We start from the raw sequence: 72,089 nt of genomic DNA, 5'->3' as shown, positions 1-72,089 counted from the left end.
GTATCCCTCCTTCTGTGTGTGTGTGTGTGTGTGTCCCTCCCTCGCTGTGTGTTTGTGTATGACCCTCCCTCGCGGTGTGTGTGTGTGTGTGTCACATCCTCGCTGTATGTGTTTATGTGTCGCCCCCTTCACTGCGTGTCCCTCACTCGCTGTTTGAGTGAGTGTCACTCCACCGCATTGTGTGTATGTTTCTCTCTCTCTCTCTGTGTGTGCGTGTATCCCTCCCTCGCTCTGTGTGTTTGTTTACGTGTGTATCCCTCCCTCTGCGTGTAAGTGTGTCTCCCTCCCATGTTGTGAGTGTGTGGGTCCCCCTCGCTGTGTGTGTGTGCATATCCCCATTCGCTGTATCTATGTGTGTGTCCATCCCTCCCTCGCTGTGCGTGGCCCTCCCTCGCTGTATGTGTGCATGTCCCCCTTCATTGTATCTGTGTGTGTGTGTCCGTCCCTCCCTCACTGTGTGTGTGTGTGTGTGTGTGTGTGTGTGTGTGTCCCTCCCTCGCTGTGTGTGTGTGTCCCTCCCTCGCTGTGTGTGTGTGTGTGTATATGTGTCCCTCCCTCACTGTGTGTGTGTGTGTGTGTGTGTCACATCCTCACTGTATGTGCTTTTGTGTGTCCCCCCCCCTTCACTGCGTGTCCCTCACTCGCTGTTTGAGTGAGTGTCACTCCACCGCATTGTGTGTATGTTTCTCTCTCTGTCTCTGTGTGTGCGTGTATCCCTCCCTCGCTCTGTGTGTTTGTTTACGTGCGTATCCCTCCCTCTGCGCGTGTAAGTGTGTCTCCCTCCCACGTTGTGTTTGTGTGTGCATATCCCCCTTCGCTGTATCTGTGTGTCAGTCCATCCCTCCCTCGCTGTATGTGTGTGCGTGGCCCTCCCTCGCTGTGTGTGTGCATGTCCCCCCTCATTGTATCTGTGTGTGTGTGTCCGTCCCTCCCTCGCCGTGTGTGTGTGTCTGTGTGTGGTCCCACCTTCGCTGTGTGTGTGTGTGTGTGTGTCCTTCCCTCGCTGTGTATGTGTGAGTTTCCCCTACTTGGTGTGTGTATGTGTGTGTGTGAGAGAGACCCTCTTGCTGTGCGTGTGAGTGCGTGGCCCTCCCTCGCTGCGTGTGCATGTGTCTCCACCTCGCTGTGTGTGTGTGTATCCCTCTCTTGCTCTGTGTGTGTGTTTGTGTGTGACTCTCCCTCGCTGTGTGTGCATGTCCCTCCCTGGGTGTGTGTGCGCGTGTCCCTCTCTTGCTCTGTGTGTGTCCCTCTTGCTGTGCGCGTGCGTGCGCGGCCCTCCCTCGCTGAGTGTGCATGTGTCTCCCCCTCGCTGTGTTTGCGAGTGTCCCTCTCTTGCTCTGTGTGTGTGTGTGTGTCCCTCCCTCGCTGTGTGTGCGTCTCTCTCTCTCTCGCTGTGTGTATTTGTCTCTCTCTCGCTGTGTGTGTTTCTGTTTGTGTGCTTGCGTATGCGCGTGCCCCTTCCTTGCTCTATGTGTGTGTGTCCCTCTTGCTGTGAGTATGTGTGTTCCTCTTGCAGTGTATGTGCGTGTCCTACCCTCGCTTTGTGTGTGTGTGTCCCTCTGGCTGTGTGTGCGCGTGTCACTCCCTCGCTCTTTGTGTGTGTGTGTGCGTCCCGTGTGTATGTCCCTCCATTGCACTTTGTGTATAACCCCCTCACTGTGTGTGCGCTTCTCCCCTCGTTGTGTGAGTGCATGTCCCTCCCTTGCAGTGTCCCTCCCTCGCTGTGCGTCTGCGTGTATTCCCCTCACCGTAAGAGTGTGTGTTTGTCCATCCCTCGTTCTGTGTGCGTGTCTCTCCCTTGCTCTGTGTTTGTGTGTGTGTGTGTGTCCCTCCTTCGCTTATGTGTGTCCCAGACGCTCGCTGTGTGTGTCTGTGTGTGTGTGTCCCAGACCCTCGCTGTGTGTCTGCGTGTATATCCCTCACTGTGTGTGTGTGTGTCCCTCCCTCGCTGTGTGTGTGTGTGTCTCTCCCTCGCTGTGTGTATGTGTGTCTCTCCCTCGCTGTATGTGTGCGTGTCCCTCCTTCGCTGTGTGTGTGTGTCCCTCCCTCGCTGTGTGTCTGTGTGCATCCCCATCACTGTGTGTGTTTGTGTGTCCCTCTTTCGCTTTGCATGTGTGTGTCCCTCCCTCGCTGTGTCTGCGTGAATATCCCTCACTGTGCATCTCCCTCCATTGCTGTGTGAGTGTGTATCCCTCTTGCTGTGCGTGTGTGCGTGACCCTCCCTCGCTGCGTGTGCATTTGTCTCCACCTCGCTGTGTGTGTGTGTGTGTGAGAGACCCTCCCTCGCTGTGTGTGCATGTCCCACCCTGGCTGTGTGTGTGCTTATCCCTCTCTTGCTCTGTGTGTGTGTGTGTGTTTGTGTGTCCCTGTTGCTGTGCGGGTGCGTGTGCGGCGCTCCCTCGCTGTGAGTGCATGTGTCTACCCCTCGCTGTGTGTGCGCGTGTCCCCCTCTCGCTCTGTGTGTGTTTGTGTCCCTCCCTCGCTGTGTGTGCATGTCCCTCCCTGGCTGTATGTGCACGTGTCTTTCTCTCGCTGTGTGTGTATGTGTCTTTCTCTCGCTGTGTGTGTATGTGTCTTTCTCTCGCTGTGTGTGTGTGTCTCTCTCTCGCTGTGTGTGTTTCTGTGTGTGTGCTTGCGCATGCGCGTGTCCCTCCCTTGCTGTGAGTATATGTGTCCCTCTTGCAGTGTATGTGCGTGTCCCACCCTCGCGTTGTGTGTGTGTGTCCCTCTGGCTATGTGTGTGTGTGTCACTCCCTCACTTTTTGTTTGTGTGTGCGTCCCGTGTGTGTGTGTGTGTGTCCCTCCATTACACTTTGTGTATATCCCCCTCACTGTATGTGCGCTTCTCCCCTCGCTGTGAGAGTGCATGTCCCCCCTCGCTGTGTGTGCGTGTCCCTCCCTCGCTGTGGGTGCGTGTATTCCCCTCAACGTAAGTGTGTATGTGTTTGTCCCTTCCTCACTGTGTGTGCACGTCTCTCCCATGCTTTGTGTTGTGTGTGTCTGTGTGCGTGTCCCTCCTTCACTTTGTATGTGTCCCCGTCCCTCGCAGTGTGTCTCCCTCCCTCGCTGTGTGTCTGTGTGTATCCGCCAACACTGTGTGTGTGTTTGTGTGTCCCTCCTTCGCTTTGCGTGTGTGTGTCCCTCCCTCGCCGTGTGTCTGCGTGTATATCCCTCCCTGTGTGTATGTGCGTGTCCCTCCATCGCTGTGTGTGTGTTCCTACCTCGCTGTGCGTGTCCCTCCATCGCTGTGTGTGTGTCCCTACCTCGCTGTGCGTGTCCCTCCCTCACTGTGTGTGTGCATGTTCCTATCTTGCTGCGTGTCTCAGCAAGCCTTTCACTCGCTGTGTGTGCGTTTCCCTTCCTCATTGTGTGTGTGTACGTGTCACACCGTCACAGTATGTGTTTGTGTGTCGCCCCTTCACAGCGTGTCCCTCACTCGTTGTTTGTGTGTGTCACTCCCTCGCGTTGTGTATGTGTCTCTCTCTTGCTGTGTGTGTGCATGTCTCACCCTCGTTCTGTGTGTGTGCGTGTCCCCCCTCGCTGTGTGTGTGTGCGTGTCCCCCCTCGCTGTGTGTGTGCGTGTCCCCCCTCGCTGTGTGTGCGTGTCCCCCCTCGCCGTGTGTGTGCGTGTCCCCCCTCGCTGTGTGTGTGCGTGTCCCCTCTCGCTGTGTGTGTGCGTGTCCCCCCTCGCTGTGTGTGTGCGTGTCCCCCCTCGCTGTGTGTGTGCATGTCCCCTCTCGCTGTGTGTGTGCGTGTCCCCCCTCGCTGTGTGTGTGCGTGCCCCCCCTCGCTGTGTGTGTGCGTGTCCCCTCTCGCTTTGTGTGTGCGTATCCCCTCTCGCTGTGTGTTTGCGTGTCCCCTCTCGCTGTGTGTGTGCGTGTCCCCCCTCGCTGTGTGTGTGCGTGTCCCCTCTCGCTGTGTGTGTGCGTGTCCCCTCTCGGTGTGTGTGTGCGTGTCCCCCTCGCTGTGTGTGTGCGTGTCCCCCCTCGCTGTGTGTGTGCGTGTCACCCCTCGCTGTGTGTGTGCGTGTCCCCCCTCGCTGTGTGTGTGCGTGTCCCTCCCTCGCTGTGTGTGTGCGTGTCCCTCCCTGGCTGTGTGTGTGTGTGTCCCTCCCTCGCTGTGTGTGTGCGTGTCCCCCCTCGCTGTGTGTGTGCGTGTCCGCCCTCGCTGTGTGTGTGCGTGTACCCTCTCGCTGTGTGTGCGTGTCCCTCCCTCGTGGTGTGTGCGTGTCCCTCCCTCGTTGTGTGTGCGTGTCCCTCCCTCGCTGTGTGTGTGCGTGTCCCTCCCTCGCTGTGTGTGTGTGTCCCTCCCTCGCTGTGTGTGCGCGTGTCGTTCCTTCGCTGTGTGTGTGTGTCCCTCCCTCGCTGTGTGTGTGCGTGTCCCCCTTCGCTGTGTGTGTGCGTGTCCCCCCTCACTGTGTGTGTGTGCGTGTCGCCCCTCGCTGTGTGTGTGTGTGTCCCCTCTCGCTGTGTGTGTGTGTGTCCCCTCTCGCTGTGTGTGTGCGTGTCCTCCCTCGCTGTGTGTGTGCGTGTTCCTCCTCGCTGTGTCTGTGTGTGTCCCTCCCTCGCTGTGTGTGTGTGCGTTCCCACCCTCGCTGTCTGTGTCTGTGCGTGTGCCTCCCTTGCTGTGTATGTGCGTCCCTCTCTTGCTGTGTGTGTGTGTGTGTGTCCCTCTTGCTGTGCGTGTGTGAGTGCATGTCCCTCCCACGCTGTGTGTGCATGTCCTTCTCTCCCTTGCTTTGTGTGAGTGAGTGTGTGTGCACGTGTCCCCCTCGTGCTGAGAGTATGTGTCCCTCTTGATGGGTTTGAGAGTGTCACTCCCTCACTGTGTGTCTGTGTGTCTCTCCCTCGCTGTGTGTCTGCGTGTATCCCCTTAACTGTGTGTATGTGTGCGTGTCGCTCCCTCGCTTTGTGTGTGTGTCCCTCTTGTGTGTGCGCGTGTCACTCCCTCGCTCTGTGTGTGTCCTTCCCTCACTGTGTGAGTGCATATCCCCTCCCGCTGTATGTGTGCGTGTCCCTCCCTCGCCGTGTCTGTGCGTGTCCCCTCTCCCTGTGTGTGCGTGCTTCCTGTCAATTTCTGTGTACCTGCCCTGCCCCTCGCCGTGTGTGTGCTTGTCCCTCCTTCCCTTTGTGTGTGTCCCTCCCATGCTATGTGTGTGCATGTCCTTCCCTTCCTCACTCTGTATTTATGTGTGTGTGCGTGTTCCTCCCTTGCTGTGTGTGTGTGTGTCCATCGCTTGCTCTGTGTTTGTCCCTTGCTCGCTGTGTGTGTGTGTCCCTCCCTCGCTGTGTGTGTGTGTCCCCTCTCCCTGTGTGTGCGTGCTTCCTGTCAATTTCTGTGTACCTGCCCTGCCCCTCGCCGTGTGTGTGCTTGTCCCTCCTTCCCTTTGTGTGTGTCCCTCCCATGCTATGTGTGTGCATGTCCTTCCCTTCCTCACTCTGTATTTATGTGTGTGTGCGTGTTCCTCCCTTGCTGTGTGTGTGTGTGTCCATCGCTTGCTCTGTGTTTGTCCCTTGCTCGCTGTGTGTGTGTGTCCCTCCCTCGCTGTGTGTGTGTGTCCCTCCCTCGCTGTGTGTGTGTGTCCCTCCCTCGCTGTGTGTGTGTGTGTGTCTCCCTCGCTGTGTGTGTGTGTGTCCCTCACTCGCTGTGTGTGTGTGTGTGCCTGTCCCTCCCTCGCTCTGTGTGTGTGTGTGTGTCCCTCCCTCGCTGTGTGTGTGTCCCTCCCTCGCGCTGTGTGTGTGTGTCTCTCCCTCGCTGTGTGTGTGTGCGTGTCCCTCCTGCGCTGTGTGTCCCTCCCTTGCTGTGTGTGTGTGTGTCTCTCCCTCGCTGTGTGTGTCCCTCCCTCAGTGTGTGTGTGCGTGTCCCTCCCTCGATTTGCGTGTGCGTGTCCCTCCCACGCTGTGTGTGTGCACGTCCTTCCCTCGCTGTGTATGAGCGTGTCCCTCCCTCGCTATGCGTGTGCGTATCCCTACCTTGCTGCCTGTCTCAGCACGCCTCTCGCTCGCTGTGTATGTCCTTTCCTCGCTGTGTGTGTGTATGTGTCACATCCTCACTGTATGTGTTTGTGTGTCCCCCCGTTCACTGCGTGTCCCTCACTTGCTGTTTGAGTGTGTGTCACTCCATCGCGTTGTGTGTATGTTTCTCTCTCTCGCTGTGTGTGTGCGTATCCCTCCCTCGCTCTGTGTGTGTGTTTACGTTTGTGTCCCTCCCTCCGTGTGTGTGTGTGTGTGTGTGTGTAAGTGTGTCTCCCTCCCAGCATATGAGTGTGCGGGTCCTCCTTGCTGTGTGTGTGCGCGTATCACCCTTCGCTGTATCTGTGTGTGTGTGTGTGTGTGTGTGTGTGTGTGTGTGTGCGCGCTCTGTTTCTGTGTATGTATGTGTGCGTGTCTCTCCCTCGTTTTGCGTGTGTGTTCCCGCTCTCAATTTCTGTGCACCTGCCCTCCCCCTCGCTGTGTGTGTGCGTGTCGCTCCATTGCTGTGTGTGTCCATGCACCCTCACTCGCTGCGTGTCTCAGCGTGTCCCTCCTTCGCTCTGTGTGTGTGTGTGTGTGTATGTGTGTGTGTCCCTTCCCTGCGTGTCCCTCCCTCACTGTGTGTGTGTCCCTTCCTCGCTGTGTGTGTGTGCGTGTCCCTCCCTTGCTCTGTGTGTGTGTGTGTCTCTCTCACTGTGTGTGTGTGTATGTGTGTCCGTCCCTCCCTCGCTCTGTGTGTGTGTGTGTGTGTGTGTGTGTGTGTGTGTGTGTGTGTCCCTCTTGTTGTGCGTGTGTGTGCTTGGCCCTCCCTCGTTGTGTGAGCATGTGTCTCCCCCCTCGCTGTGTGTGTGTGTCCCTCTCTTGCTGTGTGTCTGTGTTTGTGTGCTTGCACATGTGCGTGTTCTTCCCTCGCTGTGTGTACGTGTCCCCCTCTTGCTGTGAGTATGTGTGTCCCTCTTGCCCTCTTGCAGTGTATGTGAGTGTCCTTCCCTTGTGCTCTGTGTGTGTGTGTATGTATGTGTGTTACTCTTGCTGTGCATGTGTGTGCGTGGCCCTCCCTCGCTGTGTGTGCATGTGTCTTCCCCTCACTGTGCGCGTGTCCCTCTCTTGCTCTCTGTGTACGTGTATGTGTGTTTGCGTGTGTCCATGTCCCTCCCTGGCTATGTGTGTGCGTGTCCCACTCTCGCTGTGTGTGTGTGTGTTTGTGTGCTTGAGCATGCGCGTGTCCCTCCCTTGCTGTGAGTATGTGTGACCCTTTTACAATGTATGTGAGTGTCCTTCCCTCGCTGCCTGTGTGTATGCGTGACACTCACACACTGTGTGCGTCCCTCCCTTGCTGTGTGTCTGTATGTGTGCGTGTCCCTCCCTTGCTTTGTGCGCGTGTGAGCGCGTGCCACTCCCTCGCTCTGTGTGTCCATCCCTTGTGTGTGTGTGTGTCCCTCCCTCGCTGTGTGTCTGCGTGTATTTCCCTTACCGTAAGTGTGTGGGTTTGTCCCGCCCTCACTGTGTGTGCGCGTCTCTCCCTTGCTCTGTGTTTGTGTGTGTGCGTGTCCCTCCTTCGCTTTGCGTGTGTGTCCCTCCCTCGACGTGTCTGCGTGTATCCCCAACACTGTGTGTATGTGCGTGTCCCTCCATTGCTGTGTGTGTGTGTGCCCACTCTCAATTTGTGTGCACATGCCCTCCCCCTTGCGGTGTGTGTGCGTGTCCCTCCCTCGCTGTGTGTGTCCATGCTCCCTTCCTCACTGTGTAAGTGTGTCCCTCCCTCGCTCTGTGTGTGTGTGTCCCTCCCTCGCTGTGTGTGTGTGTCCCTCCTTCGCTGTGTGTGTGTGTCCCTCCCTCGCTGTGTGTGTGTGTGTGTGTCCCTCGCTGTGTGTGTGTGTCCCTCCATCGGTGTGTGTGTGTGTGTGTGTGTCCCTCCCTCGCTCTGTGTGTGTGTGTGTGTCTCCCTCGCTGTGTGTGTGTGTGTCCCTCCCTCGCTGTGTGTGTGTGTGTGTGTGTCCTTCCCTCGCTGTGTGTGCGTGTCCCCCCCTCGCTGTGTGTGTGCGGGTCCCCCCCTCGCTGTGTGTGTGCGTGTCCTTCCCTCGCTGTGTGTGTGTGTCCCTCCCTCGCTGTGTGTGTGTGTCCCTCCCTCGCTGTGTGCGCGTGTCCCCCCCTCGCTGTGTGCGCGTGTCCCCCCCTCGCTGTGTGCGCGTGTCCCCCCCTCGCTGTCTGTGCGTGTCCCCCCCTCGCTGTGTGCGCGCATCCCCCCCTCGCTGTGTGCGCGTGTCCCCCCCTCGCTGTGTGCGCGTGTCCCTCCCTCGCTGTGTGTGTGCGTGTCCCTCCCTCGCAGTGTGTGTGCGCGTGTCCCCCCCTTGCTGTGTGTGTGCGTGTCCCTCCCTCGCTGTGTGTGTGTGTCCCCCTCCCTCGCTGTGTGCGCGTGTCCCTCCCTCGCTGTGTGTGTGCGTGTCCCTCCCTCGCTGTGTGTGTGTGTGTGTGTGTCCCTCCCTCGCTGTGTGTGTGTGTGTCCCTCCCTCGCTGTGTGTGTGTGTGTCCCTCCCTCGCTGTGTGTGCGTGTCCCTCCCTCGCTGTGTGTGTGTCCCTCCCTCGCTGTGTGTGTGTGTGTCCTTCCCTCGCTGTGAGTGTGTGTCCCTCCCTCGCTGTGTGCGTGTGTCCCTCCCTCGTTGTGTGTGTGTGTCCCTCCCTCGCTGTGTGTGTGTCCCTCCCTCGCTGTGTGCGCGTGTCCCTCCCTCGCTGTGTGCACGTGTCCCTCCCTCGCTGTGTGTGTGTCCCCCTCCCTCGTTGTGTGTGCGTGTCCCTCCCTCGCTGTGTGTGTGTGTCCCTCCCTCGCTGTGTGCGCGTGTCCCTCCCTCGCTGTGTGCGCGTGTCCCTCCCTCGCTGTGTGTGTGTGTGTGTGTGTGTCCCTTCCTCGTTGTTTGTGTGTCCCTCCCTCGTTGTGTGTGCGTGTCCCTCCCTCGCTGTGTGTGTGTGTCCCTCCCTCGCTGTGTGTGTGTGTGTGTGTCCCTCCCTCGCTGTTTGTGTGTCCCTCCCTCGTTGTGTGTGCGTGTCCCTCCCTAGCTGTGTATGTGTGTCCCTCCCTCGCTGTGTGTGTGTCCCTCCCTCGCTGTGTGCGTGTGTCCCTCCCTCGCTGTGTGCACGTGTCCCTCCCTCGCTGTGTGTGTGTCCCCCTCCCTCGTTGTGTGTGCGTGTCCCTCCCTCGCTGTGTGTGTGTCCCTCCCTCGTTGTGTGTGCGTGTCCCTCCCTCGCTGTGTGTGTGTCCCTCCCACGCTGTGTGTGTGTCCCTCCCTCGCTGTTTGCGCATGTTTCCCCCTCGCTGTGTGCGCGTGTCCCCCCCTCGCTGTGTGCGCGTGTCCCCCCCCTCGCTGTGTGTGTGTGTCCCTCCCTCGCTGTGTGCGCGTGTCCCCCTCTCGCTGTGTGTGTGCGTGTCCCCCCCTCGCTGTGTGTGTGCGTGTCCCTCCCTCGCTGTGTGTGTGTGTCCCTCCCTCGTTGTGTGCGCGTGTCCCTCCCTCGCTGTGTGCGCGTGTCCCCCCCTCGCAGTGTGCGCGTGCCCCCCCTCGCTGTGTGCGCGTGCCCCCCCTCGCTGTGTGCGCGTGTCCCCCCCTCGCTGTGTACGCGTGTCTCCCCCTCGCTGTGTGCGCGTGTCCCCCCTCGCTGTTTGCGCGTGTCCCCCCCTCGCTGTGTGCGCGTGTCCCCCCTCGCTGTGTGCGCGTGTCCCCCTTTCGCTGTGTGTGTGTGTCCCTCCCTCGCTGTGTGCGCGTGTCCCCCCCTCGCTGTGTGCGTGTGTCCCTCCCTCGCTGTGTGTGGGTGTGTCCTCCCTCGCTGTGTGTGTGCGTGTCCCCCCCTCGCTGTGTGTGTGTGTGTGTCCCTCCCTCGCTGTGTGTGTGTGTGTCCCTCCCTCGCTGTGTGCGCGTGTCCCCCCTCACTGTGTGCGCGTGTCCCCCCCTCGCTGTGTGTGTGTGTGTGTCCCTCCCTCGCTGTGTGTGTGCGTGTCCCTCCCTCGCTGTGTGTGTGTGTCCCTCCCTCACTGTGTGTGTGCGTGTCCCTCCCTCGCTGTGTGTGTGTGTCCCTCCCTCGCTGTGTGCGCGTTTCCCCCCCTCGCTGTTTGCGCATGTCCCCCCCTCGCTGTGTGCGCGTGTCCCCCACTCGCTGTCTGCGCATGTCCCCCCCCTCGCTGTGTGCGCGTGTGTCCCTCCCACGCTGTGTGCGCGTGTCCCCCCCTCGCTGTGTGTGCGTGTCCCTCCCTCGCTGTGTGTGCGTGTCCCTCCCTCGCTGTGTGTGTGCGTGTTCCTCCCTCGCTGTTTGTTCTCGTGTCCTCCCTCGCTGTGTGTGCGCGTGTCCCTCCCTCGCTGTGTGTGTGTCCCTCCCTCGCTGTGTGTGTCCATCCCTCCCTCGCTGTGTGTGCGTGTGTCCCTCCCTCGCTGTGTGCGCGTGTCCTCCCTCGCTGTGTCTGTGTGTGTGTGCGTGTCCCTCCCTCGCTGTGTGTGTGCGTGTCCCTCCCTCGCTGTGTGTGTGCGTGTCCCTCCCTCGCTGTGTGTGTGCGTGTCCCTCCCTCGCTGTGCATGTGCGTGTCCCTCCCTCGCTGTGCGTGTGCGTGTCCCCCCTCGCTGTGTGTGCGTGTCCTCCCTCGCTGTGTCTGTGTGTGTGTGCGTGTCCCTCCCTCGCTGTGTGCGCGTGTCCTCCCTCGCTGTGTCTGTGTGTGTGCGCGTGTCCCTCCCTCGCTGTGTGTGTGTGTCCCTCCCTCGCTGTGCCAGTGTGTGTGCGAGTCCCTCCCTCGCTGTGTGTGTGTATACCTCCCTCGCTGTGTGTGTGCGTGTCCCTCCCTCGCTGTGCGTGTGCGTGTCCCTCCCTCGCTGTGTGTGTGTGTGTCGCTCCCTCGCTGTGTGTGTGTGTGTGTCCCTCCCTCGCTGTGTGTGCGTGTCCCTCCCTCGCTGTGTGTGCCTGTCCCTCCCTCGCTGCGAATACAGAATACAGGGTGAAAGACAGAATACTTGGCAGTGTGGAGGAACAGAGACCATGGGGTCCGTGTCCATAGATCCCTCAAAATCGCCACGCAAGTTGGTAGGGTTGTTAAAAAGGCATATGTTGTGTTGGCTCCCCTTAGAAGGGGATTGACTGTAAGAGCCGTGAGGTTTTACTGCATCTTTATAGCGTCCTGGTGAGACCACACTTGGAATATTGTGTTCAGTTCTGGTCCCCTGTTTACAGGAAGCCTGTGCATGTTTTAGAGAGCAGACACATGAGATTTACCAGGATGTTGCCTGGAATGGAGGGCAGTTCTTATGAAGAAAGGTTGAGGGAGCTAAGGCTTTTTTCATTGGAGTGAAGAAGGGGGTGGGGTGACTTTGGGGAGGTGAACAAGGTGACGAGAGGCACAGAGTGAGTAAATAGTCAGAGACGTTTCCTCCTATGGAATAAATGGCTATTACAAGGGGGTGTAATTTTAAGGTGAATGGAGGATGGATAAGAGGATAGAGAATGGTAGGTGGTTGGATGGACTGCCAATGATGATAGTAAAATTAGAGACATCTGGGACATTTAATAGACTCTTGGACAGACACATGGATAATAATAAAATGAAGGGTATGTAGTATACTTTGATCTTACAGTTGGATAAAAGGTTGGCATGAAATCATGGCCGAAGGGCCGTGGGTTGAACTGTTCTGTGTTCTACGTTCTATGTGGTAAACTGGGTAATAAGCTCAGATCAGTGGAAAAGGATATGACATTCAGGAGGAACAAGGGAACTGGATACAAAATTGGCCTGATGGAAGGAGACAGCGGGTGATGGGATACATGTTTTTCTGACTGGAGGCATGTGACCAGCGGTGTAGTGGGTCCCCTGGTGTTTGTCATTTGGATAAATTGTCTGGATGGAAATATTGGTTTCCTGGTAAGTAATTGTTTTGGGTGACACTGAAATTGGTGGTAAAGTGGACAGTGATGAAGGTTATCTGTGATACAACAGGATGAACAGTACTGCTGGGATAGTGGGCTGAAGAATAGCAGATGGAGTTTAATTAGATAAATGTGAAGTGTTCCATTTTGGTGAAACAAACCAGGGTGGGACTTGTACAGTTAATGCTCGGGCCCTGGGTAGTGTTGTCAGTCAGTGACCCAGGGATGCGGGTACACAGCTCTTTGAATATGGTGTCACAGGTAGACAGGCTGGTGAAGCCCGTGTTTGGGATGGTTACCTTCATTCGGGAGAGCATTAAGAGTAAGAGTTGGGATGTCATGTTGTGGCTGTAAAAGACATTGGTGGGGCCACCATTAAAACATTGTTGATCAGTAGGAAGAACTCATCTAGTTCACTAACCTCCTTTAGGGAAGGACATCAAATATTCTATGAGAGAAAGTGAGGGCTGCAGATGCTGGAGATCAGAGCTGAAAATGTGTTGCCGGAAAAGCGCAGCAGGTCAGGCAGCATCCAAGGTCCAGGAAAATAGACGTTTCGGTCACAAGCCCTTCTTCATTCCTGAAGAAGGGCTTGTGCCCGAAACGTCGATTCTCCTGTTCCTTGGATGCTGCCTGACCGGCTGCGCTTTTCCAGCAACACATTTTCAGCATCAAATATTCTAACCTGGTCTGGCCAACATGTGACTCCAGACCCACAGCAATATGGCTGACTCTGAGCTACCCTCTGGGTAATTAACAGTGGGGTCAAAGAACGTTGTTCCAGGCAGTGACACCCACATCCCATGAATGAATATATAAAAATACATATGTCCCTCCCTACCTCTGCAAACCCCTCCAGCTGCAGCAATCCGTCCTGGCTTTGTAACACCCTGACCACTCTCTGTAACACTCTCACCACCTCCAGCACCTTCACCTCTCCCTGTTCCTATCGTGTCAATGAACCCTGAATGTGGATCCCCTTCCCACAGCCATCCTCCTGCGAGCAGACCCATTGCAATCCATTAACATTTACTCCTAAAACACACTCTCATTTCAGGATTGTAAGTACTTTTTGGTGATCTTCTCAGCCTCATGACCTCGTATGATCCCTTTTGTCCTGAGTGAGGGATCAGTGGGAATTTCTTGCTGAGGTTTTTACTGTTTCAATCGAATGTCTTTTTGTTGAGGATTTTGCATTGTCCCTTCAAATGTTTTCCACTGTACATTTACAGGCACATATTTCAGTCTGTTCAGCCTGTTTACCTTGGTCAGTTCTCCTCTCAAACCCGTGTCATTGGCTATTTTTGTTGCTAGTTGTAGCTTATCCTTTCTGTGATACACTTTTAAACTTTAATTTTACTTAAACTGCAGTTTATCACAATTTCCCGAAGGATCTCTGCAGCTGACATTACTCATTCACTAAGTTTCATTACACGGTCGCTCTGCGATAGTTATGTCCCTAGCCAGTTGCACAATGTGTTTTTCAAAGAAACACGGAAAAAAAAATAACCGAACTCCTCTTCTAATATCAATGCTGCCCGTGTGATTGTCCCAGATTATACAAATATTGAAGTTTTCCAAAATTATCACAATGCCTTTGTTAAAAAATTCCAATGCATCCCTGTGTAATGCAGTGATGAGCAACGGAATGCTGCTTGTGTCCTTGGCAAGTAGTAGCCAGGATTTACATTCAGACTGACTCTACTTCATGATCTGAGGCCAAATGCTTTCTCTGTAATGCCTTTGTTACCCATTATTGTTAGCGTTACCCATTTTGCCCGAGTTTGCACAAGATTAGGAACCACTGAATATTTTTGTTCATCCTGTATCCATGTCTCCCTGGTGTCTAAATCTCTTTTATCTCTGTGTCACAAATCCATCAACCTTATTGCAGTAACGTAGTCCATTAAAAAAAAACATAATATACTCTCTTCCATAATTTTCTGTCACAAATCTATTTGCTAATGTGCAATTTTAGTTAAACTCTGTCCCATCCTGTTCCTTTCTGCTTGTCTTCAGCCACATTCCCATGCTGTTCCATAGCTTTACCTTTTCCCTTTGGATTTGGAAAGCTCGTTTCACCTGCATCCTCTCTGTCAGTTTAAAGCTCTGTCCATAAACCTACCGACATGATTGGCCAGGACACTGGTCCCAGCACAGTTCCAGGGGAACCATCCTAATAGATTTTTTTTACAATCAGGTATGGGATGTGTGAGTCTCTGGCTGACCAGCGTTTCTTGCCCAGTCCTAGAAGCCCTTGAACTGAGTAGCTTGCTCGGCCATTTCAGAGGGTAATTGAGAGGCAAACACTTTGGTGTGGGTATGTCATGCAGACCACGTCAGGATGGGCAGATGTCCTTCTCTAAAGGACAAGTGTTTGGATTTGTTGTACATCCAGTGTCTTCAATAATTTTTAATTCCTATAACAGATCGTATCGCTGTAACCTCCTCCCTTCCCGATAGTCCCTCCACATATTTGAAATATACTGCATTCCAGACTACCATCCCTATCACTGTAACCTGCTTCAGTGTCTACAACTTAGCTTATCTCGGTCGTCTCCTCCTCCAACAAGGACTGCAGATGCTGGAAACAAGAGTCTAGATTAGAGTGGTGCTGGAAAAGCACGGCAGGTCAGGCAGCATCCGAGGAGCAGGAAAATCGATGTTTTGGGCAAAAGCCCTTCATCAGGAACAGAGGCCGGGAGCCTGCAGAGTGGGGAGATAAATGAGAGGGGGGGTGGGGATGGGGAGAAATTAGCATAGAGTACAATAGGTGAATGGGGTGGGGAAGAAGGTGATATGTCAGAGTGGAGGATGGGGGAAGGTAGCAAAGAGTACAATGGGTGGATGGGGGTGATAGGTCAGAGAGGAGGGTGGAATGGATAGGTGGGAAGGGAGATAGGCCATTAGAACAGGTCATGAGGGCGGTGCTGAGCTGGAAGGCTGGAGGTGGGGTGAGATGGGGGAAGGGGAAATGAGGAAACTGGTGATGTCCACATTGATGCCCTGGGGTTGAAGTGTTCCGAGGTGGAAGGTTAGGCGTTCTTCCTCCATGCGTCGGTTGGTGAGGAAGCCCAGGACCTGCATGTCCTCGGCAGAGTGGGAGGGGGAGTTGAAATGTTGAGTCACAGGGCGGTGAGGTTGATTCATGCGGGTGTACCAGAGATGTTCCCTAAAGTGCTCCGCTAGGAGGTGTCCAGTCTCCCCAGTGTAGAGGAGACCGCATCGGGAGCAACGGATACAATAAATGATATTGGTGGATGTGCAGGTAAAACTTTGGATGTGGAAGGCTCCTTTGGGGCCTTGGATAGTGGTGAGGGGAGAGGTGTGGGTGCAGATTTTGCAATTCCTGCAGTAGCAGGGGAAGGTGCCAGGATGGGAGGGTGAGTTGTAGGGGGGCGTGGACCTGACCAGGTAGTCACGGAGGGAATGGTCTTTGCGGAAGGCGGAAAAGGGTGGGGAGGGAAATATATCCCTGGTGGTGGGGTCCGTTTGGAGGTGGCGGAAATGGCGGCGGATGATTTGGATTATGCGAAGGTTGGTAGGGTGGAAGGTGAGCACCAGGGGCGTTCTGTCCTTGTTACAGTTGGAGGGGTGGGTCTGAGGGCGGAGGTGCGGGATGTGGACGAGATGCATTGGAGGGCATCTTTTACCACATGGGAAGGGAAATTCCGATCTCTAAAGAAGGAGGCTTACTGATGTGTTCTGTGGTGGAACTGGCCCCCCTGGGAGCAGGTACGGCAAAGGTGGAGGAATTGGGAATAGGGGTTGGGAATTTTGCAGGCGGTAGGGTGGGAAAATATGTAATCTAGGTAGCTGTGGGAGATGGTAGGTTTGTAAAAAATGTCAGTGTCAAGTCGGTTGTCATTAATGGGGATGGAGAGGTCCAGGAAGGGGAGGGAGGTATCAGAGATGGCCCAGGTAAATTTAATGTTAGGGTCGAATGTGTTGGTGAAGTTGATGATTTGCTCAAACTCCTCGAGGGAGCACGAGGTGGTGCCAATGCAGTCATCAATGTTGCGGAGAAAGACGTGGGGAGTGGTGCCATTGTAACTATGGAAGATGGACTGTTCTATGCAGCCAACAAAGAGACAGGCATAGCTGGGGCCCATACAGGTGCCCATGGCTACCCCTTTGGTCTGGAGGAAATGGGAGGATTTGAATGAAAAATTGTTAAGGGTGAGGACAAGTTCAGCCAAACGAATGAGAGTATCGGTGGAAGGGTACTGTTGTGGACATCGGGAGGGTTTGGAGTTCCTGGTCATGGTGGATGGAGGTGTAGAGGGATTGGATATCCATTGTGAAGATGGGGCGTTGGGGGCCAGGGAAACGGAAGTCTTGGAGGAGTGGAGGGTGTGAGTGGTGTCTCGAACGAATGTGTTTAGTTCCTGAACTGGGGAATAGGACAATATGGAGGTAGGCAGACATGAGTTCGGTGGGGTAGGAGCATGCTAAGATAATGGGTCGGCCAGGGTGGTCAGGCTTGTGGATCTTGGGAAGGAAGTAGAACCGGGCAGTGCGGGGTTCCCGGACAATGAGGTTGGAAGCTGTGGGTGGGAGATCTCCTCCTGAGGTGATGAGGTTCTGTATGCTCTGGGAGATGACAGTTTGGTGATGGGAGGTGGGTCATGGTAGAGGGGGTGGTAGGAGGAGGTGTCTTTGAGTTGGCATCATGGCTTCAGCGGTGTAGAGGTCAGTGCACCAGACTACCACTGCAACCCCTTTATCTGCTGGTTTGATGGTGAGGTTGGTATTGGAGCAGAGGAAGTGGAGGGCTGTACGTTGTGAGGGTGAGAGGTTGGAGTGGGGGAGGGGGGTCGACAGGTTGAGGTGGTGAATGTCTCGGTGGAAGTTGGAAATGAAGAAATCAAAGGCAGGTAATAGGCCAGCGCGGGGTGTCCAGATGGATGGAGTGTATTGGAGGCCGGCAAAGGGGTCCTCAGAAAATAGGCGGGAGTCTTCATTGTAAAAGTAAGCTCTGAGGCGGAGATGGTGGAAGAAGTGTTCGATGTCACGGCATGTATGAAATTCATTGATGTGTGGACGGAGGGGGATAAAGGTGAGGCCTTTGCTGACGACTGATCATTCGTCCTCAGTGAGGGGGAGGTCAGGGGGAATGGTGAAAACTCGGCAGGACTGGGAGCTGGGACCAGGCATGGTTGTGGAGCTGGGGGAGGCGACGGAGCCTGTAACTGGAGTGGGTGTGGTGTTGGGGGGAATGGGGATGGAGTCGTGAGCAGGGGTGATGTTCCCCTCAGGGTTCTGGGGGCAGGGATGGTGACGGTGGGACCTGGGGTTGGTGTCAGCAGAATGCAGGTGAATGGCGTTGGTGGGGGCGGAAGTGGTGGCAAACACGGCAGTGGGGTGGGGGGGGGGCGCGTAGAAGTCACTGAGTGTGTGACATCAGCGATGATGTGAGGGGCGGAAGTGATGTCACTTGTGGTGTATGAGGAATTGTGAGGGGCGGAAATGGCATTTACTTTATTTTAACCAATAATTTCTTGTCACAAATCTGTTTGACAATGTCGTATTTTAATTAAACTCAGTCCCTTACTGTTTCTTTCTTTTGGTCTTCATTCACATCTCCATGGTGTTCCAATATTTCAAACTTTCTCTTTGGACTTGGGAATTTCCATTCACCTCAGACCTGTCCCCCTCCTCATCTGTGTCCGTTTATAGCACACTGCATAATCTGGTACCAGAGGAGCCTATCCCAATAAAATAACTCAGTCTTCCCTGAGTACTGGTAGCAGTGCTCACTAGTCAGAACCACATCTGATGATACCATTGTGTGATCCTGATACATTCCTGCACTCTGCTGATATCACTGTCTCTCTCCGTGTGATATCCCTCACTGTGTGGGGCTACTTGCTGTCTCTGTCAATGTCTCTCACTCTTGCAGCTACTCCAGATCCTGAGCCAACAGCACTCTCCACTCCAGAGGGAAGCAACTGCACAGGCCATGGATGGAGACTGGGAATTTCCAGATCTCTGTGGGACTCAGTGCCATTCTCCATGTGTAACCTTCATTGCATTAGTCTAATTTCCCATTCTGTCTACTTCTCTGTCTCCTGTAGGTATTCCTGATGTCCCTGACTCAGCAGAATTCCCAATTCCTGTCTCGTACATCACCACATTGAAGACAGTTGGTCAGCCAGAGAGATGGAGAGTGAGATCTGGAGCCTTCATTAAATCCTGCAGCTGGTAAAACCACTCACACAGTAAACAGTACAGGGAGGAGTTCATGGAGTTTAATTCAGACCCTGAGGGCATGATGTAGGAACAATGCTGTGCAAGGAACATGAGAAAATTCTCGGGCTTCATTCTCACCACCTTGTCTGTAAATTCATCTGTTCCACAGAACCCTCCCTATGTCTGTCAGTTTCTCCATTGTCTGTTTCAGATACCACTTCCCCAATCTCTATCAGCCCCTACAATCCTGCCTATCCCTGTAAGCTCCTCATATCAGGAAAACTCTCCAAGTCTCTGCCTTTGCCTTTAATCCCGGGTTCTGTCACATCTCTCCTTAACTGAAGACAGACAACTCTTCAGTTCCTTAAGCCATCCTGGTCAGTGTAGTCCTTTCCAGACCTGAAAAACCTCCCTGTCTTTGTGACTTTTTTGAACTCCTACTACCTTCATGATCTCTGTAACCTTCCCGTCACGACAACAAAAAAGCTCTGTACCTTAGTGACCTCCTCCAGCTGTTAGACTCCTCTTTGTCTCTGGGCACAAAGCAGAGTGACTCTGCTTCTCTCATAAATTAGTTTCTGCATTTCTAATGATGACTATGAACTCTTCCCGTCTCTAAAATGCACTCAGTCTCTGTAAACTCTGCTGGTCCCGACTGATGTAATTTCCTTCGGTAACTACAAACCTTTATACCTTTAATCTCCTCCAGATGCGACCACACATTTTATTTCTATAACCTCTATGAGTGATAGAGTCATAGAGATGTACAGCACGGAAACAGACCCTTCAGTCCAACCCGTCCATGCCGACCAGATATCCCAACCCAATCTCGTCCCACCTGCCAGCATCCGACCCATATTTCTCCAAACCCTTCCCATTCATATACCCATCCAAATGCCTCTTAAATGTTGCAATTGTACCAGCCTCCACCACATCCTCTGGCAGCTCGTTCCATACACTTACTACCCTCTGCGTGAAAAAGTTGCCCCTTAGTCTCTTTTATATCTTTCCCCTCTCACCCTAAACCTAACTATACCTCTTATGCTCGCATCCAAATCATTTATGGGCCCAGCACTGATCCTTGTAGCACTGCACTGGTCACAGGCCTCCAGTCTGAAAAACAACCCTCCACCACCACTCGCTGTCTTTTACCTTTGAGCCAGTTCTGTATCCAAATGGCTAGTTCTCCCTGTATTTCATGAGTTCTAACCTTGCTAATCAGCCTCCCATTGGGAACCTTGTCGAATGCCTCACTGAAGTCCATATAGATCACATCTATCACTCTGCCCTCCTCAATATTCTTTGTTACTTCTTCAAAAAACTCAATCAAGTTTATGAGACATGATTTCCCACGCACAAAGCCATGTCAACTATTCCTAATCAGTCCTTGCCTTTCCAAATACATGTGCATCTTGTCCCTCAGGATTCCCTCCAACAACTTGCCCAACTTGCCTAATCAGTCTTTGCCTTTCCAAATACATGTGCATCTTGTCCCTCAGGATTCCCTCCAACAACTTGCCCAACTTGCTCACCGGTCTACAGTTCCCTAGCTTGTCTTTACCACCCTTCTTAAACAGTGGCACCACTTTTGCCAAACTCCAGTCTTCTGTCACCTCACCTGTGACTATTAATGATACACATATCTCAGCAAGAGGCCCAGTAATCACTTCTCTAGCTTCCCACAGAGTTCTCGGTTACAACTGATCAGTTCCTGGGGATTTATTCACCTTTAACCGTTTCAAGACATCCAGCACTTCCTCCTCTGTAATCTGGGCGTTTTGCAAGATGTCACCATCTATTTCCCTACAGTCTATATCTTCCATATGCTTTTCCACAGTGAATACTGATGCAAAATATTCATTGAGTATATCCCCCATTTGCTGTGGTTCCACACAAAGGCCGCCATGCTGATCTTTGTGGGGCCCTATTCTCTCCCTCGTTACCCTTTTTTCCTTAATATATTTGTAAAAGCCCTTTGCATTCTCCTTAATTCCATTTGTCAGACCTATCTCATATCCCCGTTTTGCCCTCCTGATTTCCCTCTAAAGTATACTCCTACTTCCTTTATACTCTTCTAAGGATTCACTCGATCTATCCTGTCTATACCTGACATATGCTTCCTTCCTTTTCTGAACCAAACACTCAATTTCCTGAGTCATCCAGAATTCAAAATACTTACCAGCCTTCCCTTTCACCCTGACAGGAATATACATTCTCTGGACTCTTGTTATCTCATTTCTGAAGGCTTCCCATTTTCCAGCCGTCCCTTTAGCTGCGAACATCTGCCTCCAAACAGCTTTCAAAAGTCTTGCCTCATACCGTCAAAATTGGTCTTTCTCCAATTTAGAACATCAACTTTTAGATCTGGTTTATCCTTTTCCATCACTATTTTAAAACATAGAATTATGGTCACTGTCCCTAAAGTGCTACCCCACTGACACCTCACTCACCTGCCCTGCCTTAGAACATAGAACATAGAAGAATACAGCGCAGTACAGGCCCTTTGGCCCTCGATGTTGCGCCGATCCAAGCCCACCTAACCTATACTAACCCACTATCCTCCATATACCTATCCAATGCCCGCTTAAATGCCCATAAAGAGGGAGAGTCCACCACTGCTATTGGCAGGGCATTCCATGAACTTACGACTCACTGAGTGAAGAACCTACCCCTAACTTCAGTCCTATATCTACCCCCCCTTAATTTAAAGCTATGCCCCCTTGTAATACCCGACTCCATACGCGGGAAAAGGTTCACACTGTCAACCCTATCTAACCCCCTAATCATCTTGTACACCTCTATCAAGTCACCCCTAAACCTTCTTTTCTCTAATGAAAACAGCCCCAAGTGTCTCAGTCTTTCCTCATACGATCTTCCTTCCATACCAGGCAACATCCTGGTAAACCTCCTCTGCACCCGTTCCAGTGCCTCCACATCCTTCCTATAGTATGGCGACCAAAACTGCACACAATATTCCAGATGCGGCCGCACCAGAGTCTTATACAACTGCATCATGACCTCAGGACTCCGGAACTCAATCCCTCTACCAATAAAAGCCAGTACGCCATATGCCTTCCTCACCGCACTATTTACCTGGGTGGCAACTTTCAGAGATCTGTGTACATGGACACCAAGATCCCTCTGCTCATCCACACTACCAAGTATCCGACCATTAGCCCAGTACCCCATCTTTTTGTTATTCTTCCCAAAGTGGATCACCTCACACTTAGCTACAATGAATTCCATTTGCCACCTTTCTGCCCAGCTCTGCAGCTTCTCTATATCCTGCTGTAACCTGCCACATCCTTCCTCACTGTCAACAACTCCTCCGACTTTCGTATCATCCGCAAACTTGCTCACCCAACCTTCTAACCCCTCTTCCAGGTCATTTATAAAAATGACAAACAGCAATGGTCCCAAAACAGATCCTTGCGGAACACCGCTAGTGACGGCACTCCATGAAGAAACTTTGCCATCAACTACTACCCTCTGTCTTCTTCCATCCAGCCAATTCCTAATCCAAACCTCCAACTCACCCTCAATGCCATATCTCCGTATTTTCTGCAGTAGCCTACCATGGGGAACCTTATCAAACGCCTTACTAAAATCCATATTTTCCAAATCTACCGCTTTCCCCTCATCAACCTCCTTCGTCACCTTTTCAAAGAATTCAATAAGGTTTGTGAGGCACGACCTGCCCTTCACAAAACCATGCTGACTATCCTTGATCACATTATTCCTATCCAGATGTGCATAAATCCTATCCCTTACAATTCTCTCTAAGACTTTGCCCACAACAGAAGTGAGACTCACCGGTCTATAGTTACTAGGGTTATCCCTACTCCCCCTTTTGAACAAGGGAACCACATTTGCTATCCTCCAGTCTTCTGGCACTACTCCTGTAGACAAAGAGGACATAAAAATCAAGACCAATGGCTCTGCAATCTCCTCCCTTGCTTCACAGAGAATCCTAGGATAAATGCCATCAGGCCCAGGGGACTTATCTATTATCACCTTTTCCAGGATTTCCAACACCTCTTCTCTACATACCTCAAAGCCATCCATTCTACTTATTTGTGACTCAGTATTCACATCGACGACAATGCCCTGTTCCTGAGTAAATACTGAAGAAAAGTATTCATTCAGTGTCTCCCCAATCTCTTCCGCCTCCACACGCAACTTCCCACTACTATCCTTGACTGGACGTATTCCTACCCTAGTCATTCTTTTATTCCTAACATACCTATAGAAAGCCTTAGGGTTTTCCCTAATCCTACCGACTAAGGACCTTTCATGTCCCCTCCTTGCTGCTTTTAGCTCTCTCTTCAGGTCCTTCCTGGCTACCCTATAACTCTCAATCGCCCCAATTGAACCTTCACGTCTCATCTTGAGATAGGCCGCCCTCTTCCATTTAACAAGGGATTCCAATTCCTTATTAAACCACGGCTCCCTCGCACGACCCTTTCCTCCCTGCCTGACAGGTACATAATTATTAAGGACACTCAATAGTTGCTCCTTGAACAAGCTCCACATATCATTTACACTCTTGCCTTGGAGTCTACTTTGCCTTATTTCCTAACAGTAGGTCAAGTTTTGCACCTTCTCTAGTAGGTACATCCACATACTGAATCAGAAAATTGTCTCGTACACACTTAAGAAATTCCTCTCCATCTAAACCTTTAACACTATGGCAGTCCCCGTCAATGTTTGGAAAGTTAGAATCCCCTACCATAAAACCCTATTATACTTACAGATAGCTGAGATCTCCTTACAAGTTTGTTTGGCAATTTCCCTTTGACTCTTCGGGAATCTGTAATACAATCCTAATAAGGTGATTATCCCTTTCTTATTTCTCAGTTCCACTCAAATAACTTCCCTGGATGTATTTCTGGGAATATCCTCCCTCAGCACAGCTGTAATGCTATCCCTTATCAGAAATGCCACTCCCCCTCCTCTCTTGCCTCCCTTTCTATCCTTCCTGTAGCATTTATATCCTGGAACATTAAGCTGCCAGTCCTACCCATCCCTGAGCCAGGTTTCTGTAATTGCTATGAGATCCCAGTTCCATGTTTCTAACCATGCCCTGAGTTCATCTGCCTTCCCTGTTCGGCCCCTTGCATTGAAATAAATGCAGCTTAATTTATTAGTCCTACCTTGTCCCTGCTTGCCCTGACGATTTGACTCACTTCTGTTCTCAGCTGTACCCGTCTCAGATCGATCTCCCAAAATCCTCCCTGTGATTGTTATCACGTCCCATCCCTGCATTCCTCCAAATCCCTGTAAAGTCCTCCCATTCCTAAAACCCGCCCTGTATCTGTCACCTGTTCCAGCTTCCACAACCCTCCCTATCTGTGTAAGACACCCCCCCCCCTCCCCCGTCCCAGTTACTACAGCCCGCTGTATCACTAAATGCCAGTTGTCACTATAATATCAGAATAACGTGTGAAAGCAGGAATACTGTACTGGGTTAAATGATCAGTCGTGATCATATTGAATGGTGTGACCAACTCTGTGGTCAAATGGTCGATACCTGCTCTTCTTTCCTCTGCTTCTCTATAAACTTACTATCTCCATAAACTCCTTCAGTCCCCACGACTCTTCCTATCCATGTAACCTTAATCATTCCCCACAAACCTCCCTCACTCCATAACCTCCAAAAGGCCCCACCACCCTCCCTATCTCCATAATCTCATCCAGACCCGACGAACCTCCCATTCAGAGTAACCTCCTTCAATCCCCATCATCCTCCTGATCTGTGCAACCTCCGTCAGGCCCACCAGCCCTGCAGATCTCTTTGGCCCCTTTCAGACCCCACATCACTCCCTATCTCCATAATGTTCTTCAGTCACCACTGCACTCTCTGTGTCCATAATCTCATACAGTCCCCACATGACTCCCTATCCCCATAATCTCCTTCAGTCCCCACGACCCTCCTTATTTCCAAAACATCTATTACCTGTTGAACCTGTAAGCTACATTTTGCAGATTGATAAACACGAACTCCCATAACCCTTTCTACTGCCAGTCTGAAACCAAACAGTGTTCACCTGATAGTAGGTCGGGAGTTGAAATTTGTTTGAAAGGATATGTCAATGACCAATAACTGGACCCTTAGAAACGCTTTTAATAAAAAGAGAATGTGTTTTTGAGCCTGTTGGATTTTATATTTATTGGTGAGAATATAAATAGCAGAATAGATACGGGTTTAGGAGTGGTTGTACTGAGGATACGGTTTATTTGAATTTTCAGAAACCTTTACACAAATTTCAATAAGGGCTAAAGAGTAACTTGGTAGAGAATAGGGCACCTTAACTGTCAGGAGGTGGGTGAGATATTAGACAAAATAGTGTTGTCAGAATTTACTGTGGAGAAAGACATGGAAGCTCGGGAACTTGGGGAAATAAATAGTGATGTCTTGGAAAGAATCCTCAACAGAGAAGAGAAAGTGCTGGAATCTTAAAACAAATATAGGTAGATCAATCCTCAGTAGCTCATTAGGTCGATCTTAGTATATTGTGGGAATCTGGGGAAGAGATTGCAGTGTCCCTAACAGATATTTATATTATCAACAGACACAATGAGTTACTGGAAGACTGGAGGGTGGCTAATGCTATTCCATCACTTAAGGTCTGCAGGGAGCAGCCAGGAAATCACAGCCCAGTGAGGCAGTGTTGGGTACGTTGTTGGAGGAGATTCTGAGAGAAAGGAGCTACATATATTTGGAAAGGCAAGGGCTGATTAGAGATATCAGCATGGCGTTGTGAGTGGAAAACCGTGTTTCACACACTGGATTGACTCTTCGAGGAGTTGACCAAGAGATAGATGAAGGCAGAGCAGTCAGCGTTGTTTACATGAACTTCAGCAAAGCATTTGACAAGGTTCCAAGCGATGTAGAACATCTAGTCAAGAGGAAGAAGGAAGCTAACCTAAGGGTGAGGAACCAAGGATCAGAAGCAGGGCTCTAGAGAGTTACATGGGGCAGCACGGTGGCTCAGTGATTAGCACTGCTGCCTCACAGCACCAGGGATTCGATTTCGATTCCAGCCTCAGGCGACTGTCTGTGTGGCGTTTGCACATTCTCTCCATGTCTGTGTGGGTTTCCAACAGGTGCTCAAGTTTCCACAGCACAAAGATGAGCAGGTTAGGTGAATCAGCCAGGCGTTGTTCAAGAAAGGGAATAGAGATAATCCTGGGAATCACAGACCTGTCAGTGATGTGCAGATTATTGGAGAGGACTCTTAGATACAGGATTTATGATTCCTTGGAAAACCATAGTTTGATTAGAGGAAGTCATCATGGCTTTGTAAGGGACAGATCATGCCTCACAACAGGATGAACAGTACTGCTGGGATAGTGGGCTGAAGAATAGCAGATGGAGTTTAATTAGATAAATGTGAAGTGTGCCATTTTGGTGAAACAAGCCAGGGTGGGACTTGTACAGTTAATGTTCGGGCCCTGGGTAGTGTTGTCAGTCAGAGACCCAGGGATGCAGGTAGACAGTTCTTTGTAAGTGGTGTTACAGGTAGACAGGTTGGTGAAGCAGGTATTTGGGATGGTTACCTTCATTGGGCAGAGCATTGAGAGTAGAAGTTGGGATGTCATGTTGTGGCTGTACAGGACATTCGTGAGGCCACCATAAAAGCATTGTTGACCAGTAGGAAGAACTCATCTGGTTCACTTACCTCCTTTAGGGAAGAGCATCTGACATTCTAACCTAGTCTGGCTTGCACGTGACACCAGACCCACAGCAATATGGCTGACTCTGTGCTATACTCTGTGTAATTAGCAGTGGGGCAAAGAATGTTGGTTCAATCAGTGACATCCTTATCCCATGAATGAATAAATAAAAATACATATGTCCCTCCCTACCTCTGCGAACACCTCCAGCTGCAGCAATCCGTACTGACTTTGTAACACCGTTCAGACCCTGACCACTCTCTGTAACACTCTCACCACCTACAGCTCCTTCAGCTCTCCCGGTTCCTTTTGTGACATAAAACCTTGACACTGATTCCCCTTCCCACTGCCCTCCTCCTGCGAGCAGACCCTTTGCAATCCCTTTAAAACTTACTCCTAAAACATTCTCTCACTTCAGGATTTTAAGTACTCTTTGGTGATTCTCTAAGCCCGTTAATCTAATATGATCCCTTTTACTTGAGTGAGGGACCGATGGGGATTTCTTGCTGAGGATTTATCTGTTTCAGTGGAATGACCTTTTGTTGAGTGTTTTACACAGGTCCCTCAAATGTTTTCCACTGTTCATTGACAGGCACATATTTCAGTCTGTTTAGCCTGTTTACCTTGGTCAGTTCTCCTCTCAAACTCATGTTATTGGTTATTTTTGTTTCTAGTTGTAGCTTGTCCTTTCTATGATTCACTTCAAAACTTTATATTTCTTTAAACTGCAATTTATCACAATTTCACAGAGGATCTCTCCAGGTGACATTACTCATTCACGAAGCTTCATCGCACAACGGTCGCTCTGAGATAGTTATGTCCCTAGCCAGTTGCACAATGTGTTAGTCAAAGAAACACTGAAAAAAAAATCTCTGAACTCCTCTTCCAATATCACTCTTGCCAGTGTGAATGTCCCACATTTTGTGAATATTGATGTTTCCCAAAATTATCACAATGTGTTAGTTAAAAAAATTCCAATGAGTTCCTATGTAATGCAGTGATGAGCAACGGAATGCTGTTTGGTGGCTAAGACTGTTCTGCTGCTTGTGTCCTTGGCAAGTAGTAGCCAGAATTTACATTCAGACTGACTCTACTTCATGATCTGAGACGAAATGCTTTCTCTGTGATGCCTTTCTTATCCATTATTGTTCGTGTTACCCATTTTGCCTGAGTTTCCGCAAGATTGTGATCCATTGAATATTTATGTTCACCTTTTGTTCATCCTGTAACCACGTCACACTGGTGTCTAGACCTCTTTTATCTCAGTGTCACAAATCCACCTGCCTTATTGATAAGACTTCGTCCATTAAAAAAAAAGAATTGACTCTTTCCCACAATTTCCTGTCACAAACCTATTCACTGATGTACAGTTTTAGTTAATCGCTGTCCCATCCTGTTCCTTACTGATTGCCTTCAGTCACATCCCCATACTGTTCCGATGCTTCACCTTTTCTCTTTGGATTTGGAAAGCTCCTTTCACCTGGACCCTGTCCCTGCATCCTCTCTGTCAGTTTAAAACCCTGTCCATAAACCTTGATTGGCCAGGACACTGGTCCCAACACAGTTCCAGTGGGACCATCCTATTGGATTTTTTTATAAATCAGGTAGGGGATGTGGGTGTCTCTGGCTGACCAGCCTTTATTGCCCAGCCCTAGCTGCCCATGAGCTGAGTAGCTTGCTTGGCCATTTCAGAGGGCAATTGAGAGGCAAACACTTTGCTGTGGGTGCAGACCACGTGAGGATGATCAGATCTCGTTGTCGAAAGGACAAGTGGGCAGCACGGTGGCTCAGTGATTAGCACTCCTGCCTCACAGCACCAGGGTCCCAGGTTCGATACCAGCCGCGGGTGACTGTGTGGAATTTGCACATTCTCCCTGTGTCTGCGTGAATTGCCTCCGGATGCTTCGGTTTCCTCCCATAGTCCAAACACGTGCAGGTCGGGCGAATTGGCCATGCTAAATTGCCCATAATGTTAGGTGCATTAGGTCGAGGGAGATAGGTCTGAGTGGGTTACTCTTCAGAGGGATGGTGTGGACTGGTTGGGTCGAAAGGCCTGTTTCCACACTGTATGGAATCTAATCTAAGGGATTGGGATATTTGTACATCAGCGATGGTTTCATATTTGTTTATGGATTGTTAATTGCTATGTTTAAAATTAATGATTTTATGATGGGATTCAAACCTGCCTCCCCTGAGCATTAGCTGAGGTTTTCGATAAATGCCCTAACAATAATGTTACTAGGCCATCACTTCACCTGCTCACTGTTGTTCATCCCTGAGCACTGACACATGAAGCTAAACCCATTCTTCCAACATGATTGTGTGATCCTGAAGTGTTCCAGCACTCTGGTGATATCACTCAGTCTCACTCCGTGTGGTATCCCTCACTGTGTGGGTCTAATTGCTGCCTCTGTCAACACCTCCCGCTCTCGCAGTTACTCCAGATCCTGAGCCAACAGAATTCTCCACTCCAGAGAGACGCAACAGCACAGGCCAGGGATGGAGTTTGGGATTTTCCAGATCTCTGTGGAGTTCATTTCCATTCTCCTTGTGTAACCCTCACTACATCAGTCTAATTTCCCATTCTGTCTATTTCTCTGTCTCCTGTAGGTAATCAGGAAGTTCCTGACCTAATAGACTTCCCAACTGCTGTGTGTCTCATCCATCACCCCATTGAAGATGGTTGGTCAGCCAGAGAGACAAAGGGCAGAGGTTCTTGAGCCTTCAATAAATCCTGCAGTGAGGTAAGATCACTCACAGTGCACAGAGCAGAGAGCAATGAGTGGGCTCCAAACATCGGCTAACAAGACATGATATAGATACAGTACTGGAGGGGAGCACAGTATAGGCACACCCCAGACTCAATCACCACATCTACTTTAACCTATGTTGCACTGAGACAGCATCGAGAGTTCAGAGTTATCAATCTAGGCCTGCGCTGTCTTCGTGAGCATCAGGACAACAGAGGTTAAAGTAGGCCTCCGACGAGAGGTTGAGAATGCTGCCTGGGATCTTTCTGTTCTGTGTTCTCCCTCCAACACTGTGCTAAGACTCACTACTCTGCAACACTGTGCCTATGGCATGGCTTGTGCACCAGTGTCTTCAGTCATCTTTAACTCCTATAACAGTAGTTGTCCCTGTAACCTACTCCATTCCCGATTATTCCCTCCACATATTTGAAATGTACTGCACTCCAGATTACCATCCCTATCGTTGTAACTTGCTTCAGTGTCTACAACATGCTTTATTTCGGTACTCTAATTCTCTTTAACTGGATACAGAGTGATACAGCACGGAAACAGAACCTGTGGTCCAACTCCTCAATGCTGCCCATGTTACCGAAACTGAACGAGTCTCATTTCCCTGCGTTTAGCCCTTATCTCTTCAAACCTTCTCCTCTCAATATACCTCCCCAAATGGCTAGTTGATGTGCTGGTCGTGTCGTTTCGTGGATCGCCACATCAACTAGCCATGAAACGACACGACCAGCTATCCTTAGTAGCCACACACGCAGACAACAAGCAACATGAATTCGACTGGGACAACACTACTATCATAGGGCAAGCCAGACAGAGAACAGCCAGGGAATTCCTAGAGGCATGGCATTCATCCACAAACTCCATCAACAAACACATCGACCTGGACCCAATATACCAATCACTACAGCGGACAGCTGAAACTGACAACCGGAAGCGGCAGGGACAGACCACTATAAACACCGGAGGAAACATCAAAGAAGCGCTTCGCAAGAGGCTCTCAAGCACTGATGATGTCGCCTAGCCAGGGGACGAAACGTTTGCAACAAAAACTTCCAGCTCGGCGAACAGAACCACAACAACTTGTCATAGCTTTGAGTTTTAAAACCTCCAGCACCACCTCTTTTATAACATGCACTCTTTTTAAGTCATAGAGATATACAGCATAGAAACAGATCCTCCGGTCCCCAACTCGTCCAGGCTTACCAGAAGATCGAAATAAATCTATTCCCTTTTCCAGCATTTGGCCCATATACGTCTACACCCTTACTATTTAGATGCCCATCCAGATACCTTTTAAATGTTGTAATTGTATCAGTCTCCATTACTTTCTCTCTCAGCTCATTCCATACACACATCACCGTGTGTGTGAAGAAGCTGTTCCTTCAGTCCCTCTGTAAACCATTCACCTCTAACCTTAAACTTATGCCCTCTAGTTTTGGACTCCCCAACTTCTGGGAAAAGACCTTGAATGCTTACCCTATCCATACCGCTCATGTTTATATAAACCTCAGTAAGGTCATCCCTCAGTCTCCGATTCTCCAGTGACAGTAACACCATCTTATTCAGCAACAACCCGGGCAATATCTTGTTAATCTTTTCTGAGCCCTTTCAAGTTTCGCAACATCCTTCCTATAGCAGAGAGACTGGAATTAGAGAGAACTCCAATTGTGGTCTAATGTATTACTCTTGTTCCCTGAGTTCCCCAGTCTTTCTCCACAGTAAGTTCTGGAGTGAAAAAATAGTTTACGATCTTAGCAAATATCCTGCATTTCCAAACATCGATGGCCTCATTGATCTTTAATGGACACTATTTGTCCTGAGTAACTTGTGCACTCTTAATATACTGATACAATCACTTTTGGATTCCCCTTTCCTTCTCTGCTGAGGCTATTTCATGTAATCTTTCTCCATTCCTGTTTTCTACCCAAAGTGTATTCCTACAGCCCCTGTGATCCTCAGGGATCCCCTTGATCCAGCTGGCTATACCTGACATGTCGCCCCTTTTCCTTGAGCAGACCCTCAATAGACAGCCAATGTTTCCGAGTGCTGTCAGCATTGACCTGCACACAAACAGGAAAGTGCTGGCGCTGATCGCTCAATTTATCTCACTTTTAAAATATTCTCACTTGCCAAACTTCCCTTTCCCTGTAAATAATTCCCTTCCCCAATCACATTTTGAAAGTTCCTGGCTAATACGATCAAGATTGGTCAGGCCCCATTTTATAACTTGCACTTGTGGACCAGGCCTGTCCTTTTCCAAAGCTGTTTTCAAACTACTAGAACTGTGGTCACTTTGGCAAAACGCTTTCCCACTCACATCTCAGTCCCTTTCCCTACGTTGATTCCCAAGGGGAGGTCAGCTTTTGCCCCTTTCTCTTTTCGGGCCATTTACATATTGATTGGCAGTTTTCCGGAACACAATTACCAAATTTCTCCCTTGCAAATGCTGAACACTGGCAGTTGCAGTCTCAGTTTGGAAAATTTATAAACCCTACCATAACAGCCCTATTATTATGGTTGATATTTAAGATGTCCCGACATATTTGTTCCTCAGTCTGCCACAGATTATTCAAGGTCAGCAGTCCGATTGTATCAAAGTGATGACCCGTTCTTATTTCTCAGTTCAAATAACATAGCTTCACTGGACGAACCCACAGGAATATCCTCTCTAAGTACTGCTGCGATGATTCATGCAATCAAAACCCACCACCACACGTCCTCTCTTGCCTCACCTTCCTGTAGCATCTCTACCTTGAAACAATGAACTGCCAGTCCTGCCCCTCCTTCAGCTGTGTTTCTGTAATAACTATAATATCCCAGTCCCATGCCTTGAGTTCATTTTCCTTAGCTGTCTGGCTGACAATGTGTTGCTGGAAAAGCACAGCAGGTCAGGCAGCATCCAAGGAACAGGAGAATCGACGTTTCGGGCATAAGCCCTTCTTCAGGAAAGAAGAAGGGCTTATGCCTGAAGAAGGGCTTATGCCCGAAACATAGATTCTCCTGTTCCTTGGATGCTGCCTGACCTGCTGTGCTTTTCCAGCAACACATTTTCAGCTCTGATCTCCAGCATCTGCAGTCCTCACTTTCTCCTCCTTCGCTGTCTGGCCCCTTGCATTGAAATAAATGCAGTTTAATCATCAGTTTTCCCCCATTCCCTACTATGTTCTTGCCTGCCTTGTCTGCTGAAATTGCTTTCTTTAACTTGTCTACCAGCCTCAATCTTCTTTCTGACCTTACGTTTATTTAAGGTCCAACACCCTGCCAGATTAGGTTATATCCTCTCAAGCAGCTCTAGCAATTCACCCCACCAGGATATGGGTCCCTCTCCCGCTCCCAGTTAAGGTGCCTTTCCCACCCTTTCTCCCTGTGCTGACACCTTCAGGGATCTATGGACCTGTCCACCAAGATCCCTGTATTCCTCAGTACTCCGCAAGGACCTACCGTTCATTATGTCTGTACTTCGCTAATCGTACCTCCCACAGAGTATTACCTCACTTCGATCAGAACTAAACTCTGCTTAGGTTATCATCCGATCGACATCAGACTGCAGACGAAGACCATCCTCTTTACTGTGAACAACACCCTCACCTTTCATGTCATCTGCAAACCGACTAATGATACCTTCTGCGTTATTAATGTTCAATGGTTTCTGCACAGATCTCTGTGGTACACCCGCTGGTGAAAATATTCTATCCACCAATTTTGCATCCGATTTGCCAACTTGCCTTGGAACCCAGTCCTTTTGGACCAGCCTTCCATTTTGCATCTTGTTTAAGGACTTAGTCAAGTCCGTGTAAACCACATCATCTGCACTGCCTTCATAAATATACTTAAGCATCATTTAAAAAAAAAACCTGAACTGAATTCCTCAGACAGTATCTCCCTCTGCCAAATCCGTGATGACCAAACCGTGTTGATCCTTACCTTTGCAAGTGTTGATTCATCCTCACAATTGTTTCCAATAATTTCCCTCCCCCTGCTGTCAGACTATCTGCTCTGTAATTACCTGGCCTATCCCTGCTGCCTTTCTTGAACAAAGGAACCATATTAGCGATCCTCCAGTCATTCAGCACTTCACCTGTGGCCAGCAAAGTATTATATTTATCCACCAGGGCCCCAGCAATCTCTGGGTAATTAGCATGGGGTCAAAGAATACTGGTCCAGGCAGTGACACCCACATCCCATGAATGAATAAATAAAAATACGTATGTCCCTCCCTACCTCTGCAAACCCCTCCAGCTGCAGCAATTCGTACTGGCTTTGTAACACCGTTCAGGCCCTGACCACTCTTTGTAACTCTCTCACTACCTCCAGCACCTTCATCTTTCGATGTTCCTATCATGTCAATAAACCCTGACAACGGTTCCCCTTCCCACTGCCCTCCTCCTACTAGCAGACCCATTGAAATCCCTTTAAAACTTACTCCTAAAACTCTCTATCACTTCAGGATTTTAAGTACTTTGTGGTGACCTTCTCAGCCTCATAATCTAATATGATCCATTTTGTCCTGAGTGTGGGATTAGTGGGAATTTCTTGCTGAGTTTTTGTCTGTTTCAGTGGAATGTCCTTTTGTTGAGTGTTTTACACTGTTCCTTCAAATGTTTTCCACTGTTCATTTCCAGACACATGTTTCAGTCTGTTTAGCCTGTTTATCTTGGTCAGTTCTCCTCACAAACCCATGTAATTGGCTATTTTTGTTTCTAGTTGTCCTTTCTGTGATTCACTTTAAAACTTTATATTTCTTTAAACTGCACTTTATCACAATTTCCCAGAGGATTTCTCCAGGTGACATTACTCATTCACTAAGTTTTATCACGCAACAGTCTCTCTGAGACAGTTACCTCCCTCACCAGTTGCACAATGTGTTAATCTAAGGAACACTGAAAAAGATTCTCTGAACTCCTCTTCCAATATCACTGTTGTCAGTGTGATTGTCCCAGACTTTGCGAATATTGACGTTTCACTAAATGTTCACCATGCCTGTTTTAAAAATTCCAAAGAAATTCCTATTTATTGCAGTGGTGAGCAATGAAATGCTGTTCGGTGGTCTAAAACTGTTCTGCTGCTAGTGTCTTTGGCAGGTAGTAGCCAGAATTTACATTCAGACTGACTCTACTTCATGTTTTGATGCCAAATGCATTCTTTGTAATGTCTTTCTTACCCATTATTGTTAGTGTTACCCATTTTGCCTGAGTTTGCACAAGGTTGTGAACCATTGAGTATTTATGTTCCAACTTTTGTTCGCCCTGTAACCACATCTCCCTGGTGTCTAAATCCCTTTTATCTCTGTGTCACAAATCCATCTACCTTGTTGCGGAGACTTTGCCCATTAATAATAAACATAATTTACTCGTTCCCACAATTTCCTGTCACAAAGGGATTTGCTGATCTACAGTTTTAGTTAAACTTTAGTTAAACAGTTTTAGTCCCATCCTGTTCCTTTTTGTTGTCTTCGGTCACATTCCCCGTGCTGCTCTGATGCTTCACGTTTTCTCTTTGGATTTGGAAAGCTCCTTCCACCTGAACGCTGTCCCTGCATCCTCTCTGTCAGTTTAAAGCCCTGTCCATAAATCTGTCAATGTGATTGGCCAGGACATTGTTCCACTGGAACTGTGCTGGGACAAATCTGAATGGATTTTTTAAAAAAAATCAGGTATGGGATGTGGGTGTCTCTGGCTGACTAGCCTTTATTGCCCATCCCTAGCTGCCCTTGAGCTAAGCAACTGGCTCGCCTATTTCACAGGATAATTGAGAGGCAAACACTTTGCTGTGGGTATGTCGTGCAGACCACATGAGAGTGAACTGTTGCCTTTCTCTGAAGGTCAAGTGTTTCGATTTTTATCAATACTTATTTATGGATTGTTAATTCCAATTTTTAAAACATATATTCATTTAAAATTCCACATGGTTAGAAGTTCGAAAGAAGAAGGGGGGTGGTCACTTTGTTGGGACTGTATTGTAGACCTTTGTAGACCCAACAGATACCAGAGGAGCAGATGTGTAGAGAGATTGCAGATAACTATAGGAATAATAGAGGAGTGCAGACTGGAGATTTTAATATTCCCTGTACTGACTGGGCCACCTAGAGTATAAGAAGACCTGGACGGAGGGCAATTTTTCAAATGTGTCCAAGGAAGGTTCCTAAATCAATATGCAGAGGGCCCTACTCTCCTCAGGCAGGTGCAACACTAGATCTCCCCTCAGAAAACGAGGTCGGGCAAATGAGTGAACTGTCATTCAGAGAGCACTTTGGGTCCAGTGCCCACAACTGTCTTAGTTTTAACATAGTTATGGAAAAAGATCAGCAGGTCCACAGATTGAAGAAGAAAACTGGAACAGGGCCAGGTTTGGGGCATTCTGCAGGATCTGGCCAGCGTCAATGCCGGGAATTTAAAATTGAACAACGCCCAGTTATAATCCAACTCGCTTTGGAAGCGCTGGTCATCACTGTAAAGATGAAAGGCTTAAACTAAATTTGTTTGATATTATATTCCATGACACTGCCATCCTGTTGCTATAAATTCTGTACCTTAGGATTGTGCTCCACAACCACCTGATGAAGAAGCAGTGCTCTGACAGCTAGTGCTTTCAAATAAACCGGTTGGACTGGAACTGAGTGTCGGGTGATTTTTAACTTTGTCCACCCACAGTCCGACACTGGCACCTCCACATTATGATTCTAATCGATCGGGTGAGTCTGTTTGAAGGAAAAGGAACAATTGGCAAATGGGAGGCTTTTCAAAGTGTGATATCAAGAATCCAGCACTCGAATGCCCCATTGGGGTAAAGGGAAAAGCTGGCAGGGTTAGGGCTCCTTAGCTGATTTGGGATAATAAGGCTCTGGTCTTGAAATGAAGACTGCATGCATTGGGTTTAAGATTTCCGTATCTACATAAACTCTTCAATTCTTAAAGACACGATCAATCTGTGGAGACCCCACAATCCTCTCAGTCCCTGTAATACTCCCAATCTGCAGAAGTCATTCCAATGCCTGTGACTCTTCCAATACAGTTCCTACAAGACCCATTATCTGTGTGATATCTTCCCATTGCCAGCACCCACCCTGTCAATGTAAGCTCCTCCAGTGTCTCCATCCATCTACTCATTTCCACAATCTTCTCCAGCTCTTACATGTGTAAACATCAACCTCCCCTCCAACCCTTCCCACTCTGACCAAACTGGAGGAGGTTACTAATGCTCCGTTATCTGTGAAACTGTCTCCAACCAAAATTGCTGTCTTTATCACTCGGAGAATCTGTCTGATTCCACACCCCCTTTATCTAAATAACCTGCAGAACCTAAGCCTTCCTGTAAATATAAACATCTTCAGTCACGGCTACCCTCTATACATCTATTTGTTTTTCCAATCTGTACAACCCACTTTATCGCTGTACTCAGTTCCATTCACCTGAAACATTCCTGTCTGTGTAAAACACCCCATCTTACCACCATCCTTATCCCTGTAAACTGCTCCATTCCTCCCAGCCTCCCCATCTCCATGAACTCCTGTAGGCCCGACAGCTCTCTACATTTCTGTAACCTCCTGTGGCTCTATGCTCCTCCCTCCCCTCCTCGGTCCCCACAATCCTCAGAGTCTGGTCATCTGCTCCAGATAAGACCATTGCTGTCTCTGTTACCTCATACATCTTTAGCAACGCCTCCTATTTGTGTCACTTCATTCAGATCGCATCCTCTCCCGCTTCCCGAAACCTCTTGCTGCCACCATAACACTTGCTATTTAGAACATGGAATAGCACATTCCAGTACAAGCCCTTCAGCCCTCAATATTGTGCTGACCTTTTATCCTACTCTGAAGATGAAACGAACCTACATACCTTACATTTTACTATCATTGATGTGCCTATCCAAGAGTTGCTGAGATGTCTGTAATGTGTCTGAATCTACTACCATGGCTGGCAGTCCATTCCACGCACCCACCACACTCTGTGTAAATAGAGTATCAGTCCCTTCCATGCCGACAGGATATCCCACCCAATCTAGTACTACCTGCCAGCACCTGGCCCATATCCCTCTGATATTTAAGCTAAACCTTCTACCAATTACCTTAAACCTATGTCCCCTTGTGATAGCCATTTCGCCATGGGAAGTAGTCTCTGGTTATCCACTCTATCTATGCCTCTCATTCCCTTGTACACTTCTATCAAGTCACCATTCTTCCTCCTTCGCTGTGATCAGAAAAGCCTTAGCTTCCACAAACTACCTTCTATGGGCATGCCCTCCAGTCCAGGTCGCATCCTGCTAAATCTCCTCTGCACTGTCTTTAAAGCTTCCACGTCCTCCCTATAATGAAGCGAACAGAACTGTTCACAATATTCGAAGTGTGGTCTAACTGGGGTTCTGTAGAGCTGCAGCAAAACCTCACATCTCTTAAATTCAATCCCCCTGCTAATGAAAGCCAACACACCATCTGCCTTCTTAACAGCCTGTCAACTTGGGTGATAACCTGAGGGACACAGGATCCCTTTGTTCCTGCACGCTGCTAAGAATTCTGCCTTTAACCACGTAAAGGTTTTCTGCAGAAGCCTCCAATCTAAAACTATCCCTATCTTTGTAAGTTCCTCCAGTCCCTACAACACTCATTAACTGTGAAGCCTTCTCAAATCCCTATATTCCTAATGTCTGCAAAATCCTCCCGTCCTGATGTCTCTCCATATCTCTGTAACCCCCACCATCCTGCAGTGCTCTTCTGGGGATCATTGCAGAGGAAGGAGGAGTTAGAGAGTCTGGGCCATGTTACGAGGTATGAAGGGATGCAGAACCTGGAGGACGGTACAAATGTCGGAAGGGACGTGGGACTTGCAGAAGGTTAGAGGTTCCGGGATTAATTGAACCTGCATAATGGGACAGGGGATGGCTTGTGGAACCTGGAGGATATTATGATTTGAACCACAGGTAATTTTTGATTGGACCATTCAGCCGATCTTACAGTCATAGAGATGTACAGCATGGAAACAGACCCTTCATTCCAACCCATCCATGCCGACAGGATATTCCAACCCAATCTAGTCCCACCTGCCAGTACCTGCCCTATCTCCCTCCAAACCCTTGCTATTCATATATCCATCCAAATGCTTCTTAAATGTTGCAATTGTACCATCTGTAAGTTTGGCAGAAAGATCCAATCAAACATTACCTGTGGTTCAAATCAAAACATCCTTCAGGTTCCACAACCCATTCATGGTCCCATCCTGCAGATCAGATATCCCAACCCAATGTAGTCCCACCTGCTAGCACCCAGCCCATCTCCCTCTAAACCCTTCCTATTTATATACCCATCCAGATGCCTTTTAACTCTTGCAGTTGTACTAGCCTCCACCACTTCCTCTGGCAGCTCATTCCATATATATATACTATCCTCTGCGTGAAAACGTTGCACCTTTTTATCTTTTATATCTTTCTACCCTCACCCTAAACCTCGCCTTATAATTCTGCACTCGCACACCCCAGGAGAAAGACTTTGTCTATTTACCGTATCCATGCCCAACTTGATTTTATAAACCTCTATAAGGTCACCCTCAGCCTCCGACTCTCCAGGGAAAACAACCATCACCTGTTTCAACTCTCCCTATAGCTCATCCCTGGCAACGTTGTTGTAAATCTTTTCTGGACCCTTTCAAGTTTCACAAAATCATTCTGATATGAAGTAGAACAGAGTTGCATGCAGTATTCCAAAAGTGGCCTAACCACTGTCCTGTACAGCCGCAACATGACCTCCTAACTCCTGTACTCAATACTCTGACCAATAAAGGAATGCATACCAAGCGCCTTCTTCGCTATCCTAACTACCTGTGACTCTACTGTCAAGGAACTCTGTATTTCATTTGAAAAATTGCATAGACAGGTAGAGTGGCCCGAGGTCTTCTGGGTAATGCTAGTTCAGTCGAAGCTGGTAGGCGGAGCCAGTGAAGTATTTGCAGCGCTGTCTGATGAATGGTCGAGAGATAATGCACATGTCAAACAGGCTATTTTAAGTGCTTATGGATTGCTTATGAAAGGGAAGCCACTACAATTCCCTTTACTGTACCATCGCTATCTGTCAAAGCTCCTTCAGGTCTATATCCTCCGAATTGTTGAAACCTGCTCTCACCATTGCAACTCCCACTATTTACGAACATTGTTGAGTCTCTAAAACCATCCCTATCAGTTTAATCTCCTCCACTACATACAACATTCCTAGTCTGTGTAATCTCTTCAATTCCTTCAGTTCCTATATACCTATGTACAGGTGTGACTGCTTTGTGGCCATTGTATCCTCATTTATATCTGCAAAAGGCTCCGCTCACTGCAGCACATCCTATGCTTTAAGTGAATCTGGTCTCTCACAAGCCTCTCCATGACTCTCTCCTCCAGTCTCTACAAGCTTCCCTATCCCTATCGTGTCTTTCAGCATGCAGACCACTCACTCTCTCTGACATACCTTCCAGTGCATAAAATTATCTCTCCTTCTAACTTTATCCAGTCTACAACTTCCTCCCTGTCCCTGCAACATCCTCCAGTCCATATACCCCTCTCTATTGCTGCAACATTCTCCAGTTTATGTCATCTTCCATGTGCTTGCAACATTCTCCAGTCCATACTACCCACCCTTTCCCTGTAATATTCTCCAGAACATATTATCCTCCCTATCACTGTGATATTCTCCAGATCCCACAACTGTTGTTAAATGTACGACATCCTGGAATCCTGTGAATGTTTCTACACCCTGATCAACATAGACCATGTAACGATCCACAACCCTACATACATCCCTATCTCTGAAGTCTAATCAAAGACCCTTTAACTCTCTAACTTTCCCCCAAACAATAAAAACTTTTCTCCTGCGAACATTCTGTAGCAACTGTAACTATGTTTAACCCTGCAACATTGTCGCGCCCCCAAACATCTCTCCCACTCTGTGACCTCTATTCATCCCTCAAAGGCCCTCTCTCGGTGACACGCTCCATGCATTTGCAACAAGGCAGATGGAATGACAGCATTAACTGAAGGGAACAGATATGATCGAACTGTTATTGTGGAGGGGTAGCTGCAGAATGATCATGACAGTAATGTGATTACTGAGGGATTGTAGGGATTTAGGCAGGATCAGCAAAAAACCAAACAAGGTCCTGTTTTGTTGTGAAGAAAGGATGCAGTCAGTGCTTTAGTGAGACAGCCAATTTAACCTGGGAATCAAAATATAGAGTCATTTTGAATGGACATCTTCCAAGTAGCAAAGGGGATCTAGAAGATCAAATCACAATCCATGCTCGTTGTTAAGTTGGATACAACATTTTCTTAGTAGACAGAGGTATGTGCAGTGTTCAATTTCTGTTTGGACGTCTATGGCCAATGGTGTTTCACAAGGATCAGTGCTGCGAAGTCTGTGTGTAATTTATATCTGAGATTGAGATGAAAAGGTCAGCAGTTTGATTAGTATTTTGCAGACGACATTTGGAAAGGCATGTAATGATTAGGGATAGTTAGGGGAATTGTGGATAGTGAGGAAGAGTGTTAAAGGTTGCAGCACCATGTAGATCAACTGGAACACTGGGCAGAGAAATCGCAAATTGAATTTCATCGGCACAAGTGTGAAGTGATGCATCTATGAAGTCAAATGGAAGAGAGAAGTGCACTAATTGACTATTGGAAACATTGATAAACAGATGACCTTGGATGCAAATCTGTAGCTCCATCAAAATAACGACACATTAGGATTTGGTGGTAAAGGAGGAGTATGGTATGCTTATCTTCATTGGTCACAGCATTGAGTACAGACGTTTGCATGCCATGTTGTGACTGAATGAAACTTCATTCGGCCATGTTTGGAAGGTTGTGTGTCGTTCTCGTTGACACACCACAGGAAGGGTGTGGAGGTTTTGGGGAGGTTGCAACAGAGGGTTGGCAGAATGTTGCCTGGATGAGAATGTGTTTACTGAAATGAGGTTGGACGCAGTTGGATTGTTTTGCGTGGGTATCGGAGACTGAGGGGTGACCTGGTACAAGTATATAGCATTAGGAGAGGCGTGAATAGTGTGGATAGTTGGAATCCTTCTTCCAAAATAGAAATATCAAATACTAGGGCGCCTCGGTTTAAGGTGAGAGTGAGAAGTTTTAAGTGAGATGAATGAGGCCAGTTTTCTTTACTGAGAGGGTGGAAGCTGCTCAGGAGGAGGGAGAGGTGGCAACGAGAGGAAAGTTTTGAAGTGGCATTTAGACAGACACATGAACAGGCAGAGAATAGAGGGATATTGCCCATGTGCAGGCAGATGGGATTGGTTTAGAATAGCATCATGGTCAGCACATCCATGGTGGACTGAAGGCCCTATTACTCTGCTCTACTGTTCTAGTTTCTAACTTCACAGCATCTACCCTGTCAAAGTCCCTCAGAATCCTAGATGTTTCATTCAATTTCTCTCCCATTCTTCAAAATCCCATTAGGTTCAAGGTCAGTCTACTCTACCTCTTCTCATTGGAAAATCCCGCCATTTCCAGGATCTTCCCTGGCCTGCCTCTAATACAAGAATGTCTTTCCTTACAGATCACATACTGTTCATTATAATCTAGGTGTGGTCTGACTTATGGAGAAAGTGAGGTCTGCAGATGCTGGAGATCAGAGCTGAAAATGTATTGCTGGAAAAGCGCAGCAGGGCAGGCAGCATCCAGGGAACAGGAGATTCGACGTTTCGGGCATAAGCCCTTTTTCAGGAATGAGGAAAGTTTGTCCAGCAGGCTAAGTTAAAAGGTAGGGAGGAGGGACTTGGGGGAGGGGCGTCGGAAATGTGATAGGTGGAAAGAGGTCAAGGTGAGGGTGATAGGTCAGACTGGGGTGGGGGCGGAGAGGTCGGGAAGAAGATTGCAGGTTAGGAAGGCGGTGCTGAATTCGATGGATTAGACTGAGACAAGGTGGGGGGAGGGGAAATGAGGAACACCCGGACCAACCAACCCAACCACCCTGTGGCTCAACATTTCAATTCCCCCTCCCACTCCACCAAGGATATGCAGGTCTTTGGACTCCTCCATCGCCAGACCACAACAAAACGAAGGTTGGAGGAAGAGCGCCTCATCTTCCGCTTAGGAAGCCTCCAACCACAAGGGATGAACTCAGATTTCACCAGTTTCCTCATTTCCCCTCCCCCACCTTGTCTCAGTCTAATCCATCGAATTCAGCACCGCCTTCCTAACCTGAGATCTTCTTCCCGACCTCTCCGCCCCCACCCCAGTCTGACCTATCACCCTCACCTTGACCTCTTTCCACCTATCACATTTCCGACGCCCCTCCCCCAAGTCCCTCCTCCCTACCTTTTATCTTAGCCTGCTGGACAAACTTTCCTCATTCCTGAAGAAGGGCTTATGCCCGAAATGTCGATTCTCCTGTTCCCTGGAAGCTGTGGTCTGACTTGTACCTTGCATCGTTTTAGTAAGACCTCCCTATTTTTAGACTCCATTCCCTTTGCCTTATCGATTACCTGTAAGTTACCTGTTTCAGTTTGATCCACAAGGATTCCTAAAATCCTTTGTGCAGTCAGTCTGAACCAAACGGTGTTAGCCGAACAGTAAGTCGGGAACGTGATGGAATGTGTTTTAAATGATATGACAATAAATGATAACTGGATGCTTAGAAACAATCGGAGATGTATAATTTTATAAAAGGGGAATATTTTTAAATTTGTTGGATTCTATATTTTGGTGTGACCTTAAATGGCAGAATAGATAAGGTTGAGGGAGGCTAGTTGCGGTAGAGGTATATTTGAAATTTTAGAAGCATTTTGACAAGTTCCAACCAGGGCTAAAGATTAGCTCGGGAGAGAATAGGGCCCCTGAAAGGTGAATGAGGCTGTCTGTGTGGAATCACTGCTGATGGGGGAGATACTGAACAAATATTTTGTGTTCGGATTTACTGTGGAGAAAGACATGGAAGCTCGGGAACTTGGGGAAAATACATAGTGATGTCTTGAAAAGAGTTCACATTGGAGAACAAGAGTTGCTGGATGTCTTAAAATCAAGTAAGTTAGATAAAACCTTGGGACATGATCAGATGTATCCCAGTGCCTTGTGAGAAGCGAGGGAAAAAATTGCAGGGCCCCTCCCAGAGATGTTTGCATCATCAACAGCCACTACAGACCAGTGAGACTGATGCAGGGGTGGGAAGTTGTTGGAGGAGATTCTGAGAGAAACGATCATCATGCCTTTGGAAAGGTAAGGACAGATTAACGATCGTCAGCATGCCTTTGTGCATGGGAAATCATGCCTCAAATGTGAGTGTGAAGATAGACAAGTGAGAGATCCAAGCAGAGCAGTACACGATGTCCACATCAACTTTATCAAGGCCTTTGATAAGGTTCTGCATGGCAGACTGGTTAGTAAGTTGAGATCACACATAACCAGGGAGCGCTGGCCAACTGGATACAAAACAGATTGACGGTAGGTGACAGAGCATGTTCATAGAGGGTTGCTGCTCAAACTGCAGGCCTGTGACCAACGGTGTGCCATGGGGTTCGGTGCTGGGTCACTGTTGTGCATCATTTACAGTTTGGATGATAATACAGGAGTCATGGTTAGCAAGTTTGTGAGTGAGACTGAAATTGGTGATAAAGTGGACAGTGAAGAGGGTTATCGAAGAGTACAATGGGATCAACAGTACTGCTGGACCAGTGAGGTTAGGAATAACAGGATGAGAAATGCAAGATGTTGTATTGTGGTAAAGCAGACCAAGCTGGACTTGTACAATTAACGTTCGGGCCCTGGGTACTGTTGTCAATCAGTGACCCAGGGACGCAGGTACACAGGTTTTTGAAGCTAGCGTCACAGGTAGACAGGCTAGTAAAGCAGGCGTTTGAGATCGTTACTCTTCATTAGGCAGAGCATTGAGAGTAGGAGTTGTGATGTCATGGTATATCTGTACAGGATATTAGTGAGGCCACCGTATAAGCATTGTTGATTATCTGGTAAAAATCAACTTATTCACGTATGTCCTTTAGAGAGGGACACCTGGCATTCTTGCCTGGTCTAGCTCACATGTGACTCCAGACCCACAGGAATATGGCTGACTCTGAGCTGCCTCTGGGCAATTAGCAGTTGGTAATGTATGCTGGTCCATTAGGTGACATCCTCAGGCCATGAATGAATCAATGAAAATACAGATGTCCATCCCTACCTCTGCAAACAGCTCTAGTTGCAGCAGTTCGTACTGGCTTTGTAACATTGTTCAGGCCTTTTCTCCTCTCTGTGACACCCTCACCACCTGCAGCACCTTCAATTCTCCCTGTTCTGATCATCTGATCAAACGCTGATGTTTCCTCTTCCTACTGCACTTCTCCTGCTCGGAGACTCCCCAGCGATCTTTTTAACAAATGTGTCTACATCTCTAAACGTTGGCTTCTTCAGAATTGATACTTTTTTTCCATCTCTTAACGGATTTGATTAAGTCCTGGGCCAAGACCGTCCGATGTGAGGAAGGAGCATTGTGAAGTTGTCGAGCACCTCGAGACTTGCTGTGGGGAAAAATAGGAATCCAGGAGAAAACATCACAAGGAGCGTGCTGCCACACCAACGCCCCTTCTCATGGCCACCTTCTGCCCCAAGTGTAACAGAATCTGTGAAAGGCAACATCAGTCTGTACAGCCAACTCAGGACCCGCACCGCCCAAGAGTGGGAGAGAGTCAGCCTCGTCTGTGAACCACCGCCAAAGAGATGATGAGATAGGAAGGTTGAATCCCCTCACAATTATCCCAGTGCCTTTGTTACAAATTCAAACAATTCCCTGTTAATGCAGTGTCTAATAATGTGATATCACTCAGTATCTCTCCATGTGGCATCCCTCGCTGTGTCAGTCTATTTGCTGCCTATGTCAGCATTTCTCCCTCTTACAGATGGTCTGAGATCCTGAGTCAACAGAATTGTCCACTCCAGAGAGACGCAGCAGCACGGGCAAGGGATGGAGACTGGGATTTCCGAGATCTCTGCTGGACTCAGTGCCACTCTGCATGTGTTATCCTCACTACATCAGTCTAATTTCCCATTCTGTCTATTTCTGTCTCATGCAGGTAATCAGGATGTTCCTAATTCCTGTCTCATCCTTCACCTCATTGAAGCTGGTTAGTCAGCCAGAGAGAGATGGAGAGGGAGATCGAGAGCCTTCAATAAATCCTGCAGCCCGTAAGATAACTCACAGTAAACAGTACAGGGTGGAGGTAGTAGACTTCTATATTAAGACCTGGAAGACAGGACATAGACACAGATCTGGGCAAGGAACAGCAACATTCTAGACTTCATTTCCACCATCTTGTGAGGGTCCTGCCTTCACCTCTGCTGTACTGGTCCTCAATGCGGCAGCACAGGGGATCGCAGGCATCAATCCTGGCCCATGCTGTGTTCGTGATCTCTGTAATATCCTCCAGTCCCGATAATTCTACCTCTGTCTGGAATCTCCTCGAGTCCACATCATTCTCTCTGTCTCTGTCAGGTTCTCCAATCCCTAACACCCTAATTCCTAAACTTCTCCAGTAGATACTAAATTCCTTCATCCCTGTAAACCCCGACAGCCCTGTCTATCCCTGTAAGCTCCTCCCCCCAATACCACCTCCATGTCAATGTATTTGTCTTTAACCTCTCCATCGGTCCCTACCTCGGTAATCTTCTCCAGCTGCTACCACCCTTCCTTAGCTGTGCAAAACTTGTAATCTCCTTATCCTTCTCCCATTCTTTGATCTTTATCTTGTTAAAGTTCACCCTCATTCCTGACCCCATACCCCTCGCGACCACAGGAACCTCTTTCAGTTTGTGCAACCCTCCCTATCTGTGTAACTGTCTCCATCCCAGCAACCTGGCATTCTCCATTGCCTTCCGATCTCTGTAACCTTCAGAACCGAGAAGCCTTCTTATAACTGTAAACGTCTTCAGTCACTACAATCTTCCATATGTCTGTTAGTATTCACAATACACTTCTCCCAGAAACACTCCCCGTCTGTGCTTCTCAGTCTGCCTGCCTCTCCCTACGTCCATCCCTATCCCTATCTCCAGAATCTAATCCAGCTCCCTCCATCTCTGTAAATTCCTCCAATCCCCAAACCCCTTTGTCCCTCTGACATTCTTGACCAGATGTAACACTGCTTAACTCTAACATCCTCGAGTCCCTGTAAGCCTCCCTATCTCTGTAACCTCTACCCATCTGTTCAACCCCCCACCACTGAGGAATGACTCCCTGTATTCGCCATATGGCAGATGGAATGACAATGAACGGATATGATGGAACTGTCATTCCGGAGATTTAGCCGCAGAATGACCATCGCTGGGAGGTGAATACTGAAGGGTTGTTGGGATAGAGTTATAGAGTCGGAGAGATGCACAGCATGGAAACCGACCCTTCGGTCCAACCCATCCATGCTGAGCAGATATCCCAACCCAATCTAGTCCCAATAGGCAGACGAGGCAAAAAGCCAACAATTTGCGAAGGAAGGATGAGGTTAATGTATTAATGAGACAGTCATGTGGATCTGAATATCAAAAGTGGAGCTGAGAGTAAGCAAACAGCAGCAACCGTTAGCAGGAATTCTTTTGTAGGCACCAACCAGTGATGGGAATGTCAATATGGTTACAGTCAGGACACTGAATGTACTTATGGCAAGGGCAGTACAGTAACTGTGTGAGACAGTGGTCTCCATCCCGACTGATACAGCACTATCAGTGCTGTAATGGATAGAATCCTGGATTGAATGTGAGATGGTTTTCTATAACATCATATCATATTTGTAGATCAAATGCTGTGTACTAATAAATATCTAATAATCCCATTATAATGGAGTTTTGTAAGCAGAGACCCATTATATTACGCAGGATATATTGAGTTTGTGCTCAGACCATGAGATGTAGGAGGGGAATGAAGCCATTTGGCCCATTGACTATGCTCTGTCCTTCAATCAGATCATTGTTGATCTGATACTGTTCAACTCTACTTTCCTGCCTTTTCCACAAAACCCTTGTTTCGCTGATTCATTAGCATCTGCAGGAGGTTACAGAACAGTTGGAGAGATAGACAGAAATGGCAAACTGAGTTTACCCTGGACAAGTGTGAGATGATGTCAAATTTAATAAGAACGTTAGCATACTGAGGGATATTGATATACAGAAGAATCTTGGTGCAAGTCAGTAACTCCCTGAAAATGGCAACAGAAGTGTTTCAGATGGGAAAGAAAGCAAATAGAGTACTAGCCTTCATCAATCACAATGTTGGGTATAGTGGTTTGCATCTGATGCTGTGATTCTATAAAACGTTTGTTTGGGCACATTTGGAGTACTGTGTGCAGTTCTCATCTCCACACAATAGGGAGGATGTGGAGAGGGTGCAAAACAGGTTTATCAGCACGTTGCCTGTGTTAGGGTTTTTAAGGGTATGTTAGGTGTAAGAGGAAATTAAACAAAGTTGGATTGTTTTGTGAGAGTATCAGAGGCTGACAGGTGACCAGGTACAGGAATATAACATTTGGAACAGGGGTAAATAATGTTGATAGTCAGAATCTCTTTTCCAATGTGTAAGTTTCAAATACTGGAGTGCACAGGTTTAAGGAGAGAAAGAGGAAGTTTAAATGAGATGTGTGAGACAAGTTTTTTTTTTAATAGAGTGGATGTTACCGAGGGAGGTCGTAGAAGCAGAAATGTGAGTAAAATTTTGAAGTGGAATTTAGACAGAAACATGAACAAGCAGAGAATAGAGGGATATGGAGTATGTGCAGGCAGATGGTATGAGTTTAGATTAGATTAGATTCGATTACATTACAATGTGGAAATAGGCCCTTCGGCCCAACAAGTCCACTCTGCCCCGCCGAAGCGCAACCCACCCATACCCCTACATTTACCCCTTACCTAACACTACGGGAAATTTAGCATGGCCAATTCACCTGACCTGCACATCTTTGGAATGTGGGAGGAAACCGGAGCACCCGGAGGAAACCCACGCAGACACGGGGAGAATGTGCAAACTCCACACAGTCAGTCGCCTGAGGCGGGAATTGAACCCGGGTCTCTGGCGCTGTGAGGCAGCAGTGCTTACCACTGTGCCACCGTGCCGCCCACTAAAATGGCAGCGGAGGGATTCGAACAACCCCACTTTGTCGAGACTGGCGCATTAATCCAGCGCGTTAGACCCCTCGGCCACACTAACAGCCGGCAAATAGCGTAGTTAGAATAGTTAGAATAGTATCATGGATAGCTCAGACGTGGTGGGCCGAAGGGCCTGCTGCTGTGCTCGACTGTTCTATTTACTAACTTCCCAGCATCTGCCTGATCAGACCCCCTCAGAAACTTGGATGTTTCATTCCATTTCTCTCTCATTATTTAAACTTCAATGGGTTCAATCTCAACCTACTCCACCTCTTTTCATTAGAAAATCCCCCATTCCCAGGATCAGCCGAGTGAACCTTCTCTGGATTGCCTCCAATGCGACAATATTCCTCCTTTGGGCACTCACACTGTTTATAATATTCGAGGTGTGGTCTGAATTGTACCTTGTATAGTTTTAGCTAGACCTGCCTATTTTTAGACTCCATTCTCTCTGTAATAAATGCCAGTATTTGAATTGCCTTCTCTATTACCTGCTGTCCCTGTAAGCTACCGTTTTCAGATTGATAAACAAGATCTCCCTCAACCCTTTCTGCTGTCAGTCTGAAACCAAATAGTGTTAGCCTGACAGTAAGTCGGGAGGATACTGAAATTGTTAGAAAGGATATGTCAATATATAATAACTGGCCACTTAGAAACACATTTGATAAAAGAGAATTTGTTTTTGAGCCTGTTGGATTTAATTTGTTGGTGTGAATATAAATGGCACAATTGTAAGTTTGCAGGAGGGGTGTAGTGGTATAGGGGATATGGTGTATTTGAATTATCAGAAGCCTTTGCACAAGTTTCAATAAGGGCTAAAGAGTAACTTGGTAGCGAATAGGGCCTCTTAAAGATCAGTAAGGTCACCCATGTGTGGCACCAGAGGAGATGGGTGAGATATTAGACAAAATAATCTTGTCAGTATTTGCTGTGGCGAAAGAAAAGGAAGCTCGCGAACTCGAGGAAATAAGTAATGATGTCTTGGAAAGAATCCTCACCAGAGAAGAGCAAGTGCTGGAATCTTAAAACAAATAACGGTAGATCAATCCTCAGTAGCTCATTGGGTCGAACCTAGAATATTGTAGGAAGCTAGAGAAGAGCTTGCAGTGTCCCTAACAGAGATATTTATATTATCAACAGACACAGTGAGGTGTTGGAAGACTGGAGGGCGGCTGATGCTGTTCAATCGCTTAAGGACTGCAGGGAAAAGCCAGGAAATTACAGCCCCGTGAGCCTATTGATGGGGAAGTTGTTGGAGGAAATTTTGAGATAAAGGAGCTCCTTACATTTACAAAGGCAAGGGCTGATTCGAGATGGTCAGCATGACTTTGTGAGTGGAAAACCATGTTTCACAAACCGGATTGACTCTTTGAGGAGGTAGCCAAAGGAAGATGAAGGCAGAGCAGTCAACGTTGTCCACATGGACTTTGGCATCTAGTCAAGAGTAAAATGGAAGCTTACTTAAGGTTGAGGAAGCAAGGATCAGACAGGTTTCCAGAGGGGAACATGGAGCAGCACGGTGTCTCAATGGTTAGCACTGCTATCTCATAGTACCACGGACTCCATTTTGATTCCAGGCTCAGGCAACTGTCTGTGTGGAGTTTGCACATTCTCCCCGTGTCTGCGTGGGTTTCCTCCAGGTGCTCCGGTTTCCCCCCACAGCCCAAGGATGTGTATGTTCGGTGACTCAGCCATGCTAAATTACCCATAGTGTTCAGGGATGGGTAGGTTTGGCGCATTAGTCAGGACAAATGTAGAGTAATAGGGTGGGGGAATGGGGCTGGGTTGGATACTGTTTGGAGGGTTGATATGGAGCTGTTGGGCTAAATGGCCTATTTCCACACAGTAGGGATTCTCTGAAGGTACCAGGAAGGAACCGAGGAATGGACGTAGGGCAACAAGAAGGGTGCATGAAAAAGCTTTGTTGGGAAGGATTAAGGAAAATCGTAAGGCATTCTCCACTTATGCGAGGAACAAGAGCAAGGCCAGAGTGAGGAAAAGGCCATTTTGGGATAGTGGAAAGAACTTTTGCCTGGAGTCACAGGAGGGAGCGGAGGTCCCTAATGAATACTATGCCTCAGTACTCACGGCTGAGAAGGGTCTTGTCGTTTGTGAGGACAGCGTGAAACAGTCTGATGTACGTGAACAGGTGGATGTTAAGAAGGAGGATGTGCTGAGAATTTTGTAAACAAGAAGGATAGATAAGAACCAGACTGGATGCGTCCAAAGTTACTACATGAAGCGAGGGTGTGAATTGCTGCGCACCCGGTGATGACCTTTGCACCCTCACTGTCCACTGGAGTCAGACCAGATGATTGGAGGCAGGAAAATATTATTCCCTTGTTCAGGAAACGGAATAGGGATAATCCTGGGAATTGCACACCTGTCAGTCTTCTGTCTGTGGTTTGCAGACTATTGGAGAGGATTCTGGGAAACAGGATTTATTATTCTTTGAGAAACCATAGTTTGATTAGAGGTAGTCAGCATGGTTTTGTAAGGTGCAGGACATGCCTCACAAATCTTATTGAATCTTTTGAGAATGTGACAAAACACCTTTATGGCTCATTCAGAAAGTACGGAGGCCTGGGATACAGGGAAACCTGTCTGTCTGGATACAGAATTACTGGCTCACAGAAGACAGAGGATGTTGATAGATAGAAAGAATTCATCCTGGAGCTCAGTGACCAGTGGTTTTCTGCAGGGAGTGGTTACAGGACCTCTGCTCTTTGTAAATTTATGAATAACTTGGATGTGTGAGTGGAAGAGTTGGTTAGTAAGCTTGCCAATGACATGAAGGTTGGTGGAGTGATGGATAGTGTGGAGGTCTGTTGTAGGTCGCAACGGGACATTGACAGGATGTAGAGCTGGGCTGAGAAATGGCAGATGGAGTTCAATCTGGAAAAGTGTGAAGTCATTCATGTTGAAGATTCAATTTGAATGTAGAATACAAGGTTAAAGCCAGGATCTTTGGCAGTGTGGAGGAACAGAGGGATCCTGGGTTCCAAGTCCCTAGATCCCTCAAAGTAGCCACCCAAGCTGATACGCTTGTTAAGAAGGAATATATTGTGTGGGATTTCATTAGTTTGGGGATTGAGTTTTAAAGCTGTGAGGTTATGCTGCAGCTGTACAGAGCCCTGGTTAGACCCCACTTGGAATATTGTGTTCAGCTCTGGTCCCTTCATTACAGGAAGGATGTGGAAGCTTTAGAGAGGGTAAGGAGTAGATTTACCAGGATGCTGCCTGTACTGGAGAGCATGTCTTATGAAGAAAGGTTGAGAGAGCTTTTCTCATTTGAGTGAAGTAGGGTGAGGGGTGACTTGGCAGAAGTGAACAAGGTGACGAAAATCATAGAGTGAATAGATAGAGATTTTCTACCCTGACCTAAATAGCTATTACAAGGGGGTATAATTTTCTGGTAATTAGCGGATGGTTAAGGGGAGATTTCAGAGGTAGAACATAGAACATAGAACATAGAACATAGAACAATACAGCACAGAACAGGCCCTTCGGCCCACGATGTTGTGCCGAACATTTGTCCTAGCTTAAGCACCCATCCATGTACCTATCCAATTGCCGCTTAAAGGTCACCAAAGATTCTGACTCTACCACTCCCACAGGCAGTGCATTCCATGCCCCCACCACTCTCTGGGTAAAGAACCCACCCCTGACATCTCCCCTATACCTTCCACCCTTCACCTTAAATTTATGTCCCCTTGTCACACTCTCTTGTACCCGGGGAAAAAGTTTCTGTCTGTCTACTCTATCTAGTCCTCTGATCATCTTATGCACCTCTATCCAGTCACCCCTCATCCTTCGCCGTTCCAATGAGAAAAGGGCTAGCACTCTCGACCTATCCTCGTACGACCTATTCTCCATTCCAGGCAACATCCTGGTAAATCTTCTCTGCACCCTCTCCAAAGCTTCCACATCTTTCCTAAACTGAGGCGACCAGAACTGCACACAGTACTCCAAATGTGGCCTAACCAAAGTCCTGTACAGTTGCAACATCACTTCACGACTCTTGAATTCAATCCCTCTGCTAATGAACGCTAATACACCATAGACCTTCTTACAAGCTCTGTCCACCTGAGTGGCAACTTTCAAAGACCTATGAAAATAGACCCCAAGATCCCTCTATTCCTCCACCACACTAAGAACCCGACCGTTAACCCTGTATTCCGCATTCTTATTTGTCTTTTCAAAATGGACAACCTCACACTTGGCAGGGTTGAATTCCATCTGCCACTCCTCAGCCTAGCTCTGCATCATATCTAAGTCCCTTTGCAGCCGACAAGAGCCCTCCTCACTATACACAACAGCAACAATCTTCGAATCATCTGCAAATTTTCCGACCCACCCTTCGACTCCCTCATCCAAGTCATTAATAAAACTTACAAACAGCAGAGGACCCAGAACTGATCCCTGCGGAACTCCACTTGTAACTGGGCACCAGGCTGAATATTTGCCATCTACCACCACTCTCTGACTTCGACCGGTTAGCCAGTTGTCTATCCACTTGGTCATATTTCCCTCTATCCCAGGCCTCCTGACTTTCCGCGAAAGCCTACCATGGGGAACCTTATCAAATGCCTTAATAGAATCCATGTATACTACATCCACTGCTCTACCCTCATCCACATGTTTGGTCACCTCCTCAAAGAATTCAATCAGACTTGTAAGGCAAGACTGACCCTTCACAAATCCGTGCTGGCTGTCCCTAATCAAGCAGTGTCTTTCCAGATACTCATAAATCCTATCCCTCAGTACCCTTTCCATTACTTTACCTACCACCGAAGTAAGACTAACTGGCCTTTAATTCCCGGGGTTTTCCCTATTCCCTTTTTTGAACAGGGGCACAACATTCGCCACTCTCCAGTCCCCTGGTACCACCCCCGTTGACAGTGAAGATGAAAAGATCATTGCCAACTGTACTGCAATTTCCTCTCTTGTTTCCCACATATTCCTAGGATATATCCCATCAGGCCTGGGGGACTTGTCTATCCTCAAGTTGTTGAAAATGTCCAACACATCTTCCTTCCTAACATGTATCTCCTCTAGCTTACCAGTCCGTTTCACACTCACCTCTTCAACAATACGGTTCCTCTCATTCGTAAATACTGAAGAAATGTACTCATTCAAGACCTCTCCTATCTCTTCCGACTCAATACACAGTTTCCCACTACTGTCCTGGATCGGACCTACCCTCGTTCTCGTCATTCTCATGCTTCTCACATACGCATAAAATGCCTTTGGGTTATCCTTGATCCTATCCGCCAAAGATTTTTCATGCCCTTTTTTGGCTCTCCTAATCCCTTTCTTCAGGTCCCTTCTGGCTATCCTGTATCCCTTCACTGCTCTGTCTGAACCCTGTTTCCTCAACCTTATGTAAGCCTCCTTCTTCCTCTTTACAAGACATTCAACCTCCCTCGTCAACCAAGGTTCCCTCACACGACCATAACTTTCCTGTCTGACTGGTACATACATATCAAGGACACGTCGTATCTGTTCCTTGAAAAAGTTCCACATTTCCACAACATCCTTCCCTGACAGCCTATGCTCCCAACTTATGCTCCTCAGACCCTGCCTTACAGCATCGTAATTACCCTTCCCCAATTGTAAAACCTACCCTGCTGCACGCACCTATCTCTCTCCATAACCAAGGTATAAGTCACAGAATTGTGGTCACCATCACCAAAATGTTCACCCACTAACAAGCCCATCACTTGTCCCGGTTCATTACCGAGTACCAAATCCAAAATGGCCTCCCCTCTGGTCGGACAATCTACATACTGTGTTAGAAAAGCTTCCTGGACACACTGCACAAACACCGCCCCATCCAATCTACTTGATCTAAAGAGCTTTCAATCAATATTTGGGAAGTTGAAATCTCCCATGACTACTACCCTGTGGCTTCTGCACCTTTCCAAAATCTGTTTCCCAATCTGTTTCTCCACATTTCTGCTGCTATTGGGGGGCCTATAGTAAACACCCAACAAGGTGACTGCACCTTTCCTATTTCTGACTTCAGCCCATACTACCTCTAAAGGCAGATCCCCCTCGAACTGCCTTTCTGCAGCTGTTATACCATTTCTAATTAGCAACGCCACCCCCTTCCTTTTTACCACCCTCCCTAATCCTACTGAAACATCTGTAACCAGGAACCTCCAACAACCATTCCTATCCCTCTTCTATCCACGTTTTCGTGATGGCCACAATATCGTCGTCCCAGGTACCTATCCACGCCTTAGGTTCACCGACCTTATTTCTGATACTCCTTGCGTTGAAGTATACGCACTTCAACCCATCTCTTTGTCCGCAAGTATTCCCTGTCAGTGCTACCTTCTTCACAGCCTCCCCACATACTTGGACATCCTGACAAACAGCTAGCCTACTTGCTGGACTACAAGTCCGGATCCCATCCCCCTGCCAAATTAGTTTAAACCCCCCCCCCCCGAAGATAGCTAGCAAACCTACCCCCCAGGATATCGGTGCCCTTCTGGTTCAGGTGCAACCCGTCCTGCTGTACAGGTCCCACCTTCCCCAGAATGCAGTCCAATTGTCCAAATACCTGAAGCCCTCCCTCCTACACCATCCTGGCAGCCACGTGTTCAACTGCACTCTCTCCCTATTCCTTGCCTCACTGTCACGTGGCACCGGCAATAACCCAGAAATGACGACTCTGCCTGTCCTGGCTTTCAGCTTCCAGCCTAACTCCCTGAGCTCCTGAATGACCTCCCCACCTCTCTTCCTACCTATGTCGTTGGTGCCAACGTGCACCACGACTTCTGGGTGCACACCCTCCCCCTTAAGGATTCTGAAGACAGGGTCCGAGACGTCTCGGACCCTGGCACCCGGGAGGCAACAAACCATCCGAGAGTCTCGCCCATGCCCACAGAATCGCCTGTCTGTCCCTCTAACTAGAGAGTCTCCTACAACTAGCGCTCTCCTCCTCTCCCCCTTTCCCTTCTGAGTCTCAGAGCCAGACCTCACGCCACAGACCCGGTAACTGCAGCTTACCCCTGCTAGGCTGTCGCCCCCACCAGTATCCAAAGCGGTATACCGATTGTTTGGGGGAATTACTACAGGGGATTTCTGCACTGCCTGCTTCCTCCCCTTCCCACCTCTAACTGTTAACAGAGAACTGTTAGTTCTCTGGCGTAACTATGTCTCTGTAGCTTCTATCTATCTGTAGGTTCGTTACATACAGAGTGGTGGCTGAGTGGAATGCACTGCCAGCGGTGGCAGTAAAATTAGATGCATTAGGGACATTTAATATACTTCTGGATAGGCACATGGATGATAATAAAATGAAGGGTATGGAAGTTAGAGTCATAGAGCTGTACAGCATGGAAACAGACCCTTCGGTCCAACCTGTCCATGCTGACCCGATATCCCAACTCAATCTAGTCCCACCTGCCAGCACCCATCCCTATCCCTCCAAACCCTTCCTATTCATATACACAACCAATTGCCTCTTAAATGTTGTAATTGTACCAGCCTTCAACACTTCCTCTGGCAGCTCATTCCATACACGTACCACCCTCTGTGTGAAAAAGTTGCCCCTTAGGTCTCTTTTATATCTTTCCCCTCTCACCCTAAACCTATGCCCTCCAGTTCTGGACTCCCCAACCCCATGGAAAATACTTTGTCTATTTACCCTATCCATGCCCCTCATAATTTTGTAAACCTCTATAAGTTCACCCCTCAGCTTCCGACGCTCCAAGGAAAACAGCCCCAGCCTGTTCAGCCTCTGCCTAGAGCTCAAATTCTCCAATCGTGGCAAGATCCTTGTAAATCTTTTCTGAACCCTTTCAGGTTTCCCAACATCTTTCCGATAGTAAGGAGACCAAAATTGCACGCAGTATTCCAACCGTGGCCTAACCAATGTGCTGTACAGTCGCAACATGACCTCCCAACGCCTGTACTCAATAATCTGACTAATAAAGGAAAGCATACCAAACGCCTTCTTCACTATCCTATCTACCTGCGACTCCACTTTCAAGGAAAACTATGAACCTGCACTCCAAGGTCTCTTTGTTCAGCAACACTCCATAGGACCTTACCATTAAGTGTATAAGTCCTGCTAAGATTTGCTTTCCCAAAATGCAGCACCTCGCATTTATTTGAATTAACTCTACCTCGCACTTTTGTTTTGATCTTACGGTGGGATAAAAGATTGGCAGATCATCACGGCCGGAGGGTCTTGTTCTGTACTGTTCTGTGTTCTACATGTCGTATGGTAAACTGGGTAATAAGTTCAGATCAGTGTAAAAGGATATGGCATTCAAGAGGAGCTAGTCAACTGGACGGAAAATTGGGCTTGATGGTCGAAGACAGAGGGTGATGGGGGACATGCTGTTTTTCTGACTGGAGACATGTGACCAGCGGTGGAGTGGGTCCACTGTTGTTTGATATTTGGATAAATGGTTTGGATGGGAATATTGGTTTCCTGGTAAGTAAGTTTTTTGGGTGACACTGAAATTGGTGGTAAACTGGACAGTAATGAAGGTTATCTGTGATACAACAGGAAGAACAGTACTGCTGGGATAGTGGGCTGAAGAATAGCAGATGGAGTTTAATTAGATAAATGTGAAGTGTTCCATTTTGGTGAAACAAATCAGGGCGGGACCTGTACAGTTAATGTTCGGGCCCTGGGTCGTGTTGTCAGTCAGTGACCCAAGGATGTAGGTAGACAGTTCTTTGAAAGTGGTGTCACAGGTAGACAGGCTGGTGAAGCAGGTGTTTGGGATGGTTTCCTTCATTGGTTTGAGCATTAAGAGTAGGAGTTGGGACATAATCTTGTATCTGTACAAGACATTGGTGAGGCCATCATACAAACATTGTTGAACAGTGGGAAGAACTCATCTGGTTCACTGACCTCCTTTTGTGTAGAACATCTGATGTTCTAACATGGTCTGGCTAATATGTGACTCCAGACCCACTGCAGTATGGCTGACTCTGAGCTGTCCTCTGGATAGTTAGCATGACACCCACATCCCATGAATGAATAAATAAAAATACATATGTCCCTCCCTACCTCTGCTAACACCTCGAGCTGCAGCAATTCAGACTGGCTTTGTAACACCGTTCAGGACCTGACCACTCTCTTTTACACTCTTACCACCTCCGGCACCTTCACCTCTCCATGTTCGTTTTGTGACATGAAACCCTGACAATGATTCCCCTTCCCACAGCCCTCCTTCTGCTTGCAGACTATTTGCAATCCCTTTCAAACTTACTCCTAAAACACACTCTCACTTCAGGATTTTAAGTACTTTTTGGTAATCTTCTCAGCCTCATAATCTAATATGATACATTTTGTCCTGAGTGAGGGGCCGGTGGGAATTTCTTGCTGAGGTTTTGTCTGTTTCAATGGAATGTCCTTTTGTTGAGTGTTTTACACTGTTCCTTCAAATGTTTTCCACTGTTCATTTACAGGCACATATTTCAGTCAGTTTCACCTCTTTACCTTGGTCAGTTCTCATCTCAAATCATTTAACTGGCCATTTTTGTTTCTAGTTGTAGCTTGTCCTTTCTGTGATTTAGTTTAAAACTTTATATTTCTTTAAACTGTACTTTATCACAATTTCCCAGAGGATCTCTCCAGGTGACATTACTCATTTGCTTAGTTTCATCACACAACTCTGAGATAGTTACGTCCCTCGCCAGTTGCACAATTTGTTATTCAAAGAAACACTGAAAAGATTTTCTGAACTCCTCTTCCAATATCACTGTTGTCAGTGTGACTGTCCCAGATTATGTGAATATTAAAATTTCCCAAAATTGTCACAATGTGTTTGTTAAAAAAATTCCAATGATTTCCTGTTTAATGCAGTGATGAGCAATGGAATGCTTTTCGATGACTAAAACTGTTCTGCTGCTTGTGTCCTTGGCAAAATGTAGCCAGAATTTACATTCAGACTGACTCTACTTCATGATCTGATGCCAAGTGCTTTCTCTGTAATGCCTTTGTTATCCATTATTGTTAGTGTTACCCATTTAGCCTGAGTTTGCGCAAGGTTGTGATCCATTGAATATTTATGTCCACCTTTTGTTCACCCTGTAACCACATTACACTGGTGTCTAAATCTTTTATCTCTGTGTCACAAATCAATCTACCTTATTGATGAGACATTACCCATTCCAAAAAAAACCATAATTTATTCTTTCCCACAATTTCCTGTCACAAACCGATTCCCTGATGCAGTTTTAGTTAAACTCTGTCCCATCCTGTTCCGTTCTGCTTGTTCTCAGTCACATTTCCATGTTCTTCCCGTACTTTACCTTTCCTTTGTGAATTTGGAAAGCTCCTTTCACCTGAATCCTGTCCCTGCATCCTCTCTGTCACTTTGAAGCCCTGCCCATAAACCTACTGACATGACTTGTCATGACACTGGTCACAGTACAGTTCCAGTGGGACAATCCCAATGGATTATCTTTTTAAATCAGGTATGGGATGTGGGTGTCTCTGGCTGATCACCCTTTCTTGTTCAGCCCGAGCTGCCCTTGAGCTGAGTAACGTGCTTGGCCATTTCAGAGGGTAATTGAGAGGCAAACACTTTGCTGTGTGGATGTGTGCAGACCACGTGAGGATGGGCAGATGTCCTTCTTGAAAGGACAAGTGTTTGGGCTTTTTTTTTGGGTACATCAGCAATGGTTTCATATGTATTCATCGACTGTTAATTACCTTTTCTTTTAGTTATTGATTTCAAATTTCTGCATTTCTGATGATGGGATTGAAACCTGACTCCACAGAACATTCGCTGAGGTTTGGCATACATGCTCTATCAATAATACTACTAGGCCAGTAATTCACCTGCTCACCGGTTGCTCATCTCTGAGCACTGATACATCATGAAGTGCGTCATGAAGCTAAACCCGTTTTTCCTACATATTTGTTTGATCCTGAAATCATCCTGAACTCTGGTGATATCATTCATTATCTCTCTATGTGATTTCCCTCACTGTGTAGGTGTGATTGCTGCCTCTGTCAGTGTCTCTCACTCTTGCAGCTACTCCCATCCTGAGCCAACAGAATTCTCCACTCCAGAGGGTCACAGCAGCACATGCCAAGAATGGAGACTGGTATTTTCCAGATCTCTGTGGGATACAGTATCATTCTCCCTGTGTAACCTTCACTTCATATGTCTAATTTCCCAATCCATCTATCTCTCAGTCTCCTGTTGGTACTCAGGAAGTTCCTGACTCAGTAGCCTTTCCAGCTGCTGGGTGTTTCGTCCATCACCTCATTGTTTCTCTGGTTGACCAACCATTTTCAAAGTGCAGGGACATCTGGAGCCTTCAATAAATCCTGCAGTGAGGAAAGATCACTGACATGCACAGAGCAGAGAGCAATGAGAAGGCTCCAAACATTGGCTAAAAAGACATGACACAGATACAACGCTGGAGGGGGAGCACAGTACAGACACATTCCAGGCTCAATCACCGCCCCTAATCTAACTTACTTTGTACTGAGTCAGCATCGGGAGTGTCACAGTTATCGATCCAGGTCTGTGCTGTCTTAATGAGCATCAGTATAACAAAGGGGTAAACAGGCCTCCCACGTGAGGGTGGGACTGCTGCCTGGGATCATTCTGTTCTGCGTTCCCTCTCCAAAACTGTATCTATGACATGTCTCTTTAACTAGTGTCTTCAAAAATGTGTAACTCCTACATCAGTTCCAGTCCCTGTAACCTCCTCCCTTCCCTTTCATCCCTCCACATATTTGAATCGTGCTGCATTTCAGTCTACCATCCCTGTCTCTGTAACTTGCTTCAGTGTCTACAACATGCCTTATCTCAGTAGTCTCCTCCTCCAATAACTGGAGACAGAGTCATGCAGCACGGAAACAGAACCTTCGGTCTGACTAGTCCGTGCTGACCAGGTTTACCCAACTGAACGAATCGCTTCAGCCTGTGTTTGGCCCATATCCCTTCAAACGTTCTCCTGTCCATGTACCTGCCCAAATGTCTTTTCCATGTTGTAATTGTTCTTGTTTCTCCATTTGGCCCTGACAGTCTGTTCTGTCTACGCACCATCCTCTGTGGATAATGTTGCCCCTCAGCTCGCTCTTTAAATCCTTGCTCTCTCACCTCACGTTTATACCCTCTCGCTTTGGACTCATCTACCCTTGGCTATTCAACTTGCTCAGGGCCCGCAAGATTTTGTAAACCTTGATAACTTCACCCCATAGCCTACTCTGCCCAAGGGAAATATTTTGGACGATGTTACAATTATCTCCAACTCATATATCAAACTGCTGGCCAGTGAAGGCAAGTCTACCAAATGCTGCTTTCCCCACACAGTCCACCTGTGATGCCAATTCCAAGGAACAATGTAACTGTAGCCCTTGGTCTCTCTCTATTTGACAACACTGCCCAGGGCCCTGCCATTTACTATGTTAGTCATCCCTGGTTTGACTTAACAAAATCCAACATCTGAATTCAACTCCATCTTTCATTCCTTGGTCCACTGCCTCAGTTGGCCGAGGTCCCCTTTGATAACTGTATTCATTGCCCACTACACCATTAAATTGATCGTCCATAAAATTACAAACAATGACTCCTATATTCTCAACCAAATCGTTTATGTAGATGATATACATCAGTGGACCCAGCCCCGAAAGTTATGCCACGCTGCTGGTCACGGACCACCACTCTGAACAACGACACTCTGTATCCTACTGTCAAGCCAATTTTGTATCCAGTTGGTGAACTCTCCCTGATCCCATGTGATCTAATCTTATGAAGCAGTATATCATGCTTCACCCTGTCAAAGGTCCTGCTTACGTTGGTGTAGACCATGTATGGTCACAACTTGAATGAAAGCAATCAAGTTAGTGAGACCTGATTTTGTACTCACAAAGCCATGCTGACTATCTTTCATTAATCCTTGCCTTTCCAGATGCATGTAACTCCTGTCTGGCAGAATCACTTCCACCACCGACATGTGGCTAATTGGTGTTTATTTCCATGGCTTTCCATCGCAGCCTTTCTTAAATAATGGAACAACACCATATTCTTGTCATTGTTGAACAGCATGGAAACTGACCCTTCATGATTTCAAACAAATCTCATCCCAGCTGTCTGTTGAAGGACCATATCCCTCTAACCCTTCCCTATTCCCGTACTTAATCAAATGTATTTTAAACATTGTAATTGTACCCACATCCACCCGTTCCTCAGGAAGTTCTTTCCACACTCAAACCAACCTCTGTGTAACAATTTGCCCCCATGTCTTTTTGTTTTGAACATATCCCTCCTCTTAACTTAAACATGCGGCCTCTCCACTTGCGACTCCCTATCCTGGGGAAAAGGCAACTGCCATTAACTCTATCTATACCCCTCATCTTTTTCATAAACTTCCATCAGGTCATCTATCATCCTCCAGGCTCCAGTGAAAAAAGACTCTGGCTGGATAGGCTTTTTTCCAGAACTCAAGCCTTCCATACCCAGCAACATCCTGGTAAAACTCTTCTGAAACCCCTGCAGCTTAATAATATCCTCCCTATAACTGGGCGACCAGAACTGGACAGAGTATTGCAGAAGAGGCCTCACCAATGTCTGTGCAATCTCAACCTGACGTTGCAAATCCTACACTCAATGGACTGAGCAATAGTCAAGCATACCAAGCACTGTCTTATCCATCCTGTGATGCAAACTTCAAGAATTATGTACCTGAACCCGGAGGTCCTTCTGCTCTACAAAACTAACCGAAGCCCGAATATTAATTGTATAAGCTCTACCCTTGTTTGTTTTACTAAATGCATTACCTCGCATTTATTGAGATTGAATTCCATCGACAGCTTTTCAGCTCATTCGCCCATATTATCAAGGTCCCTTTATAATCGTAGCAAACCTTCTTCACTGTCCACGATTCCGCAATCCAGTCTTCCAGCCATCACACATGGTTGTCAATTGTACAAATACATTTGCTTGGGGCTCCACAATTTGTTGCCTAGCATCACAAAATGTCCAGTGATACACTTAATGAGGTCCTAGGGCTTTCCACACCTTTGTGTTTGAAAACCTCCAGCACCACCTCTTCTATAATATTCACTCTTTTCAAGTCATAGAGATGAACAGCATGGAAACAGAGCTTTCAGTCCAACTCATTCATACTGACCAGAAGATCTAAATGCATCCATCTGATTTACCAGCATTTGGCCCATGTACCTCAAAACCTTTATTATTCATATACCCATCCAGATACGTTTTAAATGTTGTAATTGTATCAGTCTCTGTTACTTTCTCTCTCAGCTCATTCCATACACAAGCATCACTATGTGCATGAAAAAGCTGTCCCATCAAACCCTTTTAAAACTTTCCCCTCGAATGTTATACCTATGCCCCCTCGTTTTGGACTCCTCAACCCCTGGGAAAAGACCTTGAATGTTTACCCAATCCATACACCTCATGTTTATATAAACCTCTGTCAGGTCACCCCTCAGTCTCTGATGCTCCAAGGGAAATAACCCCAGCTTATTCCGCAACAACCCTGGCAACATCTTGTGAATCTTTTCTGAGCACTTTCAAGTTTCACAGCATCATTCCTATAGCAAGGTGACTGGAATTGCAGAGAACTCCAATTGTGATCCAACGTAATTCCCTGAGTTCCCCAGTTTTTTGTCCACAGTAAGTTCTGGCGTGAAAAATTTGTTTAGGATCTTAGTAAGTATCCTGCGGTTCACACATCAATGGCCTCATTGATCTTTAAGGGTGTATATTTTGTCCTGAGGTACTCGTTTACTTTTAATATTTTTCCAATCACTTTTGAATTCTCCTTATCCTTCTCTGCCGACGCTATTTCATGTACCCTTACTGAATTCCTGATTTCAACCCAAAGTATATTCCTACAGCCCCTGCGATCCTCAGGAATTCCCTTGATCCAGCTGGCTATACCTGACATGTGCCCCCTTTTCCTTGACCAGACCTTCAATATATAGCCAGTGTTTCCGAGTGCTGTCAGCATTGACCTGCACACAAACAGGAACATGCTGGTAGTGATCGCTCAATTTATCTCACTTTTGAAATATTCTCACTTGCCAGACTTCCCTTTCCCTGTAAATAGACTCTGCAATCACCTTTTGAAAGTTCCTGCCCAATACGATCAAGATTGGTCAGGCCCCATTTTATAACTTGAACTCGTGGTCCAGGCCTGTCCTTTTCCATAGCTGTTTTCAAACTAGTAGAACTGGTCACTTTAGCAAAATGCTTTACCACTAACGCCTCAGTCCCTTTCCCTACCTTAATTCCCAAGGAGAGGTCAGGCTTTGCCCATTTCTGTTATCAGGCCATTTACACATTGATTGGGAGTTTTCTGGAACGCAATTACCAAATTCCTTCCTTGCAAATGCTGGACACTGGCAGTTCCAGACTAGGTTTGAAAAGTTTAAAACCCATACCATAACAGCCCTATTAATTTTGGTTAATATTAGAGACCTCTCGACATATTTGTTCTTCAGTCTGCCACTGACTATTTGGGGTCAATAGGACAATCGTGTCAGAGTGATGACCAATTCTTATTTCTCAGTTCCACTAACGTAGCTTCACTGGATAATCCCACAGGTATATTCTCTGTATTCACTGATGTGGTGACACATGAAATCAAAACCCACAACCACGCGTCCTCTCTTGCCTCCTTTTCGATGCTTCCTGCAGTCTCTCTAACTTGAAACAATGAGTTGCCAGTCCTGCCCCTCCCTCAGCTGTGTTTCTGCAATAACTATAAACTCCCAGTCCCATGTTCAAATCCATGTCCTGAGTTCATCTGTCAGGCCTCTTTCATTGAAATAAATGTAGTTTGGTCATCAGTTTTCCTTCCATTCCCTGCTATGTTCTTGCCTGCTCTATCTGTTGAATTTGCTCTCTTTAACTTGTGCACCAGCCTCAATCATCTTTCTGGCCTTACGACTGTTTAAGGTCCAACACCCTCCAAGATTAGATTATATCCTGTCAAGCAGCTCTAACAATTCACCACATCAGGATATGGGTCCCGCCACCTCCTGCTCACAGCTCAGCTACCTTTCCCACCATGTCTCCCTGTGCTGACACCTACAGGGTCTCGGGACTTGTCCACTAAGTTCCCTGTGTTCCTCAGTACTCCACAAGGACCAACCATTCATTATAGAACATAACAATACAGCACAGAACAGGCCCTTCGGCCCACGATGTTGTGCCGAACATTTGTCCTAGCTTAAGCACCCATCCATGTACCTATCCAATTGCCGCTTAAAGGTCACCAAAGATTCTGACTCTACCACTCCCACAGGCAGCGCATTCCATGCCCCAATCACTCTCTGGGTAAAGAACCCCCCCCCCCGACATCTCCCCGATACCTTCCACCCTTCACCTTAAATTTATGTCCCCTTGTTACACTCTCTTGTACCCGGGGAAAAAGTTTCTGTCTGTCTACTCCATCTATTCCTCTGATCATCCTATAAACCTCTATCAAGTCACCCCTCATCCTTCGCCGTTCCAACGAGAAAAGGCCGAGCACTCTCAATCTATCCTCGTACGACCTATTCTCCATTCCAGGCAACTTCCTGGTAAATCTTCTCTGCATCCTCTCCAAAGCTTCCACATCTTTCCTAAACTGAGGCGACCAGAACTGCACACAGTACTCCAAATGTGGCCTAACCAAAGTCCTGTACAGTTGCAACATCACTTCACGACTCTTGAATTCAATCCCTCTGCTAATGAACGCTAATACACCATAGGCCTTCTTACAAGCTCTGTCCACCTGAGTGGCAACTTTCAAAGATTTATGAATATAGACCCCAAGATCCCTCTGTTCCTCCACCTCACTAAGAACCCTACCGTTAACCCTGTATTCCGCATTCTTATTTGTCTTTCCAAAATGGACAACCTCACACTTGGCAGGGTTGAACTCCATCTGCCACTCCTCAGCCCAGCTCTGCATCATATCTGAGTCCCTTTGCAGCCGACAACAGCCCTCCTTACTATTCACAACTCCACCAATCTTCGTATCATCTGCAAATTTACTGACCCACCCTTCGACTCCCTCATCCAAGTCATTAATAAAAATTACAAACAGCAGAGGACCCAGAACTGATCCCTGCGGAACTCCACTTGTAACTGGGCTCCAGACTGAATATTTACCATCTACCACCACTCTCTGACTTCGACCGGTTAGCCAGTTTTCTATCCAATTGGCCAAATCTCCCTCTATCCCATGCCTCCTGATTTTCCGCATAAGCCTACCATGGGGAAACGTATCAAATGACTTACTAAAATCCATGTATACTTCATCCACTGCTCTACCCTCATCCACATGCTTGGTCACCTCCTCAAAGAATACAATCAAACTTGTAAGGCAAGACCTACCCTTCACAAATCCGTCCTGGCTGTCCCTAATCAAGCAGTGTCTTTCCAGATACTCATAAATCCTATCCCTCAGTACCCTTTCCATTACTTTACCTACCACCGAAGTAAGACTAACTGGCCTGTAATTCCCGGGGTTATCCCTATTCCCTTTTTTGAACAGGGGCACAACATTCACCACTCTCCAGTCCCCTGGTACCACCCCCGTTGACAGTGAAGATGAAATGATCATGCCAACGGTACTGCAATTTCCTCTCTTGCTTCCCACATAATCCTAGGATACATCCCATCAGGCCTGAGGGACTTGTCTATCTTCAAGTTGTTCAAAATGTCCAACACATCTTTCTTCCTAACACGTATCTCCTCTAGCTTACCAGTCCGTTTCACACTCTCCTCTTCAGCAATACGGTCCCTCTCACTCGTAAATACTGAAGAAAAGTACTCATTCAAGACCTCTTCTATCTCTTCCGACTCAATACACAGTCTTCCACTACTGTCCTTGATTGGACCTACCCTCGTTCTCGTCATTCTCATGTTTCTCACATACGCATAAAATGCCTTTGGGTTATCCTTGATCCTATCCGCCAAAGATTTTTCATGCCCTCTCTTAGCTCTCCTAATCCCTTTCTTCAGGTCCCTTCTGGCTTTCCTGTATCCCTCCACTGCGCTGTCTGAACCCTGTTTCCTCAACCTTATGTAAGCCTCCTTCTTCCTCTTTACAAGACATTAAACCTCCCTCGTCAACCAAGCTTCCCTCACATGACCATTTCTTTCCTGCCTGACAGGTACATACATATCAAGGACACGTCGTATCTGTTCCTTGAAAAAGTTCCACATTTCCACGACATCTTTCCCTGACAGCCTATGCTCCCAACTTATGCTCCTCAGATCCTGTCTTACAGCATCGTAATTACCCTTCCCCCAATTGTAAAACCTACCCTGTTGCACGCACCTATCTCTCTCCATAACCAAGGTGAAAGTCACAGAATTGTGGTCACCATCACCAAAATGTTCACCCACTAACAAGCCCATCACTTGTCCCGGTTCATTACCGAGTACCAAATCCAAAATGGCCTCCCCTCTGGTCGGACAATCTACATACTGTGTTAGAAAAGTTTCCTGGACACACTGCACAAACACCGCCCCATCCAATCTACTTGATCTAAAGAGCTTCCAATCAATATTTGGGAAGTTGAAATCGCCCATGACTACTACCCTGTGGCTTCTGCACCTTTCCAGAATCTGTTTCCCAATCTGTTTCTCCACATCTCTGCTGCTATTGGGGGGCCTACAGTAAACACGGAAACAAGGGCTCGTTCGGGATTATGTCTTTTCGCTTATCATACCTACCACAGGGTATGACCTCACATTGATCAGAACTAAACTCTGATCAGATTATCATCTGATCGTCATCAGACTGTAGCTGGAGACCATCCTCCTCACTGTGGACAACACCCTCACCTTTCATGTCATCTGCAAACCTATTCATGATTCCTTCGGCTTGCACATCCAAGTTATTATTCGACAGAATAACCAGCAATAGTTGCTGTACAGATCCCTATGGTACACCCGCTGGTGAAAGGAAGTCAAACACGAAGAGGTTTATCCACCAATTGTGTATCCAATTTACCAACTTGCGTTGAATCCCAATGGCTCTTCCCTTTTGAACAAGCCTTCCATGTGGGACCTTGTCAAATACCTTAATGAACTCCATGTAACCCAGATCATTTGCCCTGCCCTCATCAATATTTTCAGACCCATTTAAAAAAATGCAACTGAATTCCTCAGACAGTATCGTCCTCTGACAAATCCGTGATGATTCAGCCGAGTTGATTCCTGCCTTTTCAAGTGCTGATTCATCCTGAGAATGTTCCCAGAAATGTCCCTCCCCCTGCTGCCAGACCATCTGCTATGTAATTACCTGGCCTATCCCTGCTGCCCTTCTTGAACAAAGGAGCCATAATAGCGATCCTCCAGTCATTCGGCACTTCACCTGTGACCAGCAAAGTTTTAAATATATCGACCAGGGCCCCAGCAATCTCCTCCCTTATCTCCCATAGCAGCCTGGGATATATTTCATTGGGTTCTGGGGATTTATCCACTTTTATACCTGTGAAAACATTTAATACCTACTCCTTATTGATCTTGACATGTCCTAGAACCTCATCATTCCAACTGAAATCCCCGACTACAATGCCTTTCTCCTGTGTGGCTACAGATGGGAAGTATTCATTGAAGACCTCACCTGCTTCCTCTGGCTCCATGCACAGATTGTCCCTTAGGTCTCTAACAGGCCGCACTCTTCAACTGGTAATCTTCTTCCTCTAACTGTACTGATAAAATACCTTGTGGCCTTTCCTTCACAATATCTGCCAAGGATATTTCATGCCCATTCTTTGACCCTCATTTTTAATGACCCCTTGCACTCTCTATACTATTGAAGGGCTTCGCCTGTTTTCATCGCACTGCACTTCCTTTATCCAGGTCATGATATCGCTTTAGCAGTATTCGCTGGAGTTACTGCCTTTGTCATTCACTCTTCAGGGAACATACTGGCCCTGAATTCTCCCTGTATCACTTTAACGTACTTCCTCTTTCCGAATATGAACCCAACTGCAAATAGTTCATCCGTGTCTGTGTTTGCCAGAATCTGTCTCGTGATTATGATAATGCCCAGTGACAGTAACATTATAATGATTAGTGGGCTTCCCCAAATTTGGACCTTCACTTCTGCACTGTCCTTATATCTTTCCAAAATGTCTTTGAAACTTAGTGTTATGTCCACTATCCCCAAAACGCCACAAAAGTCCTTATGTCTGTCATCTTATCCAGCACCTGCAGCCCACACTGTCTGTAACATGCAGCACTTATTAGCCTGCCCTCCAACCTCTCCGTCATGTGATATCACTATAACCGTCTGCAGACCCCACAGCACTCCTCCATCCTGTCCTACAGCCCCTCATTAACTGTAAGCATTCAGAAAGTACGGAGGCATGGGATACAGGGAATCCTATCTGTTTGGATACAGAATTCCTGGCCCATAGAAGACAGATGGTGATGATAGATGGAATGCATTCAGCATGGAGCTCGGTGACCAGTGGTTTTCTGGAGGGATCGGTTCTGGGATTATGCTCATTGTGATTTTTATAAATGACTTGGATGTAGGAGTGGAAGAGTGGGTTAGTAAGTTTGCCAATGACACACAGGTTAGTGAAGTGGTGGATAGTGTGGAGATCAATTGCTGGTTGCAATGGGGTATTGACATGATGCGGAGCTGGGCTGAGAAGTGACAGATAGAGTTCAATCTGGAAAAGTGTGCAGTGATTCATTTTGGAAGGTCGAACTTGAATTCAGAATACACTGGGTTAAAATTGGATTCTTGGCAGTGTGGAGTAACAGTGGATGTTTGGCTCTGCGTCCACAGATCCCTCAAAGTTGCCACCCAAGTGCGTAGGGTTGTTAAGAAGTAATTTGTGTTGGCTTTCATTAGCTGAGGAATTAAGTTTCAGAGACGTGAGTCTATGCTGCAGCTCTATAGAGTTCTGCTTAGACCACAATTAGATATTACATTCCGTTCTGATCCTCTCATTACACGAAGGATGTGGAAGTTTAAAGACAGGGTAAAAAGGAGATTTATCAGGATGCTAACTGTACTGGAGGCCATTTCTTATGAAGAGAGGTTGAGGGAGCTAAGGCTTTTCTCATTGGAGTGAAGAAGGATAAGGGGCGACTTGGTAGAGGTGAAAAAGATAATGAGAGGCACACAGAGATTATTTTCCCCATGGCAGAAATGGCTATCACAAGGGAGTATAATATTAAGGTGATTGGAAGAAGCTTAAGGGGAGATTTCAGAGTTTGGTTCTCAGCACAGAGTGGTGGGTGCGTCGAATGTACTGCAGTGGTGATAGTAGAGTTAGGTACATTAGGGACATTTACTAGACTCGTGGAAAGGCACATAGATGATAGTAAAATGAAATGTATGTAGGTTAGTTTGATCTTAGAGGAGGATAAAAGATCGGCATAACATTGAGGACCGAAGGGCCATGTGCTGTACGGAATGTTCTATATTCTGTATGGTAAACTGGGGAATACGTTCTGATCAAGGTAAAAGGATACGGCATCCACGAGGAGCTAGTCAACTGGATATAGAATCTACTTCATGGTAGTGTGGGCGAGCGGTCTAAGGCGCTGGGTCCAGATTCCAGTCCCGTAAAGAGGCGTGGCTTCGAAACCCACCCCGGCCTTAAATTGGGCGGCACGGTGGCCCAGTGGTTAGCACTGCTGCCTCACAGCGCCTGTAGACCCGGGTTCAATTCCCAACTCAGGCGACTGACTGTGTGGAGTTTGCACATTCTCCCCGTGTCTGCGTGGGTTTCCTCCGGGTGCTCCGGTTTCCTCCCACAGTCCAAAGATGTGCGGGTCAGGTGAATTGGTCATGCTAAATTGCCCTTAGTGTTAGGTTAAAGGGGTAAATGTAGGGGTATGGGTGGGTTGCGCTTCGGCGGGTCGGTGTGGACTTGTTGGGCCGAAGGGCCTGTTTCCACACTGTAAGTAATCTAAAAAAAAAGAAGATAGAGGGTGTTGGGAGACATTTTGTTTTTCTGACTGCAGATGTAGTTAGTCCACTGTTGTTTGTCATTTGGAAAAATGATTTGGCTGAGAATATTAGTTTCCTGGTAACTACGTTTGTGGGTGGCATTGGTGATATACTGTACAGAAAAGAAGGTTAACTATGATACAACAGGATGAACAGTACTGCTGGGATAGTGGGCTGCAGAATAGCAGATGGAGTTTAATTAGATAAATGTGACGTGTTCCTTTTTAGTGAAACAAACCAGGGCGGGACCTGTACAGTTAATGTTCGGGCCGTGGGTAGTGTTGTCAGTCAGAGACCCAGGGATGCAGGTAGACAGTTCTTTGAAAGTGGTGTCACAGGTAGACAGGCTGGTGAAGCAGTCATTTGGGATGGTTACCTTCATTGGTTTGAGCATGGAGAGTAGGAGCTGAAAATGTGTTGCTGGAGAAGCGCAGCAGGTCAGGCAGCATCCAGGGAACAGGAGAATCGACGTTTCGGGCATAAGCCATTCTTCAGGAATGATTCCTGAAGAAGGGCTTAAGCCCGAAACGTCGATTCTCCTGTTCCCTTGATGCTGCCTGACCTGCTGCGCTTCTCCAGCAACACATTTTCAGCTCCTACTCTCCAGCATCTGCAGACCTCACTTTCTCCATGGAGAGTAGGAGTTGGGATGTCATGTTCAGGTGGACATTGGTGAGGCCAGTATAAAAAAACATTGTTGATCAGTAGGAAGAACTCATCTCGTTCACTTACATCCTCCAGAGAAGGACATCTGGCATTCTAACCTGGTGTGGCCTACACATCAATCCAGACCCCCAGCAATATGGCTTACTTGGAGCTGCCCTCTGGGTAATTAGCAATGGGCAATAAATGCTGGTCCAGGCAGTGTCACTCACATCCCATGAATGAATAAATAAAAATGCATATGTCCCTCCCTACCTCTGCAAACCCCTCCAGATGCAGCAATCCGTACTGGTTTTGTAACACCGTCCAGGCCCTGGCCACTCTCTGTTACACTCTCACCACCTCCAGCACCTTCACCTCTCCCTGTTCCTGTCACGTCATTAAACCCTGGCAATGATTCCTCTTCCCACAGCCCTCCCCCCTGCTAGCAGTCACTACGCAATCCCTCTAACACTGACTGCATCAATACTCTCTCGCTTTAGAATTGTTAGTACTTTTTGGTGATCTTCTTAGCCTGATAATCTGATATGGTGCATTTTGTCCTGAGTGAGGGACAGGTGGAAATTTCTTGCTGAGGTTTTGACTGTTTCAATGGAATGTCCTTTTTTGAGTATTTTACACTGTTCTTAAAGTGTTTTCAACTGTTCATTTACAGACTCACATTTCGATTTGTTCATCCTGTTAACCCTTGGTCAGCTCTCCTCTCAAGCCCATGTAAATGGGCTCTTTTTTTTCTAGTTGTATCTTGTTTGTTCTGTGATTCACGTTAAACCTCTATAATTAATTAAATTTCACTTTCTCCCAATTTCCCGGAGGATATCCCTGTGTGACATTACCCATTCGCTCTGCTTCATCAGAAAACGGTCTCTCTGAGGTAGTCACATCCCTCGCCAGTTGCACAATGTGTTATTCAAAGAAATACTGAGAAAAAAAAAGTTCTTCAAACTCCTCTTTGAATACCACTCTTGTCAGTGTGATTGTCCCAGATTATGCAAATATTGAAGTTTCCCAAAATTGTTACAATGCCTTGGTTAAAAATTCCATTGAGTTCCTGTTTAATGCAGTGATGAGCATTGAAATGCTGTTCGGTGGCCTAAAATACCTGCTGCTTGTGTCCTTGGCAACAGTAGCCAGAATTTACATTCAGACTGACTCTACTTCATGATCTGAGGCCAAATGCTTTCTCTGTAATGCCTTTGTTACCCATTTCTGACAGCGTTACCCAACCCTCCTTTCCCATTCTTCGACCCTGCAAGATTGTGAACCATTGAATATTTATTTCCCACCTTTTGTTCGTCCTGTAACCATGTCTCACTGGTGTCTAAGTCCCATTTATCTCTATCCAACTTATTGAAGATACTGTGTCGATTCCAAAATAAAACATAAGTTACTCTTTCCTACAATCTCCTTTCACAAACTTATTGACTGATTTACAGTTTTAGTTAAGCTCTCTCCCTAGCTGTTCCTTTCTGCTTATCTTCAGCCACATCCCCATACTGTTCTGATGCTAAACTTTTTCTCTTTGGATTTGGAAAGCTCCTTTCACTTGAAGCCTGTCCCTGCATCCTCCATGTCAGCTCAAAGCTCTGTCCATAAACCCACCAACATGATTGGCCAGGACTCCGTTCCCATCATGGTTCCATTGAGGCCATTGGGATTGTTTTCATTTACTCTTGGGACGTGGATGACTCTGGCTGACCAGCCTTTCTTGCCTCGCCCTAGCTGCCCTCGAGCTGAGTAACTTGCTCGGCCATTTCAGAGGGTCATTGAGAGACAAACACTTTGCTGTGGGTATGTCGTGCAGACCACGTGAGGCTGGTAGATTGTCTTTTTGATGAACAAAGGTTATTTTGGACATCAGCAATGGTTTCATACTCATTAATGGATTGTTAATTGCAAT

Source organism: Chiloscyllium plagiosum, unplaced genomic scaffold (assembly GCF_037043375.1).
Source record: "Chiloscyllium plagiosum isolate Xiang-an unplaced genomic scaffold, Cpla_swu_hap1 HiC_scaffold_40, whole genome shotgun sequence".
Classification (NCBI taxonomy): Eukaryota; Metazoa; Chordata; class Chondrichthyes; order Orectolobiformes; family Hemiscylliidae; genus Chiloscyllium; species Chiloscyllium plagiosum.
Note: the sequence above shows the minus strand (reverse complement) of the source record.